Consider the following 57106-nt stretch of genomic DNA (forward strand, 5'->3'; position numbering starts at 1 on the left):
AAATCACCCTGTAGAGAGACCAGCTAGAAGAGGTCACCTTGTAGAGAGTTCAGCTACAAAGAAACCATCCTGTATATAGTTCAGCTACATCTCAAGTCACCCAGTAGAGAGATCAGCTGCAAAAAAATATCCTGTGGGGAATAATGGGCATGTAATAAATATATGTATATAATTTGTATAATTACTAATAAAATCAAAAATAATTGAAGCATTTTAAGTTCTTTTCTTCTTCCTGTGGTAAAGAAAAAAACACATAGGTTAAAAAAGCCCCAAAGCCAGCCATAGGCCGGCTTTGCAGTATACAAATACAAAAAGAAGTGATATCTAATCAAAAACAGCCAAGCTGTAAAAAAAGGTGCGGCCCCCAAAAAGGCCATGGTGAAAAAAGATGCGAAATCCAAGGTGGCAGCCAAGAAATGGCTGTGATGGTAGGTTAATGGTTACATTTTAATAATGACAATTCAGGTGAATTTTGTGCCACTTGTACTAACATCACATCCAAAGCTCTATCAGTCAAAGCATTCCTACAGAGAAATCTTAAGTCCTGCCCAGCACAAATTAAATTGAAATGTTATAATGCCATGATAAGACCAATCTTAGAATACGCCAATCCTGTCTGGTCCCCTCACATCAGAAGAGATATTGATAAGCTTGAAAGAGTACAGAGGCAATCTGCCAGATTCATTATGGCTGACTTCTCACGTTTCAGCAGCGTATCCAACATGCTCATTGACCTTAACATTCCCAGTTTAGAACACCGCAGACAAGTATCCAGTATCACCCTCCTCTACAAAAATTGTTCATAATCTCATTGATATATCTCCTGTTGATTTAATCCCTGTCACTTCCAACACCAGAGGACATGACCAAAGATTTCATCACATCTATGCAAGGACCAATCGGTACAGTAATTCATTCTTCCCTAGATCAATAAGACTCTGGAATTCACTCCCACCTGACCTAATCCAACAACAATCATTACAAATTTTTATGCACCAACTGAAATTATTATTACTTTCCCCTACCAATCAGTAATCCCATAATCAATCACATTGTAAAACATTTTGTATACATGTTTCATATGTGCGTTAATCCTCAAACTGAGGCTGCACATTTCTTGGAAAATAAAAAAAAAAAAAATTTTTTTAATAAAGTAAATTTCAAGATTGAATTCAGTGTAACCGACGCCGCGACGTTCACGGACACCGTTATTATTCGTATACTCAAGAACGATGAAATACTTGCAACTATTTCTATGTGTTCCTCTAATTCTATGCTACGATGCTGGGACGAAGTATGTAACTAGCTTTTAGCGGCTGTGCAGTAGTAGTAGTATTGTGGTGAAGTAATATTAATCAGATTTGAACGTGGGCGTGGCTAAAGAGTGCGTTCTTCTTACAGCGTCCAGGCAAGATTATGCAATGAAGGTAATCATGTGATGGATCAAGCAAAGTGCTTGGATGCTGACCCAAGCATCATACCATGTCAAGGAGCTTCAGTAGAGAATCTTCCATTTTGGTATAAATATTGATTTGAAAAACGACGGTCAGTTAATTCAATTACCCACTTTTAGTGATACCACCCTGGATGTGGCTGCCAGAGTAAAAGGTTCAACACGTTTTGCATAACAGAAAATATATACATATTTAATGCTGAATGCACCTACACAGATCTTCTTTCTCGAATGCACATTGATGAAAAGATATCTCAACTTGGCACTACTGCTGCAGCAGTAGACAGACTGACTATTCCATCTTATCAATGGTGATGTGTTACAAAGTTTATAATATGCAGATTGTATTGATACTGACATACAGGTGGTCTGAGGCAAATCATGGTGTAGCCCGTTCTCCTGGAGTAAACTTTAATGGTCCAGTATGTCAGTGTCACTGTGTGTTTGTGCTATGTGTCACTGTATGTTGCACATTTGTGCATGAGTGCATGTGCGTGTGTGTGCATACGCTCGTGTGTGTGTGTACTCATATACATGACTGTTGATGTGTGTGTGTGTGTGTGTGTGTGTGTGTGTGTGTGTGTGTGTGTGTGTGTGTGTGTGTGTGTGTGTGTGTGTGTGTGTGTGTGTGTGTGTGTGTGTGTGTGCACAAATGTAGACCCTACTCAACATCTTGATTTTTAAACTTTTTGGATTTGTTCCCTTCATTAGAAGGGCCACATGACCATTTTATGTGAGTGGTACAGAGGAGGTGTGTGTGTGTGTGTGTGTGTGTGCACAAATGTAGACCCTACTCAACATCTTGATTTTTAAACTTTTTGGATTTGTTCCCTTCATTAGAAGGGCCACATGACCATTTTATGGGAGTGGTACAGAGGAGGTGTGTGTGCATGTGCGCGCGCGCGCGCGCGCGTGTGTGTGTGTGTGTGTGTGTGTGTGTGTGTGTGTGTGACTGTGGGTGCACACACACATGGGAGTGTGTATGTGCATATGGATGGATGGATGCATAAATGCTTGAGGTATAGTAGCGATTCCGGAATTCCGTAAATTTTGCATAAAATTTTCTCTGTGAATCTTCCATTGGAGAGTTTGCACAATCGTTTCGCAGCCGTACAAGTGATTGATCAAACAATTGGATCATTTCTAGGGTTTCTGGGGGTAAGGAATACGATGGTGCAGTTAGTTTTCTGCTACAAATATGTCTGTGTGGTGTTTTATGCCAATTATAAGATTATTTTGCAATATAGTTACCACAATGTTATGTTCTCTTAGCAAGAAACGACCCAACACATGTTTGTTACACCAAGGTGAACATTTTGTCTATGTAGTTTTCAATATTAATGTGCTAAAAGTTAGCAAATTTGCATCATAAGTAGCTTACCTCTTTGGTGCACTTTTTTGGTAGCTGTCAAGGAGCTGTACATTAAGAGCAAAAGTGATTATACAACCAGCTATAAATCAACAGTACAACTCCTTACTTTGTATGCACATTGTATTTTTGGGTGGAGACAACTGTGGTTGCACTTCACCACGTGTATGCTGTTTTGCCATCTGTAAGATGCTAAATGCATGCAACTATTTATTGGCTTTTTATGGAGGTGACCTTAATTCAGAGGGTCTTACAAGTAAGGTTGCACTTTGGTCCATTTACTAAGGCATTTATAACAGAAAACAGAAGTTCAAAATCTTATTGCAAAGCTGAGTTATAAGCACTTATTCAATTGTGCCATTTTTGGCACTTTTTTCAATGTAAAGGACAAAACTGCTTATAACTCCACCATCCTATGATGATTTTTTAAAATTAAGTGTTTATGAGATCCTCAGAGAGTACTGCACAAGGCTATGCTAAAATAAAAACTATTTCCATTAATTTTAAAATTCTCCTGGAATCGCTAGGTATAGTGGAGGTCATAACCATGATTATATATTGCTTAATGATCACAAAGGTTTGGGTTCTTGATCTATTATCTTGCTACTGTTGGTGTTTTATTAAACATGGCACTTTATAAATGTGTATATGACTATAGAGATGTAATAGTCTTCCATGGGAAGAGTAAGTGTCAACTGCACCATGTTTCAGGTGAAATATGGTGCAGTTATTATTAAGATTAATTTGCAGCACTTGAGAGTGGCAATGTATACTGGTGCCCCAGTTTTACTGGGTTGGTGGTGTGTTATATATATAGTGCATTAGCTTGTTTGTGAGTGTGTGTGCATGTTTGCAACAGATTCACAATGCTACATCATTCCCACAAGTTATTAACTTGGCAGCAACATTTGACATGTAAGTATAAGTAAGCTAAACAGCTATACAAAAGGCATTTATTATACAAGGCCACTGATCTATGAAATGGGGAAAATGATTTCTACTGAGGCAAGAGCCATGTATAATGAAGGACAAGCTGGAGTAACCATCTTTGCACCTGAAATGAACTTATACAGGTAGCAATTGTGAATAATTTATACAAAGTTTAACATTCACACATTGAAGGGATCCACGATGGGGTAGAGGACAGGAAACACCTGGAGAAGGTTAGCCTAACCTGATCATACTATAACTACTGCATCACCACATTAGATCCCTATGTTATATCTCAGTATGTCACTAATTTTGTCCATGGCATGCAAGAAGACAATGCTAACAAGTTAGTGTAATTTTTAACTATTCTGCATTAGTAATGATTCATGAATGCACACTGTGTCGTCACTACAGGTATATGAAAACAGTAGCTACTTGTAAATGCTTGGCAGCATATGGTACGTTGGACTTTGATTGTGCAAATGTCAGCTTGAGTCAAATATGCTCAAAATTTTACCCAAAATGCTACCATGAATTTCCTAAAATTTTCACCTATTATACTCTTCAGTGTTCCCATTATGCTTACATTAGCTCCTAAGTTTTAATAACATTTCTTACAATTATCTTGAAACATTTAATTAGGAAATGTTCTATTAGAGTATTTCACTTCAAAGTGACTGTTCTATTAGATACTATTGAGGAGCTATGTACAATACACATTTGAGTGCTCTATTGCAGTTTCCACTGACAAGGTCTATTTTCATGGAATTAAGCTCCATAGTTTGAAATATCCACCTAATATGCTAGCATTATGCTAGCATAGCTATCATATTTGATGCAGGCCTATATGTACCTGTTGACATTTTACAACATTGCATAGCAAATTAAACTAATTCAGTAATTAAACCTGTCTAATATTATAGCCTCTATATGTTAGGCTCAAAGACATTTGAACTTATTGACTGCTGCATTACGTGGATACTTAATGACAACCTTGCTAACTTTTTGCATGGAGGTTTGCTTTTATCAGTAAAGGTGACCACATGCATTAGTCTAAGTAACTACAGATCTGACTTCTCTCAATACAGCTAATACAGTAGACCTAGGACTCTCCAACACACTTATTACATAGTGGTCTTAATGTGCTGACTTCATTGTAGCAATAATACTTGCAATGAGCATACTATAACATTGTACAGCAAATAGCACATTTTTGGTGTATTATGTGGAAAAGCTGTAAGCTTTGTGTCAGTATAATAGCTTGTTTTAAGGTTCTCAACCTCAGCTAACATGGAGGGTTAACATATTATACTATTATTTTACTATTAACAGATTTGGAAAATTGGAATAAAAGTGACAGACACAGTTTTAATGCCATTATCTCACCACAAGATTTAGTAGAGGTTTGTTGCATTTTGTACATTTCTTATCCTATAGAAATACTCTGATTACTTACAGACATACCTACCAGGTCTTGAGGCATGTGTCAGAGATGGCAATGTAGCTAGTATCATGTGTAGCTACAATGCTGTTAATGGGATACCCAGTTGTGCTAACAGTTTCCTACAGAACACTATAGCCAGGGAGCAGTGGGGATTTGAAGGTTATATTGTAAGTCAGTCAGAATACTATTAGGTATGTAGATCAACTGTGATAAGCAGAGTGAAGATATCAACATTGGTGTTTTAACTATGCATATTCTGTACCCATGCAACTTGTAATGTCAAGTAAAATAACTGGCATAAACTGTTTCCATTGTAACTACTTTATTATTAATATTGTTTGTTGGTATAGGTCAGTGATTGTGGGGCAATCAATAGCATTGAAAAATCTCATCAGTGAGTGATCAATTTATCCAGAGTATACAGGAGTGATGTTATATACCAATTTTCTAGCTACACATCAAATCCTGCTGATACTGTAGCTGCTGGCCTACTAGGAGGATGTGATCTCAATTGTGGTTCATACTACCAAACACATGGAATGGTACAATTGAATCACAAGTACACTATATATCTGTAATTTTATTGCATAACAATTTTAGGAAGCAATTAACGATAAGACCATCACTGAGGAAGATGTTGATGTAACGCTAACTAGATTGTTTACATACAGGTTAGTATGTACAGTAATACTATATTATATTTATGTGCATACAGGATGAGACTTGGTTTGTTTGATCCAGCAAATTACACTTCTTATCACACCTTGTCTCCTGCTGATGTTAATACTAATAAGAGTCAGGTAAAAGTAACCTAATTAGAATGTGTCATTTATGTAGCTGCTACCATTTAGGAATTAGCATTGAAATTGGCTCAAGAAAGTATTGTGCTTCTTCAGAACAATAAGAGTGCGTCCACAAGATTACAATTCTATGCACCGTTACATGTTGTGTACAGGTGCTCTTCCACTTGATCCTAAATTATCTGTTGCTGTGATGGGGCCCAACTCTGATGCAACCACAACCATGCAAGGAAACTATTATGTAATGATAATTCTGGTTGGAAAATCAGTTATAGGAAAAAAATTAGAATATTAATGTTACATACAATCCGCAGCATTACGATTTATAGTTTGAAATGATGTATGTGTTTTGGTTGTAAAATTCATTGCTCAATGTGACATTAAGACTGATTTTCCAAAATCCGGTCATTATGTACACTGACTCTTATCTACTTCATTATAACTGTGTGTAGGGTACAGCTCCTTTCTTGATTTCTCCACTTGATGGAATGAAGTCAATAGCTAGTAATGTTACAACAGCAAAAGGATGTGATGTGAAATGTACTGATGATAGTGGGTTTAAAGAGGCTGTGACAGCAGCTCAGAATACTCAGGCTGTCATAGTAGTTGTTGGTCTGGATGGGTCTCAGGAAAGGTACATGCAATACACACGCTGTTTGGTTAGTTTTATACTTGATGATGTAGTGAAGGTCATGATCGTGATGAATTGACTTTACCTGGCAAACAAGAAGACTTCCTAATGGCCATCAGGAGCGCTACCAAGAATCCTATGATTGTGGTGGTAATGTCTGGAGGACCAGTGGACCTCAGCTGGGCTAAGGTAATTATAATTAAGTTAGTTCAATTTCTGATCAATTATAACTTATCTTTACAGGCCAATGCTGATGCAGTTCTTTGGTGTGGTTATCCTGGACAATCAGGTGGTAAGGCAATAGCACAAGTAATTTATGGAGAATTTAATCCTTCTGGAAGACTGCCCTACACTATTGTAAGTATTGTATGATCATACTATCTTACCATTGTGTCTTACTGGACAGTACCCAAAAGATTATGTCAACCAAATATCATTCTTTGACATGGGTATGCGTAGCAAGCCTGGTCGTACATACAAATTCTACACTGGTGATGCTGTCTATCCATTTGGATATGGACTGAGTTACACAACCTTTAATTTCACATGGTGAGACATTTGCTTAAACATGTGAACTCTATATGCTTTACACATGCATAAATGATGTTAGGTCAGAATTAGAGAAGTTGCCAAAGTTTCAAGTGTTAGATGAACTATCAACTGTACAATACAAAGTTACTGTCACCAACACTGGTAGTAGATCAGGGGCAGTTGCAGTTTTAGCTTACATGACTTACAGTGTATGTCTTGTCTTCAACTTTTACATCATCATGTTAATGTCATTGATCAGGATGTTAATGCTCCAATGAAACAATTGTTTGGATTTCAACGGGTTGAACTGAACCCTAAAGAAAATGCAACTCTTTTCTTTGATGCTGGAGTGGAAACATTCAAGACAGTTGATACAGGGGTACAGATATGTATATCAATCATTCAGTATTGTGATAAGTGGTGTATGTGTATTTTATAGGGTAACAAGGTATTGAAGCCAGGAAGTTACACAGTGAAGATTGAAGATCTCACTCACACCATCACATTGGTGTAACTATTAATTTGGACATAAGAAACTCTTTTTAAGTCCATGCACAATGTAGGCTGTACGTTGTCATTGTTGTGTATATTGGCTGAATGGCTGTATAATACTGATTAAAAAATGCTGGGGGTGTGCGACTGTCACAACAGGCAAGGACATTGTAGCTATAAATTGTATGGTGACCCCTTCAGCTATTGTACCTTAAAATATACAGGTGAATTAACTCTATGCTATACCTTATTAATAATAATGCTGCCTAATTATGCTGAGGCATGTTGGAGTAGCTACCATTAGAGGTTAAAAGTATATTATTCATATCAAGAATAATAGGTATATACAGACTTATAATGCTGGATTTTTTTACCCTATGCATCATGATGCTCATGCAGGCATAATTTACTGCACAAGGGCAGATCCAGGATTTTCCAAGGGGGGGGGGGGGGTGGGGGGCTAGGCTAGGCTAGGGGCATATAGTGGAGGCTAAAATGTGGCAACTGGTTGATACAACTAGTAGTGCAGCATGAGAAACACACACAGCATGACAAGCATGTTTTATCTATATATGGGGTCTGGGGGCTTTCCCTCACAGAAAAATTTTGTAACTGAGATTGAGTTTGGCAATAATATTGACTGAACCTTATTGAATAAGCAGTGCAAGCCACTTTAACTAAGTGATTGCAGTTTTAGCTTACATGACTTACAGTGTATGACATGACTTACAGTGTATATACATCTTGTCTTCAACTTTTACATCATCATCATCATGTTAATATCATTTATCAGGATATTAATGCTCCAATGAAACAATTGTTTGGATGTCAACGAGTTGAGCTGAACCCTAAAGAAAATACAACTCTCATTTTTGATGCTGGGGTGGAAACTTTCATGACACTTGATAAAGGAGTATATATTACGCTTGGCTTTGTATTAAAGTTAGTCATGTTCATTTATTTGCAGGGTAACAAGATATTGAAGCCAAGAAGTTACACAGTGAACATTGAAGATCTTTCTCTTAAAGTGTATAAATGCTCTATAGAAAACGTATAATTGTTAAAGTTGTGTATATAATTTGTCATGTAGTTTACCAAGTACCATGGTAAAGTTGTCAGATAGGTAATGGATAACAACATCTTGCTAAACTATATTTCTGGATATATGTATTGTTGCTATGCACAGTTGTATGGTTATGGATATTTTCAAATCTCCCTATTGCAAACAGTGTAGCATATTTATAGTCCAACAATAATTATCAGTCATGCTACCTGCTCACCTCTAATTACGCATGTCGATGGTATGGTGACCAGATACTTCAAGTGTAGTTGGGGCAGATATACTGACATAGTCAAGGACATTCATAATTAGTAAAGTTACATTGTAGGAAGTATTAATGTTTACAGAATTAACTCTAGCTGTCATCATGATAATTTGCTCTGTCCAGTGATTCCAGTTTTAAATACAAACCAGTTTGGTTAGTCCTAAATTTCAGCTACTTGAATTCTGTAGAAAACTTGAGAGTAGTAATAATGTAGTCAGCAGACTGAACATGATATATTCTAATAGAGTAGTCAGCAATGCAGAAAAGTCACTGTGCTATTCAGGCTCTTTTACATTAAAAAAGAGTTGCAAGCAACTTTAATTTATTTCAATTTGCATTCTAACCACAACAAATGTTCCTTCAAATTTAAAGCAGTAATTATACTTGAACTACTACAGCTAGCCATATTGATTGTTCTACTTTTCAAAAGTTTGATTTCTACATGATATTCATACCTAGCAATAGTAATAGTCAATTTATTGAGTCTCAAAATGCTACAAAAGTTCCTGTAGGGGAGTGAATAGGTTGTGAAGTTGTATATGGAATGGAACCCTATCACATAAAATTCTCAAAATTTATACTTGATTTCAATATTTAGCAGAAAGAGACTTTTCATACTTAACAACCATTAATATAATCCCATTTTTCAAAAATTATTTGGGGGAATACTCCTAACTCCCTCCACTGTAAAAAATTAGTAGTGAATTGCTCTGCCACAATACTCACTACTTTTTGCAGTGAACGTCACTACTTGGTGGTCAATGTAGTGACGTTCACTACAAACTTAGTAGTGAATGTCACTACACAAAAATAGTGAGTATTGTGGCAGCCATTAGTAGTGACGTTCACTACATTTAGTAGTGACGTTCACTAGTTTGTTTTTACTATGTTTAGTTTAGAATATAGGAAGTTTGGAGATGTAGCACATGCAGCAGTGTGTGTTACAAGTAAACAGAATTTCTGTAATCTAACATCAGAATAATTAAATGTCAGATCCATACACACTTAGGTGGAAGGCTTGACTTAAAAGCTGTGGTCATTTTTAAGGAGTATATAAAGAGCATACAAATATTGGTTGGTTCTATCTACACTTTACCAGTTAAGCATTGGAGGGTGAACAGAGAACAGGGGCGGATACGGGGGGGTCATGATCAAGGGGGGCTCTTGACCCCTCCAAATTTTTTTAGTATACCAAGATCGAGATACTCTAATAGAGCAGTCACTCTGATAAAGCAGTCACAGTACTAGAGCAGTGTGTAGCGAGTTATGTATTTTTAATGTACTTTATCAGCGACAAATGCGTAGTTGGTGAGGTGGACACCTATCGTCAGCTGGCTGTGGTGACCTTTTTTGTCTCACCTTACCAAACCAGACAATGTAGTGCCTCAGTTCATTTTGACCCCCCCTTTCCATAAGCCTGGATCCGCCCCTGGAGAAGGCAGAGCTTGTGTAAGGTGTTAACCATTAGGCCTGGGAACCTAAGCAAATATCTTTCAATAATGTATAGCATAATAGAGCACTACATAATGTAGTAAGCTAGGGACTGACTTTGCTTTATGCACATTCAGTGATTTCAAGAAGCTAAAAACGTACTGTTTTCTTACTAGTCCAGTCATTTTATGGAAAATAAGGGGTCAACCTTTAACTAATTGCAACACAAACTTTCTTAACAGTTTCTAGCACAGAAAATTGTACTCTATAACATATCAAAAGTCCTAAGGAATCCCATGACGGGAAAGTGACCTTTTAGTGACCTTTTACAGCCAATTTTTGGCAAAAATTGAGAATTTTGCCTATATTTCATCCAAATATCAACCAAATTGGTTAAATGTGGTATCAAATGAATGGTCTCACTGAAAGGAACAATGTGATACTTATTTGAAGTCAATAGCTCATTTCGTTCAGAAGTTAGAGCCATTTAACTGATCAAAAAATTGGCCGCCCACGCACTTAATTAAATTTAAGGTTTTCACTATAGTAGTGTTCTTTTCTTGACTGGAAGCACACTTTAAGCTGTGGTAAAAGACAAAAAATGACAAAGGAGATTTGTGGCACTTCAGGACTTGACTGTTACCATGGAAACCAGTCTGTACTATTGTTAGCTTGAAGCAGTTACACACTGTATATAGGCCTAACACACAGATCCACCAATTATATTGCTAATACCATACCTGTTTCAGTGCCCATACAAAAGTCTCAATAGTAGCAGTGAAATTTATCCCGTATTTCACTGGTAGCAGTGAAAAAGTTGTAATTGCAATTTCATTGGCTAGAATTTATGTTAACAATTAGTGTTGACACGCGTTTAGTACATAGTGACAAATTGCGTACATGGCAACGCTAATGCACAGCATGCGTATATGCAGCGAGTATGGTATTAACTGGGAATAGCATGGGTAGCAGTGAAATTTGGGATAAATACCACTCTTGTTGTATTGGAAATGGTAAATTTCACTCGGCTTCGCCTCGTGAAATTTATCCCCATTTCCAATACAACACTCGTGATATTTATCCCAAATTTCACTGCTACCCATGCTATTACTAGTACAAACTGTACAATTTTGAATTTGCTATGCAAAGGTGGCTAGTATATGGGAAGAAACCATGCTGATGTAATGTATCGATGAGGAAGCGTGATGCATACTGGTGATGCAGTTGCACACCCAAACCAACTTGTAAAGGTACCAATAAAACTCTGGGACGAGCTGCCTACATTATAGCTTGCCCAATTGAAGCAATTTTCATCTGGTTTTCTTTTCTTATAATTAAACCTGTAAGAAACAATCTCAGAGACTCTGGTAAAAAGTTGATACATACATCAGATCCTAGATTTTCAAAGCCTGGGTAAACAGAGTTAGATGTTTTCACTGCTTTAATGTCTTCCCTGATTAATTTGGCTGCGGTTTCTATTATCCTCATCTTTTCCTTTTCAGAATCAGTATCACGATGGCAATAAAATTCATGAAGGATTGTCTTGGCTTTATTTCTAAAAGTAACAACATTTGGTTTACCATTGATCTCCGTCTCAATAATTCTATCTCCAAAATGTTCTTTGAGCTTTTGCTGCATATATTGATAACTGTAAGCACCTAGCTCGCTGTCAACCATACACTCTTCCATGTGTTGGATCAAATCATAAATAGTAATCTGTTCATCATCATTTTCTTCAAGGAATTTGGTAGTCTCAAGAAATGCATCTGATTGTTGCTTCTCTTGTGGTCGACCTAACTTCACCTTTTTTGAAGTATTCCCTTCTGATCCATGAGCCAAGGGCATGTTTTTCATGGTGCGAAAATTGACACTGCACACTCTATGATAGACTGCATCAGCTGCGTGTAGATCATGAACTTGTAATACTCTAGCCTGTACTGCATTTGCCCAATCATCCCCCCTGTCATGACACACTGCTAGAATTGTGGCTCTCATTTCAACTGTTCTTGCAGTTACGACTTCTGAAGTTTTTCTTTTTTTGTCAACAATTGCTGGTTCACCACAAAAGAAGCAGTCAGTGCCAAAATTAAATTCCCTCTGTGTTGACCTAAGCATATGCTTACCAGTGTTTGTAGCTGTTGCTGTACCTGGTTGTTCTTCTTTCACTCTTAAAGTTTTAGCTATTTGATCTGGTTTACAATATTGGCGGCGACATTCCTGGTGTACCAACTGTCCAGGTACGCAATGCACAGTGTCTCTTCTTTCTTCACTTGCCTTATTGATGCTTGCACATCCCTTTTCTCCTAGGGTAACTTTGGATAATGCTTCTATGGGTAGATTGCAAATGACACACTCTTCTAGTACCTCCATGTCTTATCCATTGAGATCAGAGGATAGCACTCTAGCTATTCAATTGTCTTATAAAGCTTGCTAAATAATAGAATAAGAAAATTTAATGTGCAAGGATTGCATGAAGAATAAAACCTAAAAAAACAAATTAATGGCCATGCACAACAATGTCCAAGTAAATTAAAAGGCATATATAGCAGCCTTAATGATTAAATAAAAATATATGGCTACTATGACTAAAATGTTTGAATTCTTGATTTCACAAATCTTATTAACACAAATACAAAAAGGTTGGCAGCAGTCACTAGTTGGCAGAAAAATACAGTATTGATTTTGATTCTCATACCTGAAATCTATTGCTTTAGTCTCTAATATTCTACAGCAATCAAAAGAAAGACACTGTTTTGCTTCTTTTTAATGCCAAGTAAACAACACCATTAGTTATCATGGCAACAGTTATTGGAGCATAATAATCCCAGCTGTGTGATAGTGATAGTTTTCTACCTCTATACTACAAGAAAATTAGCTGACATTGCTCTGCAATTAGTTGGACACTAATAATTAATATATGCTGAAACCTTTAAAGCTGAGCATTTTGCTGACAGCTGAATGTGATTTGTTGACATAAATGTGCTATATAAATTTTATTTGAACTTCCCATATACTAGCCACCTTTGCATAGCAAATTCAAAATTGTACAGTTTGCAATATAATTGGTGGATCTGTGTGTTAGGCCTATATACAGTGTGTAACTGCTTCAAGCTAACAATAGTACAGACTGGTTTCCATGGTAACAGTCAAGTCCTGAAGTGCCACAAATCTCCTTTGTCATTTTTTGTCTTTTACCACAGCTTAAAGTGTGCTTCCAGTCAAGAAAAGAACACTACTATAGTGAAAACCTTAAATTTAATTAAGTGCGTGGGCGGCCAATTTTTTGATCAGTTAAATGGCTCTAACTTCTGAACGAAATGAGCTATTGACTTCAAATAAGTATCACATTGTTCCTTTCAGTGAGACCATTCATTTGATACCACATTTGACCAATTTGGTTGATATTTGGATGAAATATAGGCAAAATTCTCAATTTTTGCCAAAAATTGGCTGTAAAAGGTCACTAAAAGGTCACTTTCCCGTCATGGGATTCCTTAGGACTTTTGATATGTTATAGAGTACAATTTTCTGTGCTAGAAACTGTTAAGAAAGTTTGTGTTGCAATTAGTTAAAGGTTAAATCATAAAATGACTGGACTATACAGGGGCCCACCCTGGAAATAAGTGCTAATGTACAGAAAAAGCAATGTCTTAAGTTTGGTAGATGCAATCTGCTATTAGGAATAATGAGTATTTATAGCTTTCTATAAAAGTTTGAAAATGTAGGAACTTTTGATTATAAAACTTTGTGAAATAATGGGTGACACTATTGGGAGGTGGCGGCTATGTTAGTTAACATCATGATTAAGTCGATTGATTGGTTGTATCATTTTCACTGTATTGATGTTATTGAGATGGTATGGGTTCCAGGCTGCCTAATCCAACATAGATAAATCAAATAGTTTGAAGCTTAACTCCTTGAGCATAATTATGGGAGTAATTTTGTTAGTTGTATATGCAGAAATTAGACTGGTTACTTTGTTGCATATGTGATTAAGTTAACTGAGGATCTGCCAAAATATGTAGAATACTGCCCAATAACTTTGAAGGGCATGTGATAGAGAAGATTGCTTTGTGGTGGTGCATGGATAACTGATTTGACACTTGTACTCTTGTTCTCCATGTTGTAGCCACAGTTTATTGGTGCATTGTAGGTATATATACCTCTATTTCAAGTTAGTCAATTGGAGATACTGTTTACATCATACCACCTAGCACCCTTATTTAGGAATCTTGTTTGATTCTAAAATGTGATTTTCACCTCACATCACTAATATTACTTCAAAGACACTAACGCAACCTTTATAAATGCTCTCCAGAAACTAAATGTGTAGCTTATACAAGTCTAGTGAGACTACTATTAGAGTATGGATCAGCAGTGCGGGACCCCTACTTATAGAAAGACATACAAAATATTGAAATGGTACAATGATGTCCGGTCAAATCAGATTACAGATACAACAGCAGCATTTCAACTATGTTAACGGATAGGGACCCGCCGATTATGCTCATAATTTTACCTATTATGCTATGCTGCACTAGTACTGCTCAAAAATTTACCTATTATGCTTAAATTTATGCTCAATACTTACCTAATATGCTCAAATTATGCCCAATTATTTATGCCTCACTTCTCATGCTCTGCTAATAATTTCCAGTTTATGGATAAATTATAGTGGCTGAAGCACAAACTTACTTGCATATCACAAAAAAGATCGATATACTCTAATAGAACAGTCAGCTATGTGATTGTTCTATTAGAGTTACTGACTGTTCTATTAGAGTATATCGATCTTTCTGTGATAGCTATTTTTATAAGCAAGAATTCATACTGTTACAAAATATTCTACCTATTATGCTAGCATTATTCCCAATGCATTCAAGCACCTATTATGCTCATAATTATGCCAGCATAATCGGCGGGTCCCTATTAACGGATTTACAATGGCATTCTCCCCGACATCGGCGATATATAACGAGATTAAACTTATTCTACAACATCGTCCACTCATCATCATTTCTTAAATTCCTGGCTATTTTTCAAATGCCACTTATCCCACCCATTGTCACCACCATGTCCATTTTGAGATTCCTTTTACTAAAACAAATCACTATAAATTCAGCTACTACCCCAGATCTATCCGTGACTGGAATAACCTAGCCATTGGCACTATAGAATCTCAATCTCTTGAAGTGTTTTAGATAAACTATAATTTAATGTTATTTTAATTTTGTTGTAACCACAATGCAATTAGCATCAGTAGTAGAAAACATTTCACATGACTTAGACCAACAGAAACAGATCGACCTTATATTCCTTGAGCATTCGATACGGTTCCCCATTGCTGTTTACTACTCAAACTGTCATCTTGTGGCATCACATTCTTGGATCAAATCTTAGTTAAAAAAGAGAATACAAAGAGTTCTACACGGCTATCAGTAAAATCAGGAGTACCTCAAGGGACAGTCTTGGGACCACTTTTATTTCTTGTATATATCAACGATATTACAAAAGGTTTATCTTCAAGTTTAAGACTGTTTGCTGATGATTTTCTATTGTATCATGTGATCTCATGTGAAGAGGACATTGCTGAACTCCAACCTGATCTCAATACCATGTTCAAATGGTCACAATTGTGGCAAATGAAATTTAATGTTTCAAAATGTGTTACCTTGAAGTGTTACAGGATACGGAATCCAATACTAACAAACTATTTCATCAACACCCAAAAACTACAAAGTGTCAAGCAGCATCCATATCTGGGTATAGTATATTTGACCAAACAATGTCTTTTATTCCACATATTAACAGCATCACATCCAAAGCAACCAGAACTTTGAATTTTGTTAAACAGAACTTGTGTAATTGCTTTTAGCAAACTAAATCTAGAGCCTACACTAGCCTTGTCAGACCAACACTAGTATTGTTTTAGTTAACTATAACTACTTTTAGTAAGACAAATATGTATTAGTTAACTAAAACTATAACTAAAAGCAAATCCATATTATAACTAAAACTAAATCTATAACTGAAAAACAGCAGAATAATTTACTGAAACTAAATCTAAAACTAAAAAGAATTAAGAAAGATTACTAAAACTATAACTAAAACCAAAAGATTTTCTTATGCACAACTAAAACTATAACTAAAACTAAAACAACAAAGACAATATGAAATCTATAACTAAAATGAATTAAGAAGGATTACTATAACTAAAACTAAAATTATTGAAGAGACTAGCTATGACTATAACTAAAACTAAAACTCCTTACTAAAACAACACTATGTTGCTCAGACCACTGCACATATAAGTTCACGTATGTTCTACAGGTGGAACAAAGCACAGAATGAAACTGTACTGTTATGTGTAGTATCCAAACATCAATATGGTATAGTTTGTGACTTGATGGTGGTTTAGTTAACTAAAACTACAACTAAAAGCAAATCCGTGTTATAACTAAAACTAAATCTATAACTAAAATACAACAGAATATTTTACCAAAACTAAGAATTGGAAAAGATTACTAAAACTATAACTAAAACTAAAACGTTTTTATAAATGTTACTAAAACTATAACTATATAACTAAAAGATTTTCACATTTTAAACTAAAACTATAACTAAAACTAAAGAAAATATATCTATACCTAAATCAATAACTAAAAGGAATTAAGAAAATTACTATAACTAAAACTAAAATGACACAGAAAATATATCTATACCTAAATCAATAACTAAAAGGAATTAAGAAAATTACTATAACTAAAACCAAAATTATTGATGAAACTGACTATAACTATAACTAAAACCAAAATACAGCTACATGCATACTGCTTTAGTGCTGCCACTGTTTGAGCAGTTATTGTGATGTGGTCTGGTCTTCTATACTACTACAAACTTCACTAGTATGATTGAAAGAATTCATTTATAAATTTGCTAAGAAGTTGCCACCATGATAATGTAAAACCATGATATACAGAATACCACAGAATCATTTTCATCCATATATCTAACTGGTAATGATTAATTACGTGTACTTGTTTCTTTGCATTCCTCTGGTTCCAGGCTATGATGATGGCACAAAATAAGCAAAAGTTAAGGCTAGGAACAGTAGCTGAGAAGCTCTAGTAGCAGAAGGAAAGCCAACCCATGTGGTGGGCGTGGCTGAACAGATAAGAGTTTATGTTCTTCTTATACTTACAGTGTTCAGGTGTGGGCATGTGATGGAGGTCCTCGTCAACAGTGGATGATGGATAGTCAGTCACAGGAAATAAAACTGAAAAGTGATGGGAATTGTCTTGACATTCTAACTGGTCTAAAGACAATGGAGCTAACATTTATATATAGGAATGCCACCCTGATGATCAACCTCAGAATTAACAGGTTAGTTTGTGAGATATAGCGTTGCTGTGTACCCGGTACACAGACACACACTCACATGTAAATGAACACAGGCAATAGTTGAGTATCATGTAGCTATATACGGGTGACATGCATATAAATCTATATACGTAGATCTGCATTGCAGTTGTAAGCTACAATGTCATTTCAGTGGTCCTACAATTCCACTACACACACCATCACTAGTCAACTGAGTGGTAAGTGTGTGGATGGATCAGAATGTGGGACTAGTTATGGCACTAATGTCCAGGTAAGAGCTATTATTATATATAAGCATAACAATACACTCAAATGACTCTTTGTACCACATACAATCAGCAATTGGACTGTAGTGGAGCAGACAATCAGAAGGTTAACTGTGTAGACATCAATACATTTTTAATAACAGTTTTTAAATAGTGGATGTACAACTCAACTGATGGTACATTTCGTTATGGAATGGATTCAACAGTTGTTTTAGTTAGTTAGTGTGGATTAAGTATAGTTTTGCACTGACAGAAATGGAACAACTTACAATCTTGAAGCTTACACTGTACTCAGGGGCTATTTTATAAAGCTCAAGTGTTTAGTGTATGTAAGCACTAGTAAATGTAACACCTGAAATTTACAGTCCCCAACAGTTCAACTCCTACAAATTTTCTGTTAGAGTATCCTGTATCTAACTGAAGAAAGTGTAGCGTTGTACTGCATGTTGTTATTTAAACTATCAGACACACTAGCACTATACATATGAGGACTAAATTATCTATTATCTTATTGGTACTGTCCACATTCCCATGCATTTACAATCCAACTGATGTTTTTACTTGTGCAATTACACATCACACATTGTGCTAATGCCAACTACTTTGCTCAGATTTAAATGCTTATTGTCATAGGTGGATCCAGAAGACACTGCTAGGGGGGCTGAGGGGGGCAAGAAGTTATAGGATAAAACAGTGTTTATTCCACTAAGAGGATAAAAATCAAGTTATATTCAATTGCATAACCTTGTTTGGCATATAGCTAGCTGAATGAATGAGGGCATACACTTCTAAGACTCTATAGTTGGATTTCTGATAAATTAGACATCCTAGGTTTGAATTTGGGAGCATTTTCGATAGCTATTAGCTAACAAAATGCATACTCTGCAAAGCATATATCAGTTAGGTAAAACCTGTTTGATGGTAAAGTGTACTAAACAAAATAAGGTAGTGTTGTTATAATTCACAAAAAAATTGTTAATGACATTAGAATTGTGACTGTTCTATTAGAGTAGTGACTGCTCTATTAGAGTATCTTGATCTTTAGCACAAATATTTAAACTTATTTGCCTCATTTTCTTCCCAGTATACAGTTTATAACTCTAAAATGCATTATAACTGTTGTCTTCTATTTGCCTGTTCGCTTTCTGTACTTCTGAACACAGTGTACATGTGAATGCATCATTCCTATTTGTGGTGCCAGTATAGTCCTGTAAGTCCAAGGGAGGCAAGAGAAAGGTGCCCCCTCAGATCTGTCTATATATGCATATGGTATATATGAAAAGTCATGGCAAAGCTGACCTACTATAAGCTGCAGCCACCAGAAAGTGATTCCGTTCATTTGCTTCTTCATAGTGGAAGTCATTAATATTGCATATTCTCCATAATGTCACCATGCATGCAGTGCTAAACCCACGAAATTGGGGTATTGTCTTTTAGGCATGGATTTACCTAGAAAAATATTAAGCACTTTAACAAAAGAAAGTAGCTAGAAGGCTAAATCACAATCATCTTAACCTACGATTCCCACTGCTTTGCATGCACAATCAAGTTTCCCACTACTTTGCACAATCGAGGTTCATGTGACGTCCACATTCCAAACTTTGGGGATTTCCAAGGGATTGTCCACTTATACTGTCATGTGATAATAATTGACCAGGGTTGCAGACATTCAATCTCGAATTCAACTGCCTTCAACACTAGTATACTACACGGCGCTTAAATTTATCAGCTGCATGATTTAGAAGATTGTTCAAGAGACTCAGGGGTATTGGCATTTGTCTTGACACTTGTATCAGCCTTTTAATCGCACTGAACTTGTTGCACGTGGCTTACACTATCATTGTACAGAGAACTTGGAAAAATTTGATTAGCGAAGAGGTTGGTTGGAATAACCAGCACTTATGTATCAGGTTTGATGAGGTTGTGAAATATTTGATCCTTGTTGTCACACTGCTAATTATGTGCAAGGTGTTTCAAACATGTTAGGGGATCGATTAAGAAGAGACTGGCATATGTAGCAGGTTAGTCTGATGCCACCCGAGAAAGTAATTAAGGGCTTGGTGAACATAAAATGTGATGATAGTTTGTTTCAAAAATTACTGTATTGATTGCATCATGTCTTAAAGAAGCCTGTCACTATACCCTTAACTTTGGAGGTTTCTTTATCATAGACCCCATGATGTATAAGTCTGATTAACAGACACCATTGGGGGAATTTATTTTTGTCCTTAGTTGAAGGGTGTATAAACTACTAGTACTGTGATTTGGGACCTAGAGATGGGTGTCCTTTAAGAGAGTTCCACTGTATTCTACGTAATTATAGGTTAGCACAGTGTCAGGTTTTGCCAGACTAGAGTATTTGAACTTGGTGATCACACAGTAAGTATACAGGACAATTGATTCTACTTCCTTGCACACAGGTGAGATTAATGAAGAGCCTGGTGACTTCTTACACACATATCAAAGAGGCTGGTACATGTACCAGATTATTATAAAATGTCAGATATTTGAACCTGGTGATTACGCTGTTGAATGTACTGGATGCTTTTATTACTGGGATACAGAATGTTGGGAGATTTCCAGCACTTGTGCCAGGTTAGTGATAAACATATTATGACCCTGGCTGTTTTACACTGGTACTGTACTTGGTGTATATATTGGGATGCAGGATATTGGGACTAGTATGATAGTTACCGGCACTCTGCAAGGTTAATGAAAAATATTTCAACCTAGCTGTTATACAGTTAATGTACAGGGCACATCAAATTACTATAATAAACGATGTATAGGAGGACTGCTTAAGAAGCTGGTATAGAAGTGGCAACACATCTTCCAGGGTTGTATTTGGTTGTTACTCCATGTTCCATGTAGGTATTCATGCAATGATTTTTTTGGAACTACGTACATAGGATACATCTGATGTATTATACAGTACATGTTGTTCTAATTTAGTTGGAATATACATACAGTATGTTAAATCATCTGTTTTAAGTTGTGTTCAGGTGTTTTCTTTCAAAAACAATATTGCATGCCAACTTCATGAGATCCAGTTGGCATCTACACAAAAAATCCACCAAAATTCTAGTTACTACTTTATAACATAAATAAAAGGTTTATTGCAATTATGTCGCAATAATTATAGGAGAGGTTGAGAAATTAAATGTAGTGGAAAATGGCTACATAATTTCAAATCTTGTGAAGAAAATGATTCCAACTAATCAAGGTGTGCGTGACAGCATTCAATCAACAAAGTTCCTTGGTGCTGATTTGTCTTGTAGGTGAGTGAATTAGTATGGATACAAAGATTGTTTATTTCAAGTATGAAGTTGAAAGCTTGCTATGGGTCCATGAGCTGAGGTATTTAAAATAGTACAGATCATCATTTATGGTGAGGATTGTGAAACCATTGCTACACTTAAAAAGCTCACTGTATAGTAGCTGCACTTTTTTTTTTTGGGGGGGGGGGGGGGGGGGGGCATACATCTTTTACTATCTTGGCCGTGTGACTCACTACCGTGAGTCTTGATTACAATGCAGTGCAATGCAATGCAGATTGTAATATCCTATAGCTATCAACAGTATACAGAGCCTTGACAGCATTGTACAATTGGATATCAACTGCAAAAACTTGAGAAATCCGGTTAAGTTCTCGTCAATTTTGATTTCATCTTTACTTTGCTTTAGTTCTAATGTTAGACAGTATATAACAGAGAAGTAAGGGATTAAAATAAATTTCCAGTGCAGGTTTAAGTGTTGTTACTGCATGATAGAGTGCTGTAGCTACAACTATGATACAATTAGCTATAAAATAAAGATTACATTAGTACACTTTGTAATAATGGGCTATAACTGTTTTAAGTTAAATTATTATATTTTAGAGTTAAGAGGTGCTCATTACTTTCACATTTACTCTTGCTTTTCCAGCTTGTTATAATACACAGAAGCTTGTTGAACGTCATTGAGTTTTTTTCTTGCAGAGTTAATTTTGTCTATTTCATCTTTCACATTCTTAGTATAGCGATTCTTATTGTAAAGGTCCAAACTGGTGATAGTATTATTATTATGTAGGCTACTTATGATTACCACGGCTACATTCTCATTTATTGTATTATCATAACTTAGTGACAGATACTGTAAAGACTTGTTGCTGGCAATAGCTGAGGCAAATGCTTCTGCTCCACCTTGACCTATACTGTTTTTATTCATGTACAGCCTTTTCATTGATGTATTACTTGTTAGAGCATTTGCAATCATTGTGGCTCCTGAAGGTCCAAAATTATTATTAGAAACTGAAAGTTCCTGAAGTGTACTGTTGTTAGCAATGATAGAAGCAATTGCAGTGGCTCCATCTTGGTCAATGGCATTGTCATTCATGGAGAGGATTTCCAATGAGACATTATTTGTTAATGCTTGTGCAATAATTGCACTCCCTGATGGTCCAAATTTATTTCCATCTAGATAAAGCTTTTTAAGTGCACTATTGCTATTAATTATCGAAACAATTGCAGTGGCTCCAGCTTGACCAACAACATTATGATTCAAGTGAAGTTCTTCCAGTGAGGTACAAACTTTTGCAATAGCCTCGATTTCTAACACTCCAAATTTATTGCAATCACCATAAAATTTCTTGAGATTTTGGTTGTTTGCAGTCACTGTAACAACTGTTTGGGTATCGCCTTTACCTATAATATTGTATGACAATTCCAGTTCCTCCAATGAGGCATTGTTTACTAAAGCATTCAATATTGCTACAAACCCTGCTGAGCCAATGTTGTTACTACCAATGTTCAACACTTTCAGTGTGTTGGTGATGGCAATTCCTTTTGACAACAATATTGCTCCATCATCACCAAGATCATTAGAGCTGATATATAAATGTTCCAGAGAAATTAAAACATCAGTTATTGCATTAATCCTTTGTGCTGTAATATTACTATGTTGTACTTTAAATACTTTAACTGTATTTGTAGCTGCCATTGCTGTTGAAATGTCTTCTAACTTGTAAATCTTGTTGTGACTTAGGTCTAGTTCATGTGGTTGAATGTTTCTTACAATGTCAACAATTAATGATGATGATAATTCTGTGAGGTCATTACCACTAAGGTGAACTGTTTTAATTTCATATTTTCTTGCTTTATGACAAATATATCGATGAAGTATGTGAATACCACGATCACCAATGTGGCAGCCATTTAAATGTAAGTGCCACTTCATGAATGTTGAATTTGATAGAAAAAGTCCTAGTGAAGTGACCTGATGTGAGAGGAGCCCTTTCATAATATGACCATAAAATGATGTGGAAAGAGCTTTAATTAATCTTTCATCTTGTGCTTCTTGGAAACATTGGAATAAATAAAGAACATAAAGAGGTGCATTTATTTCATGATGCAAATATCTATCATACTTGTATTCTACTGGCATTTTCTGCTCTACCCAATGAGAGTGTTTTGATGACTGTGGTATAGATGAGGCAGCTGATAAGAGTTGTTTTAAGCTGTGTAATCTATACCGTAAATATTCATCGCTTGAAATGAAGATTGACAGAAAGTCTTGCATTACAAAAGGAATTTTATGATTGAGCTGTTCACCAGCTATGCCGCAGTACAAGACCCACATGTTGTATAGGTGGACACTCTTACTATTAGGATCATCTATGCCTTTATAATAACCATCGTAATGATCGTGTGTTCCAAAATCCTCAACAAGGAATGATTCATTTAAAAGTTTGCGAACTTCATCATCAGGTAATTTGGAGACATACCTGGCAGCAAAATATTCTTGTATTCCATAGTAGATGAATGTTACTAATCGATTTGAAATGTCATCATTTCCTGAAATACTGGATTCAGAATATTTCAATAATCCATAGCAATTTGGGTCATTCTCTCCTAGTTCCTCAGTTGTAAACATAACTGTATCTCTCATAAGAGCATCAAATGACACTTTCTCTAAATATTGTAGAGTTTTATGGACTGACTGTTCAGGTATATCTTCCAGCTTACTGATAGTGGCAACTTCAGAAACTTTTCCCGACTTCTTTAGATAGTCAACAATTTTACATGTAATGAAGGCTGCATACAGTTTTGTTGTAGTTGATGGCAAATCAATTGATTGGCACATGCAAATAAACAGCATTAATGACATTATTGCAGGATTATGACACATGGCATTGATGTGCGGATATTGTTCAATATGCTTTTGTAAACTTTCAAGTTTTAAAGGAGAGTCCTTTAAGGCTGCAGCAGCATATTGATTTGTGCTGAACTGTTCAAAACCAAGAATTTCAATTGTTTTGTCAAAACAATAATAAGGGAAAGAAATACCTTTATGATGCCTAAAGCTTCTATGCTCAAAAGTAACCTCTTGTAAAGTCTCACTTTGAGTTTTAATTCCCTTACTTTGATCAGTTTCACTTTGAGTTTCAATTCCCTTACTTTGATCAGTTTCACTTTGAGTTTCAATTCCCTTACTTTGATCAGTCTCACTTTGAGTTTCAATTCCCTTACTTTGATCAGTTTCACTTTGACTTTTAATTCCCTTACTTTGATCATATTTTGCACAAAAGGCCTCTAATTGTTGCGTCCTTTCCACTATCATTCTATTTACGTCATCATCAAAATAACCCAAAGCAAAAGGACGTGATGTTATCACTACTGTAGCACACTGCAGCACCTCACCTCTGATTAGCTTGGTAAAGAACACTCTAGACTGAAATTTGTTTCTCAATTTATCAAGTTCGTCAATGATGAAGGTGACATAAGCTCCTTGTGTATCTTCTAAATAACTACACAGTTGCTTTATTTGACTTGTTGACTTTGTGAAATATTGAACTAGCTGTTCCAAGCTGGCCATTTTCTGAACATTTAGATCACTTAGTGACAGTAAGAGAACCAACTTTTTAGAAGTAAGCAGTTTATCCTCAGCCCATTTAAAACATATCTCTTTGATAAGGGTTGTCTTTCCAACTCCAGGATCTCCTTCGATTAGAATAATTCTAGGATTCGCCTCCGATACAGGGTCAAATATCTGTGCAATAGTTTCATGCATATCTGCTGAGTACAAGTGAATTGTTCCTATTGTTGTTCTTGATCTATTTCTATTATACTTTCCATAAGCTAGTGCTAAGGATGGATGCAAATAAACATTAAATGGAGAATTTTCCTTCTTTTGTTTCATGAGATAGTATTGTTGTTTCATGTTACTGGCAAACCATTCTATCACATCACCTACAAAAAAAATTTATGTTAGCATTATCAACCGTTTGTTATATGTATCTACAAAAGTACACCTTAGCTTTGATAGATTAATCAGGTTTTGGCTTTGGCCCATTTGATATCATACAGGTATAGTAGGGACATCGAAGGTGTGGGGGCGATCCATGATATAATATAACCCAAAAACCTGCCACGATTTTTCCTCACAACGACATGACTGTATTGGTTGGGTAAAACCAAGCCCAAAAGTGTCTTCAGATCGACCCAAAACGTTTCCGTCAAGTTGCTACAGAATTAAAAAAAAAAATTCAACGGAATTTTCTACTGCCCGATGCCTTCAGTCAAGCGTAGTGGAAACCTGGCTACAGCTACAACCCTAATTCTTTCACAGAAATGTTTCTAGTTTGCTTAAGAAAAAACCTTTGGTATATTGATAAACATACAATGCTTGTGCTATTGTCTTACCTTTTATTACCCCTCTTTACCATGGCCATCAGTCAAGGTTCTACCGCTGAGTGTTAATAGACTACAGTACGGCTTCCATCTACCAGTGTATATTGCATCAAACTATTGGAATACATGTGGTTGCCGGTTGCACCAAACTATTTGAACACACGTGTACGTGACTCGCTGTTATGTTGATATCGATCAGTGAGAGCAACTTGCAGTGAACTATATAGCAATGTGTAAGTCAATGAATATAGTTTATTTAGTAACAATGTTAAACTGAGTCGGGTCATCCAGGTCCCGCTTTACAGATTATTCGGGTCTGACCCCACGTGCTAATTTAAATGTGGACGTGTTACTACACGTCATAGCGTAGCCCTGCTTCTTTAGTGAGCCATGGCCACTTACGTAAATTACTGTCTGTAGACATATGGTAGCCATGCCCATTCATTAGTCTGTAGGTATGCACGAATCCACGTTCATTATTGCCTGCAGGCTTATTTAGAGTTACACCCACTGATCAGTTGTTACTGTATGAGTCATAATGTAGTATAATAATGCTGTGATCAACTCTTAAAATATTGTGACTGGTTTTGTGAAAAGCAGGCTATTTAGTGGTCATGAGCTTGCAAAAAAACTTCACAAACAAGTATAAGAAAAAATTAGGAGTTTTAAATTAGAGTAGGGACAGTATCTAGTGCTGCAATAAAAACGTCCTGAAACAAGCTGGATCGAAGTAGTACGTACTGTCCAAATACTGTAAACAATAAAAAGTGAATATATCCCTACTGCGCATTGAGTGTAGCACAGTAGGGATATTCACTTCTTATTTTTTTACAGTATTTGGACATTACGTACTACTCCAATCCAGCTTGTTTCAGTACTTTTTATTGCAACACTATACACTGTCCCTACTCTAATTTAAAATTCCTAATTTTTTCTTATATTAATAAATTCATTACGAAGACACCTAACTTCAAAGGCAAATTTCAGGGTACATATCTTATAAACCCTGGCTGGTCATGGTACATAGTTAACTATGGCTGGTTATGGTACATTCTAAATGCACCATGGCCCTATGCTAGTAAAACTTGTGACAAAAGGCTGGAAATTGTATTCTAGCATAAAAGGTACAGGATTTGCTTTGTAAAAATTGAGCAACTGCAACTTATAAACAAGATACTCTAATAGAACAGTCACTGAAAAATCCTAATAGACAAATAGCACAATCATGTATAATATATGTAACTTAGAAGGTGTTATAAAGCACTATTGCACTGCAAAAAATACAGGCCCTATAATACAACTTTATATAGCCATGAACAAGCAACCACAACATTATATCAAATTGGCTTTGGTATTGGACTGGTAGGGGTGTGATTGGTAAAGCAGTTGTTTCATCTTCATTGCATTTGTAGATAAACACAACAATGATTTGTGTAAAAACAAACCTCAAAGCCAGTTTATGGTTGGCTTTAGGGGTATACATTTAAAATACAAAAAGAAGTGAAATCCACACAAAACAGCTAAGCTGTATAAAAGGGTGAAAAAGCCTGGGTGAAAAAAATCGTAAAATCAAAGGTGGGAGGCCATGAAACGGCTGCAATGATGTTAAAGATAATAAATTTTAATAATGCACAAACCAATTATTAAAATTTTTATCATTGACATCATTGCACCATTTCATGGCTGCCACCTTTGATTTCACAACTTTGTACACCCAAGCTTTTTGAAGGCTGCACTCAGCTTGGCTGCTTTTGTGTGGATAGCGTTACTTTACACCTTGTCACACCAATTACGTACCAGCACTTAGTTATTGGAGGCCTCTAGTTACTACAGTATCTGCTAATATGTATTGTGTCTTATTGGCTTAATTTGGAGTCATATGTGACCAGATTTTTCAAAGCCGATCCAAATTGCACACCAGGCAAAATCAAACTAACACCACCAGTGGATAGCCACGTACACTATCGTACTATATACTAGTTTGGACCCTCAGTACTACTCAAACTACTTGAGGCTGGTTGTAACAGACGTCATTTCTGGGTGGTGTAGAAAGCCTGGCTCGGTAAGAATCAGTGGTTTACTGGTGGATGGCCTGATAAGGATGGCCAAACATTTTTTCTGTTGATTTTGCAGCATATTAGTCACTAAGAAGCCAGTACAGCCCTGTAATCTCGTGTCTGGACTTCAATTGTGGTTTGCCCCACCACTCCCTATTATTTGGCGGGAAATTCTACAAGCAGCTACAAGTACTGGAAGTGGTCTGAAAGGTAATAAATTGATGCATTTCTTGTGTAAATTTCATACGTGTGCTTGCGTTCCTGCACCTACAATGTACTAGCTTACTTTTTTTTTTTGTTGTAGTATTTTTTAAAAAATTATTCAGATGTGATTTCAGCTCAGCTACCAGTTCAACCCTTCTCCTGTGTGTATCATTTGCACTGGCACACACACTGCTAGTGCTGGCTAGGACACTGTTTGTATGTGAGCCACTGGTAGGTTGTCATGTTGGTGTATGTACTTCGTTGTATGTGACCCAGTCCTAGTAAATATTACAGAATTTGGAAAATGCACTATTATGTACACATGTCAGGATTTAGCAAATTCATGCAGTCACAGTTTAGGTACAAAAACCAATAATTATTTGTTACACTCACAGGGTAAACTGCTTAAAGGAATAAGTTGAAAATTGGTCTGCTAATGGAAAAACCACCATAGAAGTGCCTTTGTTGGTTTGAAAGAAATAATTATAACAGTCCAGAGGTTTTAGGAATGCAATCAGTGTTAATTTCCCATTTTGCAACTACTGGATGCTGTGGATGCCCATAAAATGTATTGAAGCAGTTGGGAAATGACAATAACCTACAGTAAAACATTGGGTACTTACAAAGTATACAGTATGTTACTAATTTTCTGTACATGGAAAGAAACTACATTGATTTCTCTCTCGTTCCGTGGTTATCCATTGTGAATAGGACAAAAGATTATTGTACTATGTTATGTATGCGTTTGGCTGTATCTTAAAAAAACTCATGGATGCAATTACACATGATCTTGAAATCTGGCTGAATTGTAACACTGCTATTTCAAGATCTTTCTTTCAAATGCCTGACACAATATTTATGGTCAATCAAAGTTTCCATGTTACATTTTCTATGGAGAAGTGTATTGAGAAGCCATGAAAGTACACTATCCATTACAACGCTTGTCTAAACTTGTAATGGAGCCAAACTATACATGTCTGTTGTTGACACTTTTACTGTCACCACTAATTAATTCTCTTAGAGAAAAATATACTTCTTATTTTAAGCTGTCTTTCAGGATCCATCTTGATACTACGTATGGATCCATCTTGATACTACGTATTATAGTAAAAGAGAAAGACCTACTGATGGTACACACAATATTCTTGAATTATCAGTTTATAAGTACGTAAGGCTTTGTGTTTAGAGTGAAAACAGTTGTTGTAACTCTAGTGGTTAGAGGAAGAAAAATTGACAATAGTGCTATCAAAACAGTGTCAGCATTCTTATATGATCAGTTTACAAGTAATCTTTGTGTGTACAGTGAAACAGCTGTTGGAAATTGTGAAGATAGTGGAAGCAGATGATTGTACCGAAGCAAGACATACCACCAGTGGATGGTGTGTGCAACATTCTTGAATGATCAGTTTCATATCATGTTTTAAAACTTCAAGAACAGGGAATGAAAGGGTTTACAAAATTTACAGAAAGTGGTACGTTGAAAGTTGTTGTATTGTAACAGTTTCAATCAACACAAACTGTAGAATTGGGAAAGCTGAGTTTTGCCTGATTCCAGGACGATGCTTATGGAAGCACTGATAATAGTAGTGAATAATGACTAACGAATATGAAAGCCAGTACTAACAATTCTTGTATTTAAATTAATGTCTGATTTTCATACACAGGTATAGATTAGGATCACCTGCAAAATGTAGCAATACTTTCCGTGATGCACATTATTACAGGGTAGATATGCTGTAATAGGAAAGAAAGGTATGTTTGTACATCTTGAAAAGTGATCCCATGATGGATCATTACGAATCCCATCATGATGCTATAGACGATGCCCATAGTTATTACGCATCTTCCTTAATACAGGAGGAATTATGGATCCATAATACATAATTGCTTATTATGCCATACCTCCTCAGCTTTTCTCAGGCTTTGATTTGGTTTGTTTAAAAAAATGGGTTAGCAGTACCATGTGCTCAAACCATGGTACCCTTGTCAGACTTGTTCATCACATTCAATATCCTCATCTACAATTATGGCCTATAATCCTGGGAGAGTGGTGCCATCAGATCATTTCTCTACCTGCTGAATTGGGAAGGATATGCCCTTAAACACATTCAAAACAGTCAAGAAACAAACTGCGGTTTGCTACCACCACTGTACTGTTGATTTACAGCCGCTTTCACAGGTGTTCTCAAACATTCTTCACCATCACACAACATAAATTCACTAACCCACTTCTGTAGGCCTGAAACTGACTGCAGTACTGTATTTATAGTTTCTATGGCTGCATGGTCTGAGTCGAAACTAACTTGAAATTGGCTGTATATGGATCAATTAACTTCTGTGTATCGTGTACATACTGAAGTTTCTTAGTATGATGCATTATGATGTAATACATAGAAAAAACATGTCATCTCTTAGTAACATTTTCCAATATTTTGATTGGGGCTACTATCAATAATCACAACTGTGTTAAATTGAAATATGATTTTGAAAATAACTCAAGCAGAGTGGTATTGCTGAACAACAGCCCATGGGAGCCATTTCGGTTGCAAATTAGTGTTCTGGTTAGAGGCAGGGTGCAACAACACTATTTCCTTGTCATATAGCATTTTAGTCTAGTACTGTATTGATGATAGCGTCTGTATCCGCAGCTGACCACCCACATGCTATTTAACAGCTTCTTGTACAAGTACACAAGGAAATTAGCGTTGTCAATTTTTTTGCACCCTGACAAATGAAGTTATACCACAAACCCAACATGTACACTATAAAATTAATCATTTTTCGTGATTCAGGGTTTTGATTTTCTTAATTCAGTGTTACCAAATATTTACGCATTCTTAACTTCTACATGGAACTCAAATGTTGTCATGGAAATATGAGTTATCCCCATGCCAATTAGTGAAAACTATGAACCAAAAATCAGACCAATGAAGAACCATGAGAACTTACTAACAATTCTAAGGTTTGAAGAACATCACTTGTGAGGGACTGACAAGAGGATTAGTGAATAATGTGTATAGTTGCTGAAATGTGGCAATAATATGGCCTAAAAAACAAGACACTGTGGTCACAACATTAAATTTTAAATTCATATCACAGGCACTAGAAACATTATTTCTTACAAATGGCTCTGTCAGGACTTAGACAAGAAGCCAAACTAGTCGTTTATTTATATAAATGTTAACAACTTGTTTGACAACCCTAATTTTTGGTTCAAGAAAATGTGTGTGCCAGTTGCTAAGTGTGTTATTTCTATACTATCTTGTCTTCTTGTACCTGTCCAGTCAGCACACTAGTATTCTTCCAACAATTTAAGCCTGTTACCAGCTGATACACAACACAACAACAAGCCCAGCTTAATAAAAGTTTTGTTCAACAGTCGTGTAACCTTAAACATAGTTAATCCCTAAAAATTTAAATTCCTAAGTCGCTCACTGTCCACTGTCCCATAACTTCAAACATAGTTAACCTCTAAAAATTTTAATTTCATGTTTCTGATTATAACTCGAGATGTACACCCCATATCTTAATTCTGTTTTTTTTTGTACATGGTTATGCTCATGTATTGGCACTTATTTGTACACAGGTTGCCATGACAACAGCCACAATTATCTTGTGATTTGTATATTAATTACGGTTTTTCGTTTTTTCATATCTAGTTTTACATAAAATAGCTACTTTTGAGTTTGGTAATAATTGGATACTCTGAGAAATTCACATTTTGCTGGATTAAAGGACATATTCCATTGTTTAACCCACTGTTCGAGAGAATTAAGATCTGCTTGCAAATTGTGGTAGATGAAAACTCTCATTAAGCCCAACAATTCATAGCCACTAGCCCATTTTCAAACTATTGTTTTAAAAGTAAGTTACATATGGCCATTTTTGTGATTTGCTTAAGGTTTCATAAAAATATTTCTAGTTTCACATACTTAAAAAAACTTTTTGCTTATGTTTCTGGAAGAAGATAGACATTGCTAAGTTTGTATTAGTGTTTTGTAAATTTCTTTTTAGTATATGTTGAATGACATTGTAACTTACGTTAGAGATTTTTCAGTGAAATTTGTTGAACCACAATTTATGTATAAAAGTGTGCTCTAACACTGCAAATGTGTATCCACAGTAAAGCAGTAAATTATGCAATACTTATGGGCTGTGCACCACATCAAAGCATAATGAATGAAGTATTGTATATAGAATAAATGCGTGGGTGCCTGGGTGTATAAACTATTTTTTAGACTTAATGCAGAGACTTTAGGAAAATGTTTTGCTATTAGGGTATAATGGACAAGGAATGATTCACTCTTAGATGTGTGTGTGTGTGCGTGTGCGTGTGTGTGTGTGTGTGTGTGTGTGTGTGTGTGTGTGTGTGTGTGTGTGTGTGTGTGTGTGTGTGTGTGTGACTGGATTTGCGAAAATGTACTTTTTTCACACATTTTGTATGCCATCAAACAAAATGATGTAACACTTGACTCCTTATACTGATTAACTTGCACTTAGTTTCAAAATGCATCCAGATAATTTAGCTGTAGTCACCGAAAATTTCAGGCAATTATAAGCAATGCTCAAAAAGTTATGAAGTTTCAAAGTTCAAAAAACAAGTCAAATTTTGTGTGTGAAAAGGTACCTTTTCACAAATCCAGTCGCACACACATGCACCCACGCACGCACGCACGCACGCACGCACGCACGCACGCACGCACGCACGCACGCACGCACGCACGCACGCACGCACGCATGCACCCACACACACACACACACACACCATGATTGCATGAAACTTCAAGGGCGCCGCTGGTTGCATATATACCCCAAACCCACAGGTGAGTATATATATATATATATATACCTACCTGGGAAGTCATGTGACACACATTACTGTGTCACGATTATGGGCTGATAGCCCATAATGGGCAGGCAAACGATGGGCAGGCAAACGATGCCCACGCTAGCATGACTAATCACCCAGATGACTCAGGCTAATAGCCCTCGTCGTGCTAGGTAATCAATCACCCCAGCCAGTAAGAATCCAACCACTGGATTCATTTTATAACCATATCTCACAATTTCGATGATGGGTGGCAGCAAGTAACATTGCTCCTATGTTTGTTGATATGAACGGACAAGTCCTGGGGATATACGGAGATATGTTTACTAAGTCCCACAATCAATTCGATTTCATTGTGCGCAAGCTGAATTGCGAGAGGAACGCTACCAGTGTGTCTACCATGCCAAACTATGGTGAATTAAGTTTAAGTATATACTTTAAGTTGGTTTGTGTGCATATGGGTTGTTAGTAAGTAATGTAGTACGGGTTAATTTAGAAACATGGTATATATCATGGCGCACTTCAGTGTATTGCACTTATATACACTCCTAGAGGATTTTGGATATGTTGTTCTCCAGAAAATTCTGCATCTAATGATCTTGGTACCATTTTCCCGGGTAATGTCATTTTTGTACCTTTGACAATTGGACTAGTCTGACTGTTGAAGGGTGACACTTGGAAAAAAAGGTACCAAGATAAATTTGGTATCATTAGATGCAGGAGAACATCATATCCAAAATCTTCTAAAATTCTCTTTGAGGAAAAAAGTTATGGACGTTTGAAGTTTTATGCTAATATAGTGCAACAAGGCATTAGTGGTGGCAGCAAACACCACGTACACCTTTGCTAGCTGAAGAAGAGCATTAGCTAGAAAGAGAGCATTATTTGGAGTAACAACACATGCGCAGCAAGTAACACATGGTCAGTCCTTGATCAGCTGACAATGATACCTATCCCAAATAGGCATGCAATGTAGTGATGCACCGATTAATCGGTAAACAACCAGAAATGGTTTATCTGCCAAACTTCAGCAATATCGGTATCGGTAATTATTAGCAGATTATTTAGCCGACTATTTTACTGACCTTGATGCTAGTGTTTATAAAAATAAGACAAAATAAAGTTTTTGGAAAAATACATGTGAAATTTTGGTAAAAGAAACATTGGATCAGTTATCAGTATCGGCCATAATATATTATATGAATCTCAATATCAGCTAATTGGATAAGTGACAAAATCTCTTATTGGTGCATAACTAATGCAATGATGTGCCAAACAGAGTACAGTTGCTGGTGGTATGTCCACTAAGCACATGATAAAGAATTTACTGACAATATACTTGCATGTATGTATATATGCATAATTGTACCTTTCTATTGCAGGGTAACCACAGTCTAGCATGTCTTCTTTTGCCAGAATAGTACTTGCTTATTATTTATGATTATAACCATATCATTCCGACCACATAGATTACAAACTTAGCAATGGTGTGTGTTTGTGTGTGTGTACAAAGTTTCCATACAGCAATAATATGGTCACATTAAGGAGACTTAATCCATGAGTATAGAGTAATCATAAATGGGGTAATCAGATACTACAACAAGGATCACGTACCTCCTCTTCCTACAACAGCTTAATTGGTGAAAGGTTCCACCCTCCTTTGGTAGTCCCTCTTTCTGTGGCTTGAGTACGGAGAACTTGGTGGAGTGGAAACAATTCCTGACACCAAATTCTTCCTTATACCCAAGCATCTGGCATCTCAAAGTTAAAGCCAATTTTTCACATTGGCCTCAAGTAGAGTTGGAGATTTATCCCAAAAGGTAGTCAAGACCCTGTACATACACTAAACCACCCCCACAATCATCAGCTTGTGGGAGAAGTGTAGTTAAGGCAACAGAGACCAATTATCAACCAGGCAGGAAATAACAAGTGAGTAACCATGAATTTTAAGCATAGTTAATAGTGGGAGCAAACACAACATACACCTTTGCTAGCTGAAGGAGAGCATTATTTGGAGTAACAACAAATGCACAGCAAGTAACATGTGGTCAGTCCATCACCTACCCAAGAGTGTTACCCATACCCGCTCCCACCACTTCACTACCTATGGCTGTAAAGGTGTGGGCACATGTGTAGCCGCAAACACACAATTTGTTTCAGTGGCCTACGGGTTGCCTCAGGCAGGCAGATTTGCATACCTGTATAGATTCACCCTGCAGATTATCTCACATGCCAAATATTCAATCGCATAGCCAATGATACATTGAATCACATACCCTTGTATGTACATGTGTGTGAATATACTGAATGTGTAAACTGTATGTGGGGAATGTTTGATGATCAGACAATTTCTGGTGAATATGTATGTATGTAAACTGCTTAATATAATATTACTGCTGGAGAGAGCAGCAGTAATATTATATTAAGCAGTTTGTGGCTACATGCAAGCTTTACGGTACCACTCAAATGTAATGTCATCTTGCGAGAGTGCGGGCAATTAAAGGGCGTGGCACTCGTTTCACTCATGAGTATTCATCCTGTTTTGTTTGTGGTGAACACTTGCTAGCGAAATGGATGCCATGCCCTTTAATTCGCTCATTTTTAAATTGCTCACACATGTACAAGACAACCTACTGTACCTCAAATCTAACTTTGAGGTTTGGTCACCAGCCTACTTGTACTTATTAGCTAGTAGCCACAAGCTTTATGCCAACTTTGTGGTTCTACTTGTACTTGTTGGCTATGGAAGTGCTAAATGTATTTAAAACCACGTCATCCAGTGTCAATTACCTATGCAGAATGCATGAAACTTCATGTTGATGGCTTGGAGCACCTTTTACACTGCCATACTTGACCAAGAAACTGTACATATGTTGTGTTAGAACATGGTTCCACTACTTGGCATGACTACATTTTGAACATGAAAAACTCAAACTAGTTGCTATCAGTACATTTTCAGGACCAATTTATGTTGTACAATCAGTTTGGCAGTGTTTAAAAAAAAAATTATTAGGACCCCTGATATGTGCCGATACTGCACATACAAATTTATATTATAATATATTTTGTGTGTGTATGTACATGGTTTTTATTTGTGGAGGATAAGTATATGTAGGTATAAGTGAGCGTTAACTTTTTTTTGTATAAAGAAGTGGGCATGCATGACCTGTATGTGTGTATAAATACTGCACTGCATAATGGCAGGTCACATAGCTCACTACACTACCTACAGTTATGTGTGCTGTGCATTATTCTCTACCAATGCAGATGGTGCTGTTAGACATCCACTCTGCAGACCACATCATTGAAATTGTTGGTTCACCACCAAAGTCACAGCCACCATATCAAACACGTAGCTAATGCTATCCCCTTTAAAGGGACATGAATGCTACCAGAAGTCAGCACACTATAAAAGCCGGCAAATGCTGTCCCTCCCACACAGGGAGTAACAACACTTGATGGGCACATGTATGGAGTACCAACATGCTGCCTGCTTTATTGGTAGATGTTGCAAGACAAAAAGAGGTGCACCTGCATTCTGCCACACCGTTGTCATTGCAGGCTAGGGTTGGGTGATATCGAATCTGTGATATGCATTTATTGCATGAGTCATTTAATGTGATTATTGCAATATTGCATGTGAAAATTGAAGCACAACCACATAGTTAGAAAAGTCCATATGACTGCTTGTTTTCACTCAGAATTAGTTTACAAACACAACTTCGTAGCTAACAAGTTAACCAATTGATATAGTTAGCAATAATATGCATGAAATGTATCAAATATGAGGCCTAGAAGAGACACAAAATAAATGATACGTAAATGTGAAAATTATTGTGAAATACAATATTGCCTAGGTGATAATACTGCAAAGGCATAATACATGGGAAAATGGTATTGCGAGCACTTGTTTAGGCAAAATTGAAGATTTGTTGATATACTGCCCAACCTTATTGCAGGCTTGTGCCCCTTTCTGTGCCATTCACAAATAAAGCAATACTAGCTCTGGCTGCTATGCAGCACCTCAATTCCTGATAGAGGGAATGGGGTCTCACCTAGGATGGCTGCTGCATATCAGGTTGTAGCCCCATAGTCATGTTTGAGTACAAAGAACTTGGTACAAATCCCGACACCAAATTCTTCCTTGTACCCAAGTATGTGTTGTATCAAAAGTAAAGCCCATTCCTCAAGGAGCCAAAAGACAGTCAAGACCCTGTACACATACCAAACCACCCCCACAATCATCAGTTTGTGGGAGGAGAAGGCAACGGAGACCAATAATTAACCAAGTGGGAGAATAACAAGTAAGTGACCAACATTAACCAACCATTTACAACCACAAAGACTTACATGGCCAGTTGTTCAACAATACCACTCTGCTCAAGCCATTTTCACTACCGTATCTCAATGTAACACAATCGTGATTATTGATAGTGGCCCCAATCAAAATGTTGGAAAGATGGTGCTAAGTGATGATGTATTTTTGGAAGGAGTCTATTGACAAATCACAATATACTAAAATGTGCTACTAAACCACATGCACCAACCTATCCCACTGGTTGCAAGGATTGATGATACATAGCTGAAGTGTATTTTGGACCTTTAACACAAAAATAATCATCCACAGCCAACCATTCTAAGCTAATGTTGGTTTTTTTAATGTGTGACATACTGTATTGTATTTATTTAGGGCACACTTTTAGTAGCTGTACAGTTATTGCACTTCTTGGTTTAGTAAGTCTTCATGCATTAGGTCATTCTTTTCTTTGTACAGCTTTAGGTGTAAAATTTCAATATAACTTATTTTGTGAATTGTTCTTTTGTGCTTTGTACAAGTTCTTTACTGTTTGTTAACAGTTGGTTGCTTTGTTTGAACTGGTAATCAATCCCAACAAATACCTTGCTATGGGCGATGACATATTGTCATCATTTGGATGGTGCATACATGTACATACAGCACTGCTCAAATGTAACTCCGTCTTGCGAGGGTGCAAGCAATTACAGAACTCGCTAATTAATAGGTGTGGGATCCATTTTGCTCACAAGTATTCATCTCATTTCGTTTGGGATGAATACTCGTGAGTTTTTAAATTGTTTGCACTCTTGCGAGATGACGATACATTTGAGTGGTACAGTATGTATATGTGCAACTGTTGTAATTATAGGTATGCAGAGTTATCTCCAAAACTACTGCAAACGAGTGAATTACAACAAACATGTGTACATATACACACAAATGCACAGTGGTCACCATGCTTACCTATGTTCCTGTTTCCATCTGGCCCTATTGAATCTCCCGACCATAGAAATACTCTGTCCTATATTTAACATAAAGCATAGCCATTATTTTTATTTATTTTTAAATTATATTACAGGCTTTTTAATGCAGACAAATCTGCATTAAAGTTCTGTGGGTAAACTGTACCCACAGCAAAAATACACATATGTACAATATATATTTAATTACAACTACAGTACAAATTGCCAATAGCATAACACTATTAAAGTTACTACTTAGAGATTATAAGAATTGGGCTTTTCCAGCCAAATATATCACCCTAAAACCAGCCTCAATTTTCCTTCATGACAGCTTGGCGGTATTGGTTAGGCATAACTAAACCCAAAAATGTCTTCAGACCAAACCCAAACCCTTCCAAAAAGTTTCTGTGGAATTTCTATTTAACAGAATTTTATGCTGACTGACTGACTAACTAACTAACTAACTGATGTCTCCAGTCAAGCATAACTCAACACAATGGATAAGACTACAGGCTTGATTTATTCACTGTTTGATGTTGCTTTGTCCTGAGATGTGCCTTTTTGCCACCGTAGTACATACAATACATGCATCATGAACTTGCCTTTGTCCTCCTTTGTATTCCAGTTCTTTTTACTGACAACACAGGGTGTCGATTCACATTAGCGCAATGTGGCTACCCTGTGGCTGTGTTGGCTAATCACCTGTGTTTTCCATAGCGACTGAATTGATTGCAGAGACGCTTCTCATACTGTTCTTCATTTGTAACACTGCGTAATGGGCGAAGCATAGCTGAAAACAAAGTGTGATGGCTACCTCCCTTTCTGTTATGTAATTGATTTTTGGTGCACGTGTACTGATGCAAAAATTACTTTTATGGCATTGCTCCAGGTATAGTCAAATTTCAAAATTGGATGCTTTTGACCTCACACTTTCATCCAATATTTAAATTATCCATATTTGGATGATTATTGTTCATCTCTCTATGTAGTGAAGAATTGTGCAAACTTCATCCAAAAGTGGATGTTCTTTGTCTTCTGAAACTGGAATGCATTTGTTGCCATTCATCCACAAATTAGATATTCCTTGTCTTCCAATATTGGAATGTATTAATTTCATTGCCATCCAAAATTGGATGCTCAATGTGTTAGGACCATGCTATTTCAAAGTGTAAGTCATTGAAACATACAATACTCGTTAACATCTTTAAAACAGGTGGCATTCCTGGTGCCATTCTTTCTTATAATGCAGTATCTGCTCCTCTGTATCTCACAAATGCTTTAGGAAACAAACTTAATACATACAGCACATACTTGGGAAGGAATATTTTAAAATTTTACTGCTAAATTCCGCATCTCGTGGGCTATAGATCTACATACTACAAACTACAAGTAGAAGAGAAATTTTAAGTTGGATTAAGGATCAAAGAAAAAAAAAGTAGTGAAACAAGGGAATACATAGCTAAAAAGTGGTGAAACAAGGAAGGTTGCCTATATCTGTAGATATATACATACTAGTGGACATTACATTCCTACACTTCAGTCTATAACCATGACTGAATTAGGGATTAAAAGTCCACTAGTATATCTGCAGACATAGACAACCTTCCTTGTTTCACCATGACACTTTTAGCTATGCTACTTTTCCTTTGATCCCAACTCCAAATTAAAATTCCTAATTCTTCCTTCTACTTGTTAGTTTACCTTTTAATAACATAATTATGGCAAATGAACCAGCACATACTACAAGAATGGCACCAGAAATGCCATAGAAGTAATTTGCATCAGAACGTGTGAACTAGCAATCAATTATGTAACAGAAAGGAAGGTAGCCATTATGCTTTCTATGATTTGCCTGTTACACAGCATTACAAACAAAGAACAGAACAAGAAACATCTCTGTAATCAATCCAGTCATTACAGAAAAATAGTCAACACAGTCACAGGGAAGCCACATCATGCTGTGGCAAATCAACACTTTGCGTTGTCAGCAAAAAGAACCAGAACACAAAGGCAAGTCCATGATGCATGTATTGTATGTATTGCATGTGGTTGGCACACATTTTGGGACGAAGCAACATCAAACAGTGAAATGATCAAGCTTGTAGCCTTATCCATTGTTGAGTTATGCTTGGCTAGAGGAATCAGTTAGTGTAAAATTCTGTTACATAAAATCCCATAAAAACATTTTGGAAGGGTTTGGGGTTGGTCTGAAGACATTTTGGGCTTGGTTGTGCCTAACCGATGCTGCCAAGCTGTCATGAAGGGAATTTGAGGCTGGTTTTAGGGTAATAATTTTGGATGGAAAAACCCAGTTCTTTCCTAATATACTGCCTTACTGTATATTTGTCCATAGATATGGAAAATTTCAGAAGCCAGGGAAATAAATTTGAACAAGAAGAATAGGGATCGATAGTTGTGATCATGAAAAACTGCATTGTACAATTTTATTTTGTCATCACATTTCAAATATTTTCCCAAGAGTGTAGCCATTTAAAAAGATTACGCAAACATGACTAGCTAAGACAGATAGCAGTAGGTGATTGCTCTATTAGAGTGTCTTAATTTATTGCAGTACTAAACTGTATTCAATTTCTTGATGCTTTTTGAGTACCCTGGATGTGTCAATGGTTATGCCACTGTTTGTAATGCAAGTTATGTGCATTCGCAAGCATGCACTTTAGAATCTTTAAGAGTTATACTTTAGTATTGGGCAACTGTGTTGGAAAAACATGTACTTTTCAGAGGTACTATACTATCTTCTGTAAAGAAGTTTCTGCACTCTTGATAATGAATGCATAAATACAAAAGCTATCACTTACCATGTCAGTAATATCTGATGGGACATTCACTTTCATATCATTAATTTGAAGGAAGATGATACAATATGTAGCAAAATCAGCCATCATTCTACCAGTGATTTTAAAGTCTAACAAGTACAACATTGTTGCTTTTGAAATATGGTAAACGAAACAATCGTGCTTGATATTACTAAAACAAAGTGAATATTCTTCTAGATGAAATATTTTGGATACAATATCCTTGATCTGTCTTTTTATGTTAAGTGTGTATTTTTCTGCATCAACCTTTATCCTCAACAAAGGTTGCATTAAATCCTCTTCTTCATACACTTCACTGTGGAGCGCAAGATCTGTATCTTCAAATGCAGAAATATCTATTTTGGCTAGAAAGTTGTCCAGTATTTCTTGGGCTTCTGCACAATCAGTAATGTCAATGACAAAAGTTAGTATATCATAATCAAAAATATCCCAATAATTCATTAATTTTCTCCACAATTCATCTACAGTTTTTATTTTTCCAAACATGTCTTCATCAAACATAGGCACTTCTTTCATCTTTACAGCTGACATGGTGCATAACTGTTTAACCAATAAATCCACAGATACTTCAGTTTTATGTAATACGTCCTTAATTCTTTCAGTCATATTTGCAAATTCTACTTTAACTTCAGATAATTTTACACCAGCTGGTCCAATATCTTTGAAAGAAACCAAGCAACAAACTTTTAAACCAAGAAACATTATAGTGTGTAATGCAGACAAAAAAGCTTAGGTATGTGTGACAGACAAATGTCTAATTATACAGGAACCAGGAAAATGTGATTTTCACATAAGTGCAGGTTACTTATAATACAACACTACTTTTGCAATGAAAATTGATTTTGGATAGGACACCTTCTTTTTCAAATTTGAGCTAAATTAGTCTGTATGGTTTTGAGCATTCAATTCATTGTAAATTTACAGGGTACAAATAACATAATATACAAGTACAAGGAAAATTAAGAACTAGAAAAAATTAAGGGAAATAAGGGAGGTCACCTACACCTGCAGATACATATCTAGCATGCGGCCCAAGAAGTCGGCGCGCCACACCTTGGGTATATTGGTAGGAAGAAAGAAAATGTCACCTTTATATCTCGGTGATACCTTATCTGATTGGAACGAAATTTGCTGCAGAGTTGTCTGCCAGCTAGGGGAGTCCACATTCCAAATTTGAGGAAATCACTCAAGCCATTTCTGAGATACAAGCAACCAAAGTTTTGGTTTTTTTCTTCGTTTTTTTCTTCTTCGTCTTTTCGCACACTGGCAAAAAATTGCTATAAAATGCGTCACTTTATACAATGTTCAGCTACAAGTAAGTCACTCAGTAGAGAGTTCAGCTACAAACAATTCACTCTGTAGAGAATTCTGCTACAAACAAGTCATCGTGTAGAGAATTTAACAACCAAAACCCACCCTGTAAAGAGTTCAGCTTTACTGACAAGTTACTCTGTAGAGAGATCATCTAGAAACAAGAGAGAGTTCAGTTAGAAGACATCACTTTGTAGAGATTTCAGCTACAAACAAATCACCCTGCAGAGAGTTCAGCTAGACACAAGTCACCCTGTAGAGAGTTCAGCTAGAAACAAGTCACCCTGTAGAATGTTCAGCTACAAACAAATCACCCTGTAGAGAGTTCAGCTATGACCAAATCACCCTGCAGAGAGTTCAGCTACAAACAAATCACCCTGTAGAGTGTTCAGCTATAAACAAATCACCCTGTAGAGTGTTCAGCTACAAACAAATCACTTTGTAGAGTGTTCAGCTATAAACAAATCACCCTGCAGAGAGTTCAGCTACAAAAAATTACCCTGTAGAGTGATCAGCTAGAAACAAGTCACTGTGTAGAGAATTCAGTTACAGATAAATCACCCTGTAGAGAGTTCAGCTATAAACAAATCACCCTGTAGAGAGTTTAGCTAGACACAAGTCACCCTGTAGAGAGATCAGCTAGAAGAAGTCACCTTGTAGAGAGATCAGCTAGAAACAAGTCACCTTGTAGAGAGTTTAGCTACAAAGAAAACATCCCGTAAAGAATTCAACCACAAACAAATCACCCTGCAGAGAGTTTAGTTACAAACAAATCACCCTGTAAATAGTTGAGCTACAAACAAATCACCCTCTAGAGATTTCAGCTAGACAAAAGTCACTCTGCAGAGAGATCAGGTCACCGTTTAGAGAGATTAGCAACAAGAAGTCACTTTGTAGAGAGTTCAGCTACAAACAATTCACCCTGTAGAGAGATCAGCTAGAAACAAGTCTCCTTGTAGCGAGTTCAGTTACAAAGAAACCATCCTATAGAGAGTTCAGCTACAAAAAAGTTATTCTACAGAGACATCAGCCAGAAACATGTCATCCTGTAAAGGCTTCAGATAAGAACAAATCACCCTATACTACGAACAGATCACCCTGTAGAGAGTTCAGTTAGATATGAGTCACCTTGTAGAGAGATCAGCTAGAAACACGTCTCATTGTAGAGAGTTCAGCTACAAACAAATTACCCTGTAGATATTTCAGCTACAAACAGATCAACCTGTAGGGAGTTAAGCTAGAAGAAGTCACCTTGTAGAAAGTTCAGCTACAAACACACTGTCTTGTAGAGAGTTCAGCCAGGAACTAATCACCCTGCAGAGAGTACAGCTGCAAACAAATCACCCTGTAGAGAGTTCAGCTACAAAAAAAAATCACGCTGTAGAGAGATCAGCTAGAAACTAGACACAATGTAGGGAGTTCAGCTACAAGCAAATCACCCTGTAGAGAAATCTGCTACAAATAAATCATCCTGTAGAGATTTCAGCTACAAACAGATCATCCTGTAGATAGTTCAGCTGATACAAGTCACCCTGTAGTAGAAGTCACTTTGTAGAGAGATCAGCTCATACCTGGATCAGCTACAAAGAAACCATCCTGTAGAGAGTTCAGCTACAGATAAATACCTGCAGAGAGTTCAGCTGCAAACAAATCACCCTGTAGAGAGTTCAACTACAAACAAATTAACCTGTAGTGAGATCAGCTAGAGGAAGCCATCTTGTAGAAAGATCAGCTAGAAGCAAGTCACCTTGTAGAGAGTTCAGTGACAAAGAAACCATCCTGTAGAGAGATCAGCTAGAAACAAATCACCTTGTAGAGAGATCAGCTAGAAACAAGTTACCTTGTAAAGAGTTCAGTGACAAAAGAAACTATCCTGTAGAGAGTTTAGCTACAAACAATCACCCTGTAGAGAGTTCAGCTACAAACAAATCAACATGTAGAGAGTTCAGCTACATTTCAAGTCCCATAGTAGAGAGATCAGCTGCGAACAAGTTATCCAGTAGGGAATAATACACATGTAATAAATATATGTATATAATTACTGATAAAATCAAAACAGTTGAAGTATTAAAAATCTGCTTTGTCTTTTTATTCTTCCTGTGGTAAAGAAAAAGGATAGGTTAAAAAAGCCCCATAGTCGACCTATGGCTGGCTTTGGAGTACACAAATACAAAAAGGAGTGATATCTAATCAAAAACAGCCAAGCTGTAAAAAAAGGTGTGGCCCCTAAAAAGGACATGGTGAAAAAAGATGTGAAATCCAAGGTGGTGGCCAAGAAATGTCTGTGATGGTAGGTTAATTGTAAAAATTTTAATAACGACAATTCAGGTGAATTTGGTGCTGAAACACAAATTCACATTAATTGTTGTTATTAAAATTTTTACCATTAATCTACCATCACAGACATTTCTTGGCTGCCACATTGCATTTCACATCTTTTTTCACCATGGCCTTTATAGGGGCCGCACCTTTTTTTACAGCTTGGGCTGTTTTTGATTAGATATACATACCAGTGGAAATTTAATCCCTGATTCAGCCTATACCCATGAATAAATTAGGGATTAAAATCTCCACTAGTATATCTTCAGATATAGGTGACCTGCCTTGTTTTCCTATGTTTTTCTATGATCCTAATCATGTTCAGCCCATTTCACAGCTAGGGCTATTCACAGCATTACAAATGAAAAAGTGCTTCTGCAATCAATCCAGTCACCATGGAAAAAACCTGTTTATAAACCTACAGAAGCCATTGTGCTATAGTGAATTGACACCTTGGGCTGTCAGCAAAAAGAAATGGGGCACAAAAGTTAGGCTTGTGCCAATTATGCTGACATAATTTTGAGCATAATAGGCTAGCAAAAGCATCAAGCATTATACCAGCATAATAGGACAATTTTCAAGAATTTTAATTAAAACGCGCAACACGTGTGCCAAAAATACTGCACAACATGAACATACTGCACATTATTACTGCATTTCACATCAAATAACCTTGCAGTGTTACTATTTTTACTAATTCTTGACTGATTATTCACACTTTACAAAAATAAGATGTAGATACTCTTATAGAGCAGTCACTTACTCTAATACAGCAGTCAGGAAATGCAAATATACTCTAATAAAACAGTCAGCTCTAGAGCATAATCTTGATTTTGAGAGTATAAGTTTGAGCACAATAGGCTGGATATTTGAGCACTGCTCAAAAGCATAATAGGCAATTTTCAAAGCATATTTGGCTGAAGCCTAACAAAAGTACTGTAACAGCCCGTTTACACTAGCCATTTAGTTCGAACTAACTCAAATCAGAGCGATTTCCAAGTCAGTGGAAACGCATACCGTATCGAACCGAACCATGTCAAACCACTCTGAAATGGACCTGCTAGGGAGGTGGGTCTGGTACGAACTAGTTCGCTCTACTCACCCTGTATAAACAGGTGAGAACCTGTAGTTCGATTTGGTTCTAATAAGCGGGATAAAGATACGGAGAACTACAGCCAAAATGGCAACTGTAAAGATGAAATGAAGCAACAGCAAAGTATTTAGGGAACGATACGGAAGGACAGCCTCAAGAACAACAAAAGGACTAAAAAACAAACAGGTATGCGTGCGAATGAACACTTAACCAACTCCATAGAATTGAGAGGTTGTCGCCAACACTGAAAACTTTATCGTGCTTACTAACGTTACGATAACAGAGCACACAAATCCTTTAACTCCATCAACAATCTCTACTTCAATGAAAATTATGATTGTGGGTTTAAGTTATTTTGGTGATCGGAGCAGGTTTGGCCTTCGTAGTACAAACAGTGCTAAAAAATTGTTCCGGATCGATCTCATCCAGAGTGACCTGTAGTATAAACAGGCTGTAAGTCCATGATGCATGCATTGTATGTACTATAGTATGTACTGTAGTATGTCAAAAGGCACCTGTCAGACTGAAGCAACATCAAACAGTGAAAAAATCAAGTCCATAGCCTTAGCCGTTATTCGGTTAAACTTGTCTGAAGGCATCACGCAGGCAGGCAGGCAGGCAGGCAGGCAGGCAGGCAGGCAGGCAGGCAGGCAGGCAGGCAGGCAGGCAGGCAGGCAGGCAGGCAGGCAGGCAGGCAGGCAGGCAGGCAGGCAGGCAGGCAGGCAGGCAGGCAGGCAGGCAGGCAGGCAGGCAGGCAGGCAGGCAGGCAGGCAGGCAGGCAGGCAGGCAGGCAGACAGGCAGGCAGGCAGGCAGGCAGGCAGGCAGTCAGTCAGTCAGTAGAACATTCCATTAAATTTAAAAAAAAAGTAGCAATCTATTGGAAGCATTTAAGGTCATACTGAAGGCACTTTTGGGCTTGGTTATACCTACTGTAACCAATACTGTCAAAGCACCAGGATGGTATTGTAAAGCTGGTTCTTTGGGTGATATTTTGGCCAGAAAAATTCCAAACCTCCATGATCCCCAATATACAGTTAGTCAACCATTGTAGATAGATAGGAATATTAACTTCAGAGTTAAAAACCAAAAACCAGACATGTATAACAAAGCATAATCAAATACTCTAATAGAACAGCCACACAGGACGAACAGATGTGCACAAAAAATTTGGCATAGAATTGAACCAAGTACTTCTAAACCTAAACACTAAATCTCTTACCACTCTTTCACTGCTGCCAGTTATTCACCACTTTAAATTCCTACCTAATAAATTAGAGTTTTACTTTATGTATGTAAATGAAAGTTATAGTCAATACGACAATGAATGCTCCAGAAACTTATAAAAGCTGTTAGAGGTTCTATGATTGTTCTTTTAGAGTGCACAACTGTTCTATTAGAGAAACTTATTATAAAAACTATATATCAATAATAAAGCAGCCATCTTTAACAACACACATCCTATGTAGCAAATAAAATACAGTCACGTAAAAGCATGCAAGCCTGAATCCTGACTTTGGTGCTTGCAAATTCCTGTACAAAATCAAGTGATGTTCATGCCAAAGCTGACAGGTTTGTGAAAAAGGGGAATGTCCTTCAAATTAATTTAAAGTTGTAAAATTAAAGGCGGATACAAAGAAATTGTTACAATGATGCTAAAGCTAATCAATATTATGATGACAGCTTAGCCATGCCATTTAACTGATTGGAATAAGGATTATTCCAGCCATTTCTAGGCTGCCACCTTAGAATTTATGTGGACAACCCACATACAAGAGTACGTATCTGGGATTGAGGAACTCATAACATGTAGTCTTTGAGAATATCAACCAATGAGGGTGGCAGATTTGGACTGAACCAAGTTCTCTTGATAAATTACTGTGTTTAGTAAAATAATATGATAGTGCAAAAAGGGTGGTGACCGTCACATTGAGACATTCTAAATTTAAAATTAAAGGCTGCACTGTTTTACAGAAGTATCTTCTGAACTGTCTTTTTTAAATAGTTTGCCTATCATGCTTTCTTAAACAATTTTCTATCGACAAAGCCTCAAGGTTGCTTTTTATTCTTGTAAGAATGTATGTCTTTTTCAACTTTAAAGTATAAAACTAATCCTGATAACTTATGAGGTCTGCTATACATTACTTTTTTCACTGTTAATTAAATGCCTGTCACATCAAGCCCTCATAAAGCAGTTTCAGTGATGGACCACACCCCCTCCAGTAATAGACATGTTAAAAATGAACTATAGAAAGCTATAAAAGATTAATAGTATGTATAATTGTGTAAAAGTTTATAATAGTTAGATAACAGCTTGCAAAAGTAATATTCCTCCTAGATAGTGGATACTGGGGTTGAAAGTTTCACACTAGGCCATGGTTTTTATAGTACCAATGACATGCACAACCTTGTGAATTTATATACAACACACAGCTATACCTTGAGAAGCAGCTATCTGCAGCAAAGTAGTAGTGCTTATAAATTCAATTGAAATGATATCAAAATTTGCCAGTTTGTTTATGTTCTTTTGGTATTCACCATAAGCATAATGTACTAATGATCTTGGGATCAACCAGTGATTCTCCACACATCCTTTAGCAATTTGTATGAGTACAATTGCTGATCTGTTTACACCAAAAATTTCTCCAACACACAATTTATGATCTTGAATGTCTTTGAAGGTGATGTCACTGAGTGGTTTATTCCATTTTTCTTTAATTTCTGAGTAAAATTCTTTATCTATTTTGAAATCAGGATGTTTCACTTCAGATAATATATCTACAAGCTTTTTACCATACATTACAGTCTTGTAATGTTCAACTAGTTTTATAGCTTGATCATTAAGAGATGCTATTTTTTCCATAACTTGAATGTTAATCCAACTCCAGTGGGTGGGATAATTGCTCAAAATGTTGAAGAATTCTGTAACTGATTTTGCTCCATTTAAGTTTTGCTTAAGATCTTCAGGATATCCAATTCCTAACTCAGTATTGGCATTTGTAAAGCAAGCAAAACATATATCATCAACAGAAATGATGCCTTTTAATAAATACAATAATTTACAACTGATACGAGTAAAGGCAATGTCAATTCTGCAGTTGTTAATATTCAATCCTTCAAGTATGTTTTGTTGTACTGCTACAGGTGTATATGCTAGAAAAGTAATACATATACATAATTATTATAGTTATAGATCAAGATAAATGATGGGTGTGTCATGCCACCAAAATACATGGTAAGTTGGCATATCAAACGTGGGTATATTTAACGGGAAGAAAGAAAATGCAATTTTCAATGGTTCTGTCTCCAAATATAGCACCATTTTTTGCACTACAGCTGCCCACCAGGAAGGACAGGCCACACACTAAATTATATCAAAATGGATCAAGCCATTCCATAGTAATAGTCTGCCAAAGTTTAATATTGCGTGACTGAAGTACATATGTTTACAAGGTATAGGCAACCTCTTGAGTTTCATTACTCTTTATTTCTATGATCCTTGATCAAGTTGGATCATTTCTATTGCTTGTGGAAGTTAGGACTTTCCTGCTGACAATTATCACCATATCTCACTTTTCCTTTACCATAACACATTGATAAAAAGTACTGAAACAAACTGGAGTAGTGCATGATAGTAAAACAATAAGAAGTGTTATATATATCTAATAAGTATATATCAGATTGGCTACATTCATCGGCTTGGAAACATTATTCAATATCGGTTATTGGAATATCGGCAAAATCTCATATTGGTGCAACACTAGTGCTAATGCTCTAATAGAGCGCACATTTTTGCTTTCACTGAAATCATCTAATAGAACACACATAGAATGTTCTGAAACAATCTAGATTTTCTATTGGTAGATCAGTTTTACTTATTTGGTAGATCAGTTTTACTTATTAATGCTAATAAATTTTAACAATGCACACAGCCATTATTAAAATTTTTTAGCATTAACATCATTGCAGTCATTTCTTGGCTGCCACCTTTGATTTCACAACTTTTTCACCCAGGATTTTGAGGGCCCCACTCTTTTTTTTTACAGCTTGGCTGTTTTTGAGTGGATTTTACTATATTGTATTTTCAAAAACCAAATCCTACACCTTTTTACTGGGAAATGATTTCCAGGCTGTTGTATCACAAGTTTGCTAGCATATCAAACAGTACGATAGTACTGTTTAAGTAGGGATCGGGATGGATTTGGCGCGCACCTCAAATTTCGATCCCTCAAAAATCATCCTAGAAATATCTCACACAGCAAATAAACCTTTTACTAAAGAGTCTTCAAGTTTCTAACTTTATTTCTAGCGTTATATATCAGGAAACGACTAGAAAAGTGCTGGAATTTTATTTCTAAAAAATCGCTAAAACAGAAATTTTCGTCTGCCTGCCAGCCTGCCTGCCTGCCAGCCTGCCTGCCTGCCAGCCTGACCACATTCGCAAGGCTACAGGCCAAACGAAGCAGCGAAGGATCACCATTCTTTGCCACAATATTTAACTCGCTGCTGGGATGTGCCTTTTCGGGTTCCGACGAGTGTCTGCCTTCTGCGCTTTGCCTTTCCTTTTATCTTCAATTACGGATCGTCTTCTTCTTTTCCAGTCACGGAGGCGTTAATAATTCGTATCGACACTTTCCTTAGAGCAGCCGTATTCGGACGCCACAAAACTAATAACGGATTCCGTACTGTAAGGGCAAGTAGATGCCTGTATAGCAACACTTGCAAAGCGATCAAACAGCCTAGTGAAGTAAGAACACACTGCCACGCCCTTATCAATCAGAGCGTGCGCTCGTACTTAACGATCAGTGGACCACGCCCATTATTAATGGTCCAGCTGTAACTAATTGTAGAAAACAGGAGATAGAAACCCTGCATGCCTTTCAATTTAGTAATTGATCAGCTTGCATAAAGCAAGCAGCAAGATCGAGATACTCTAATAGAGCAGTCAGTGCCAAAGATCAATAATAGCTATATACCTATACCAAAAAAAGTTAACAAACTAGTGAATTTAAAAATTGTTAATTTAGAAATGGAAGTAGGGATCAAGCGATAAAAACTACTGAAACAAGTGATTTGAATGATGGCAACTATTACAACATAGCTTTGTGGGGAAATCCCTACTTTGGCATTGAACATATATGGTGACGTGGTGAGATACCAATGTAAGGATTTCCCCACAAAGCTATGTTGTAATAGTTGCCATCATTCAAATCACTTGTTTCAGTAGTTTTTATCGCTTGATCCCTACTTCCATTTCTAAATTAACAATTTTTAAATTCACTAGTAGCACTTATTAAGATGATTATGATGATGATTGGTGCGAGTCAGTCATACTAGCCTGCTCGCAGACCACCTGGGGGAAAAACTAAGTTAATACTACAAATACACCACTGATCGATACGAAAATGGCTCTGATTTGATGAAATAGCTACTAGATTGAACTTCAAAGTGTTGCAACAATAGTATGGTGCTAATTAGTGTTGCACTGATAATTGGATCAGATTTCGGAAAAACCATATATCGGCTTGTGTTTTGTATATCGGTATCGGATCGGCACCCTGAAAAAAGCAGCAGATCAAGACACACAATAGTGTGTCGTGCGGCCCAAGAAGCCGGCACGCCACACCGTGAGTATATTGACAGGAAGAAAGAAAACTCGATTTTCACACCTTTGTAGCTCCATGATCCTTCATCCAATTGGAATCAGTTTTGCTGCAGAGGTGCCCGCCAGGTAAGCCACCCCACATACCAAATTTGAAGAAAATCGCCTTAGCCATTTCCGAGATACGAGTGCCCAAAAGTTCGTTTTTATTTCTTCATTTATTTCTTCTTATTTTTCTTCGTCTTTTCGCACACTTTGAAAAATTGCTATAAAACACAAACGCGTAATCCGATCGCCTTGAAATTTGGCACACATAAAGGGAGTCCAACGAGGAATCCTATTGTCAAATTTGGTGCAAATTCGGTGAATGGGTCAGGAGTTATGATTGATTATTCGCGTAAAACAAGATTGATTTGTTGTCACGTTTACAGGGTAAACCGCTTCATGGAATGAGTTGAAAATCAGTTTGTGGATAGAAGGAGATGTTTGGTGATAATGAATGTGAAGCTGCTCTCCTTGTTGATGCTTCAAATACTTTTAACTGTATCAATCGTCAAGCTGCACTACATAACATTTCAATGCTCTGTCCATCTTTTTCATTGATCCTGCAAAATACTTATGGTGCCCCAGTTCGTTTGTTTGTTGTTGGTGAGGGGGAAATTCCTTCGACTGAGGGAACAACACAGGGCGACCCCTTTGCAATGGCTATGTATGCGTTGGCAGTGGTTCCCTTGATTAGGCATCTCTGAATGGCTGTCCGTGGTGCTTCTCAAGCTTGGTTTGCAGATGACGCCACTGCAGTTGGATCACTGTCGACGCTATCAACCTGGTGGCAGCATCTTTCATCGGTTGGACCAGACTATGGCTACTTTACGAATGCTACCAAAACAGTTTTGATTGTGAAGCCAGAACATCTCTCTTCTGCACAGACCATGTTCGCTAATACAAATATAAGGATTACTGCACATGGTCAGCGACATCTTGGTGCTGCCCTGGGTTCAAGGGAGTTTGCTGAAGAGTATGTCACAACTAAGGTTGAGTCTTGGACTGCAGAATCGAAGTTTCTGCTTTAGCAGAGATTGCTACTAGTAGGCCACATGCTGCTTATTGTGCATTCACCCATGGGTTGATTGGTCGTTGGGTCTACTTGATGAGAACTATTCCTGGTATTAGCTCCTTTTATCAGCCATTGGAAGATGTTATCAGTTTGCGGCTTCTTCCTTCACTCAGTGGACGTCCTGCAGGTTCCAATACTGAACGTACCTTGTTTTCTCTTCCCTGTTGTTTTGGTGGCTTGGGTGTAGTCAATCCCACTAGCATTTGTGATTCACAGTTTGCTGCTTCTCAACAAATTACTGCTCCTTTGAAAGAACTAATCATTAAACAGTCTGTTTGTGCTCATCCCCCTGATACTCGATCCATCAAGGCTCAGGTCCATCAGAGCAGGTGTATGGCAACTAAGGAACATGCCCTGGAGATTAGGAACAGTTTCTCTACACAACTTCAAAGAACTGTTGATTTAAATAGCGAACCTGGAGCCTCTTCGTGGTTGTTAGCCCTGCCACTACAAGATCAAGGTTTCCATCTAACTAAACAGGAATTCTGGGATGCACTCCACCTGCGTTATGATTGGAATTTACTGAATACTCCTAGTCACTGTGTTTGTGGTGCCAATTTCTACTGATCATGCCATGATATGTCGGCATGGTGCTTAACATTCGTGCGTCATAATGATTTACGTGACATCACAGCTGAGTTACTGTCTAAAGTATGTAATGAGGTTGCCATCGAACCACATCTTCAATCTCTCAGTGGAGAAGTAATTACTCCTCAGTCTGCCAACCGACAAGATGATGCCAGAGCTGATATTCATGCTCGTGGATTTTGGGGGCGGCGGCAATGTGACGTTTTTGACATAAGGGTGTTTCATCCAAATGCACAGAGCTACCGCAATACTTCTATTCCATCTGTATATAGACGTCATGAGCAACAGAAGAAGAGGGAGTATGGTGATCATGTCCGTGAGGTGGAGTTGGCATCTTTCACTCCTTTAGTTTTCTCAACAACCGGGGGGGGGGGGGGTATGGACAAGGAAGCAGTCACTTTTTATCGCCGTTTAGCCGAATTACTTTCCAGGCGTAACACAGCAGCACTCTTGCATGGCTTCGTTGTTTGTTGTCCTTTTCTCTTTTAAGATCTGCAACTATGTGCATCCGGGGAAGCCGTTCCATCTCTTACAGATCATCTAATGCTTCCCCGGAACTGGGCCTTGTAAGTGGCCCTAGGGACTTTTACATTATTGTTGTTTCAGTTGTGTCCAGCACACATGTCTTTTGTGCTGGGGGTGGTAGGCGGGAATAAAAAGTTTGTGGATAGATCAACCATTGTAGGAGTGCCTTTTGGTGGTTTGAAAACAATCGAAATTAAGATTATGGAGATATGACATGAAACCGAAGGTGTGTAAGAATTGCACGATCGAGATTCGTGAATAAAAATAACAATAATTTTCATGCCTACCAGGCAAACCGCTTAGAGCAGTGAGCTGAAAATTGGTATGTAGCTGGAATAGTCATCATAGAAAGTCCTTGCCAGTGTGCAAAATAACTTTTGGGACCCCACCTGACTTACTGTCAGGACAAAATAAAAGTTGGAAGGACATTTTCAAAGTTGTCCGGACATATACTTTGAATGATCATCATCACTATTTCATAATAAATTTATATTATATCATTAAAAAGTTCATGTATGCACAGTGGTTATAAAATTCATGGTGTAAATTAAAATACAATGTAATGAATTACAACTAAGTATCTGATATTGAGACACACACACACACACATCACAGAGACTGACAGTTTTACACTACTACAAAAAGCAAAAGGCTACATACTTGTCTAATACAGCTGCACAACAATATTACAAGATCACAAAATGCAAATCACAAACTTATGATATGCAATTAGGTAAGGTGTTGTATATTCTGGTGTGGATTACACTTACTCTATAATCACACAGTCATCACCAGATTCACAAGGCTCATCATCACCAGATTCACAAGGCTCATCATCACCAGGTTCACAAGGCTCGTCATCACCAGATTCACAAGGCTCATCATCAACAAAACTTAAAGGCTCCTCGTCGTCATCATCATCATCATCATCATTAGGCTCTTCATCAATGCTAACTTGTACCCAATCCTTCCATTCATCCAAGGAAAAAGCATGTTTGTCACCTTTTTCAGTAGGAGTATCCTTGTACCCATGACCTGTGGTACTGGTAGCTCTACTGCTCGCAGTCAACCGTCTAGATTTGTCATTATACCATGTATCTATAGCACTGGAGGCATCCCACTTCTCCAATGGTGGACCTTCAACATTAATCCTCACTAGCTGGTCTAGCCTATTCTCGGACAAGTTGGTGTGGTGATCAGTCTTGATCAGTTTTAGCTGAGAAAAGACTCTTTCCAAGTGACCATTAGACAGTGGGAGACTAAACAAAAGCTCTATTAGCCCTAATACATTGGACCAACGCTTGGAGTCCACACAATTGAACAATTTCCACCAAACATTCTTATAATCTTGCACCAGATTAAGATACCGTTTGCTATACTCCACCATATCATCCCATTCCTCCTGTACAGCACACGTATCTATGCCAGCTTTCTCTAAAGGAATGGCAAACATATGACTGACGACGTCTAATGCAGCATGCCCAAAACAAGGAGTAGCAGTCCTCTCCCAACCATGAGTTGCAAGCAGTGTCACAGCATGTGTGAACAGTGCAAGCTCTTCCTCTTGTGCTTTCAGTCGATGCACAAGACACTCATCAATAGCAGTGATCCAAACCTTGTAATTTTTCTTCAAAGTAGATAGAGCCTCAGAATGATAGCGCAAATCAGCACCTTGATAACAGTAGACTGTTTTAGTGCCTGTATCAGTGGGTATTTCATTTTGTTGAATTCTGGTCAAAATTTTTTTAACAGTTAGGACGTCCTCAAAATTCTTTGTTTTTAGCTCATCCAAACATTTTTGTTGTTTTAACCATCGCTTCTATTGCCCTTACAATACACAACTCATCTTCCTGTAGCACTTTGCTAAGTATTCCTAAAGGCTTTAACACATCATGAAAAAGAGCACAACCTAATAAGACTTTTGACTTCCTCCACTTCAAGACATAGCCTTTCAATTTCTGTCTATCTAATGATTTAACTGCTGTATCTTGTGATAGCGTGATTAAGTGACTAAGGTAAGCCCCATACCTGTCAACCAATCTTGCCAGAGCAGACACCTTGTGTGCTATAAATCTTGTCCCACTTGCCCGAAGTGGTCGGGTACCCCCCTTAGTTGGCATTTCTGTGTCTGTTAAACACTGTTTGAGATTGTCCACAATTTCCTTTAGTTCGTGACACTTTTTGGGTGATTTTTCGTATACATAGTATACTTGTAAAAGCAACTCATCGATCTCCTTAAAAAATGTGTCTTTTAAAGCATCCTTAACAGAAAGCTCCAGCCTATGAGCAAGACACCAAGATACAATAAGCCATGGAATGTCTTCCGTGAGATATCCTTTAAGACCATTCCTACTTCCTATATTGGCATTAGTACCATCACACCCCAGCCCAATCATCTTGCACTGCCATTCTAATGGAGTCACACCCATGTAGGCCAGAGTTTTTTTGACACAAATATAAAGACCTTCTCCAGTCCCCCGTGCAAGATGACGAACTGCAAAGAATTTATCCCTCACATGAACCGTGCCATCTTCTGAACCAGAGTAGGGATCAAAATACAGAACTAAAAAAAGCTCCTCATCTACATTAGCACAATCAGTGCTGCTATCTATCAACAGAGAAAAAAACTTGGCTTTTGCTATTTTATATTTTAAATCTCCTTTGAGGTCTGTAGCGATGGATTCTACAAATGAAGCACAGCCAATATCATTTCGATAGCTTGCACCAATTTCCACTCCATGCCGCTCCTCCATGTCACACAAAGGCTTCATTTTCTTGAAAGCTAGATTTTCCTTCACCATCATGTAAGCGATCTCGAACTTACGCTTCAGTTTCAGCCTAGTTGATTCATCCATCGATGGCTGTAGAATAGCTTTAGCTATTGGTGCGTACTCGCACACATTTGTAGAGTGTTGTTTCTTGTACAGCAGCATAGCACGCGCGTGCATGTCCATATCGGCGTGTTCCTTAAATGCCGATGTTCTTGTATTCTTTGATCCATTGACAAAAGCCGGGTTATAATTTCGCAGCGAAATTAGTCGGTCGTTAAACTGTATACAAACCCCACACTTAAGAGCAGACACGTGCTTGCGGTCGCCAGGTACCATCTCATATTTCAGCCATATCGTTGTATCCAACTCCTTATCATTCTCTACAATCCACTTTTCAACTGTTCTACGTGTTAGCACTCGTTTCTTGCTCGAATCAGAATGTCCAGACATAGTTTCCGTGCATTCTAATTTTCGTCCGGACAGGTGCTAATAATTTCCGGATATTGTCCGGTGACCGACCGTTATTTTGCGCACTGCTTGCAGTAGTACAGAACAATTGGTTTACAAACTACTGACTTATGATTCCAAAGCCAACTCCATGTAGCAAATGCGAGATCGAGATACTCTAATAGAACAGTCACCCTAATAGAGCATTCACCTAGTTCATAATTTACTCCATTATAGATTTCTATTACACTGCACGTTACGCTGTAGGGAGTAGCAGCAGCAACCAGTTAATACTTTAGAAAGTTCAGCTACAATCAAGTCACCTTGCAAAGAGTTCAGCTACAAAGAAACCATCCTGTGGAGAGTTCAGCTACAAACAAATCACCCTGTAGAGAGTTCAGCTACGAAAAGATCACCTTGTAGAGAGTTCA

At 37.1% G+C, this 57106-nt stretch overlaps 4 protein-coding genes across 5 annotated transcripts; 1 reads left to right on the plus strand and 3 right to left on the minus strand.

Annotated features, from left to right (window-relative positions):
- The first annotated feature begins 1189 nt into the window (after window positions 1-1189).
- Window positions 1190-7906, plus strand: LOC136238759 (uncharacterized). 2 transcript variants are annotated; one of them, XR_010693194.1, is made up of 26 exons: window positions 1190-1294; window positions 1402-1518; window positions 1574-1608; window positions 1671-1764; window positions 1818-1875; window positions 3682-3737; window positions 3788-3895; window positions 3945-3985; window positions 4032-4098; window positions 4167-4210; window positions 5085-5155; window positions 5211-5363; window positions 5547-5590; window positions 5648-5738; window positions 5797-5867; window positions 5912-5996; window positions 6048-6102; window positions 6152-6237; window positions 6449-6630; window positions 6681-6816; window positions 6871-6984; window positions 7034-7176; window positions 7238-7367; window positions 7418-7537; window positions 7598-7728; window positions 7762-7906. XR_010693194.1 is itself a non-coding variant. In XM_066029345.1 (25 exons), exons 1-25 carry the CDS (start codon window positions 1233-1235, stop codon window positions 7670-7672), a joined length of 2238 nt encoding a protein of 745 aa, XP_065885417.1. In that variant the 5' UTR covers window positions 1190-1232; the 3' UTR covers window positions 7673-7906. The 2 variants fall into 2 exon arrangements, 1 of the variants encoding a protein (XP_065885417.1); XM_066029345.1 differs by having other exon boundaries at window positions 7598-7906.
- Window positions 7907-21827: 13921 nt separating this feature from the next.
- Window positions 21828-51402, minus strand: LOC136237726 (protein NLRC3-like). The gene is made up of 5 exons (XM_066027940.1): window positions 51375-51402; window positions 48065-48778; window positions 40887-41563; window positions 38069-38126; window positions 21828-25278 (listed from the first exon to the last, which is right to left on the minus strand). Exons 1-5 carry the CDS (start codon window positions 51400-51402, stop codon window positions 21959-21961), a joined length of 4797 nt encoding a protein of 1598 aa, XP_065884012.1. The 3' UTR covers window positions 21828-21958.
- Window positions 51403-53847: 2445 nt separating this feature from the next.
- On the minus strand, window positions 53848-54910 carry LOC136238760 (uncharacterized). The gene is made up of 2 exons (XM_066029346.1): window positions 54310-54910; window positions 53848-54261 (listed from the first exon to the last, which is right to left on the minus strand). Exons 1-2 carry the CDS (start codon window positions 54908-54910, stop codon window positions 54224-54226), a joined length of 639 nt encoding a protein of 212 aa, XP_065885418.1. The 3' UTR covers window positions 53848-54223.
- A 331-nt stretch (window positions 54911-55241) lies between these two features.
- On the minus strand, window positions 55242-56678 carry LOC136237727 (zinc finger protein 862-like). The gene has a single exon (XM_066027941.1). The coding sequence runs from the start codon at window positions 56676-56678 to the stop codon at window positions 55242-55244; it is 1437 nt and encodes a 478-aa protein (XP_065884013.1).
- Between the last annotated feature and the right edge of the window lie 428 nt (window positions 56679-57106).

Source organism: Dysidea avara, chromosome 11 (genome assembly GCF_963678975.1).
Source record: "Dysidea avara chromosome 11, odDysAvar1.4, whole genome shotgun sequence".
Lineage (NCBI taxonomy): Eukaryota > Metazoa > Porifera > Demospongiae > Dictyoceratida > Dysideidae > Dysidea > Dysidea avara.

Excerpts from the sequence above, each read along its gene's own strand:
- LOC136237727 (XM_066027941.1), bottom strand. The coding sequence starts at position 56,678 with ATGTCTGGACATTCTGATTCGAGCAAGAAACGAGTGCTAACACGTAGA.
- LOC136237726 (XM_066027940.1), bottom strand. The coding sequence starts at position 51,402 with ATGGCTAAGGCGATTTTCTTCAAATTTG. Across the intron at positions 41,564-48,064 it reads GCAGATAGCTGCTTCTCAAG|ATATTGGACCAGCTGGTGTA; the intron begins GTATAGCTGTGT and ends TTTCTTTCAAAG. Across the intron at positions 38,127-40,886 it reads CATCAGATATTACTGACATG|GACAGAGTATTTCTATGGTC; the intron begins GTAAGTGATAGC and ends TGTTAAATATAG.
- LOC136238759 (XM_066029345.1), top strand. The coding sequence starts at position 1,233 with ATGAAATACTTGCAACTATTTCTATGTGTTCCTCTAATTCTATGCTAC. Across the intron at positions 1,765-1,817 it reads ACTATTCCATCTTATCAATG|GTGGTCTGAGGCAAATCATG; the intron begins GTGATGTGTTAC and ends ACTGACATACAG. Across the intron at positions 4,099-4,166 it reads CAAGAAGACAATGCTAACAA|GTATATGAAAACAGTAGCTA; the intron begins GTTAGTGTAATT and ends TCGTCACTACAG.
- LOC136238760 (XM_066029346.1), bottom strand. The coding sequence starts at position 54,910 with ATGTTTGCCATTCCTTTAGAGAAAGCTGGCATAGATACGTGTGCTGTA. Across the intron at positions 54,262-54,309 it reads TGAATCTGGTGATGACGAGC|CTTGTGAATCTGGTGATGAC; the intron begins CTTGTGAACCTG and ends GTGATGATGAGC.